Raw genomic sequence first — 72,089 nt, 5'->3', positions numbered from 1 at the left:
AAAGTAGTTTTAACATCAAGCTGTTCCAAATGCAAGTCATGTATAGCAACAAAAGATAATAGAATTCTAATTGGACTATGCCTCACAACAAGAAAAAATATTTCATTATAATCTACCCCTTCCCTTTGTGTAAATCCCTTAGCCACTAACCTAGCTTTATACCTCAGTGGTTCAACTCCATGGATTCCCTCTTTCCTCTTAAAAATCCACTTGGATCCTATGAGTTTCTGTTTTTTCGGTCTAGGTACCATCACCCATGTCTTATTCTTGTTTAGAGACTCCATTTCTTCTTGCATTGCAAGAATCCATTTTTCATCCTCTTTACTATCTATGGTCTCTCTAAAAGTCCTAGGCTCCACCTCAATTTTTGTTTCAGTAACAGAAAGAGCAAAAGCTGTCATATCAGCTTCCCCATACCTTTGAGGAGGTCTTATGAGCCTCCTCTCCCTATCCCGTGCTAGAAGGTAGGCTTTACTTAATTCAGAGGTTTTTGGTTATGAGTTTTGCTCCTCAAAATCTGCTGCATCTTTTTCTAAATGGCTATGAGAAGTGGAGGGTTGCTCCACCTCAAGCTGCAGGTTTCTAGTATCAGAGTGCCTAACACTCTCATCTAAATTTTTTGGTTTTCTTCCCATTTTAGTTTCATTAAAAACTACATCCTTGCTAATAATACAATTTTGTTTTCCAAGTTCTACAATCCAGAGCTTATAGCCTTTAAACCCCTCTGGGTATCTCACAAAAATGCATTTAATAGCCCTAGGCTCTAATTTATCAGTTATAATGTGAGCATAGGCTACCGCAGTGGCCACCGCCACTGTCCAAAAGGTCTTCAGCAAACCTGAAATGGCTAACATGCATCTTACCCTTTCTAGAATAGTCCTATTCATCCTTTTAGCTAGTCCATTCTGTTGGGGAGTATCCCTAACAGTCCTATGTCTAGCAATGCCCTCAGCTTTACAAAATTCAGAAAATTCATTTGACAAGTATTCTAATCCATTATTTGTTCTCAGTGTTTTAACTTTTTTGCCAACTTGAGTTTCGACTAAGGTTTCAGTATCACTTTTATGTTTTAGAATATAAACTCATACTTTCCTAGAAAGTTCATCTATAATTGACAGAAAATACCTAGAACCACCATGAGAACTAACCGTAGCAGGCCCCCACAAGTCTGAATGTAATCAAGAGTCTGTTTTGTGGTGTAAGTGGACTTCTTAAAGCTAACCCTAGTAGACTTACCCAAGACACACTCCTCACAGAATGACAATTCCTCAAGTTTCCTATCCCCAAGTACCCCTATTTCTCTAGCTCCTTTAGGCCTTATTAGCTAACATGTCCTAGCCTCTTATGCCATAAGGAAACCTGATTTTCTACCCTGCGATTGATAGGTGAAGCCTCACCAATCAATGTCTTTCCTACCAAGGTGTACAACTCATTCTTTAGCACCCCTTTCATCACTACCAGTGAACCTCTACATACTCTTAGGCTACCTCCTTCAGACTTAAACGTGTATCCTGTCTTATCTAAGCTACCAAGAGAAATCAAGTTTCTTTTCAACTCAGGTATGTACCTCGCATCTCTTAGCACTCTTTCAATCCCATCATGCATTAAAAACCTCACTGTCCCAATACCCTGTATTTTACATGACTTATTATTTCCTAGGACAACATGACCTCCTTCTAAGCATGTAAAGGACTCAAACCAATTTTTCAATGGACACATGTGGAAAGAACATCCTGAATCTTATATCCATTCTTTTCTCATATCTTTCTCAGAGACGTTCAACACTTCTGCACTATCATAGCCATCTAAAACTACAGCTACCTTACCCTTTGATTCAGAGATGGTGGCATTAACAACCTTTTTCCTTTCAGGGCAGTCCCTCTTAAAATGCCCCTCCATGTGACGGGCAAAACACTATAGTGCTTTGATTTTAGACTTTGATTTAGACCTTTTGCCTTTTCCTTTCTTGTAACTCTTTTCAGATCTACCTCTCACATTTAACCCTTCCCCTAACCCTGATTTAGACTCAAACTTAGTGTGTAATTCCCTAGAGTGCAAAACGGCTTGCACATCTTCTAAAGTCAGTCTCTCTCTCTCATACATCATAGTTTCTTTAAGATTTTCATATGTGGAATCAAGAGAACTCAATAAAAGAATTGCCTGATCTTCTTCATCTATGTTAATATCAATATTAGCAAGATCCAAAAGAATTTTATTAAATTCATCTAAATGTCCATCAATAGATGTTCCAGGGGTCATTCTAAAGGTATAGAGTCTAGTCTTCTTATGGAGTCTGTTTGCTAGGGATTTTTTCATGTACAAACTTTCTAATTTTGACCAAACTCCAACCGTCATATCCTCATTGGCAACTTCATTAAGCACTTTGTCTCCTAGGGACAAGATAATGGCAATATGTGCCTTTTGGAGGATTTCAGGCTTCACTTTGTCAGTGGAGGGTGTTGACCTAACTGGGCTTTTCAATCCTGTTTTGATGATAACAAAATGAAGGATGCTTTAACATATGATGTTAAGTGATATGTTTTTAGGTAAAAGAACTTTCAAGGTTGATAGGTTGAAGATCAATGTTAATCTAGTGAAAGCTCCTTAGAATATTGAAGGCAATGAACAACAAATGAAGAAGTTTAAGGGCAAGCAAACCCAAAGTCAAAAGTGAACCTCAAAAGGCTAAAGGAGGCTGAAGGATTTAAGAAGACCATAATTAGAAGAACTGTTGTAAGTACTTCAAAACCAAATGTCATTTAGATATGTGAAGCTCTTATAAAAACAAAAGAAGCTAAGAAACACTTTGTTTTAAAGAGCTTAAAACATGTTTTTGAAATCAAAGTAACAAAGGTCTTAAAGAAAGGAAAGTTTTCAAAATAAAAAGAGAGTTTCTGAGAAGCCATGCACTTGACAGATGACTATCGGTCTATGGACAGACGACTAGCAAGTTAAAGGGTTTAATCAAAGTATTTTGGGTTTAAATTTTAACTATGAAAGACGATTGCCCTGTCATGGCAGACGACTGCCACACGGAGCAGATTTCAGATCTCAACGGGAAGCTTCTTTTAAAATTTTGAATTTCAAAATTTAGTCAACAATTTAATGTTTTTTCAAAGTTTACCTAATTTGATGTGAATGTTGATCTTTTAAAATTTTGAATTTCAAAATTTAGTCAACAATTTAATGTTTTTTCAAAGTTTACCTAATTTGATGTGGATGTTAATCTTTTAAAATTTTGAATTTCGAAATTTAGTCAACAATTTAATGTTTTTTCAAAGTTTAACTAGTTTGATATGGATGTTGATCTTTTAAAATTTTGAATTTCAAAATTTAGTCAACAATTTAATGTTTTTTCAAAGTTTACCTAATTTGATGTGGACGTTGATTTTTAATTTGCCTATAAATACCTCTTTGGGTAATAAAAAACATGATAGAAAAAACACAAGAAAAGAGAGAAATCAAAAAAAAATTGAAATTCATCTTGTGCTGAAATTCTCCTGAAGTTCTTCTTTGCTCATATTTTTTGCTGGAGAGGAATTCTACAATTTTCGTAGATTGAAAGTATCAAAGCTTGGTTCTGGGTTGCAATTCTATTTCTCTTTTAAACGAACCATTGGTGACTTCTAAAAACTTTAGAACTTCATATATTCTATTTTACTTTGGTTTTTTGAAGTAAAATTTACATCTCAATTTGTACAACCTGCTCTAAATTTTGAGAGTATTTTTTGTATGTAGAATTTATACTTGTAGATTGTGACAATTCCAGGTTTGCTGGATTGTTGGTTAGGCGAAAGGTCATCGCTTAGAGAGGTGCTGCTCTAACCTTCTAAAGGAGTATGTAAAGGTATTGTTCCACTCGGTAAAGGAACAGGTTTGGTAAATCCTTTGGTGGTTTTGTCAAAGGTGAAGATGTAGGCTGTGTTGAAGCCAAACCTCATAAAATCCTGTGTCTCACTCTCTCTTTCCCTTACTCTTTATTTTCAGCATATTTATATTGCATGGATGCTTTAAATTTGAAATCATATACACTACGTATATTTGGAAATCAAACAAACTTAAAGTTTAATTTTGAATTGGGTTGCGGAAACCGAAAGGGAGTACGTGGGTTAAACCATACTTTGCGGAAACCATACGGGAGTACGTTACTTGGTTAAAACACCCAAAGAAAATTAACTAAGAGTTTACTTAAATTTTGAATTTTGGGAAGAGTGTGGATGTGTGCTGGTAAATCATATAAAAGAAGCAAATTTACTTTAACAAGCATATCATTCAACTACAGGGCTTGATTCATATTTATAAGACATACATAAACAAATAACCATTCTAATTTCTTACTGCTGTATATCTTAATTTTGGTTTGGTTGTTTGCTTTCAAATTGTGTTTTATTAGTTTGGATAGTGTGGTTGATTGAAAGGTTGATTAGTGATTTAGATGTTTAAGTGCTTGTGTTGTTGATTGTCTAAAAGAAACCAAGTTATTGTGTGTTTGAAAAATTAAACAAACAAGTAAAAGAATTGGTTAAACAATAAAAGAAGTTAAGTATTCTTAAACAAAATTAAAAAGAAAGTTTTTAAATTCTCAATTCACCCCCCTCTTAGGAAGCTATCCTAATTTCAATTGGTATCAGAGCCCAGTTATAGCAAAACCTAACAAGTAGCTATATAAAGATCTAAATGGCACAAATAGGAGCAGCTCCCTTTGGTGAGGGTCAATCCTCAACTAGGCCACCTATTTTTTGTGGAATAAATTACACCTTCTGGAAGCAACGAATGAGAATCTATCTTCAAACAATGGACTGGAAAGCATGGAACGTTGTAACAAATGGAAATCTAATCCCCACTAAACTAGTTGATGGAAAATATGTACCTAAAGAAGATAAAGAACTAAACAATTCAGATTATAAAATGTTGCAAATTAACTCAAGTCCAATAAACGCATTATATTGTGCACTTGATGCAAATGAATTCAACAGAGAAATGGCATGTAAAACAATCAAAAAGATTTGAGATAAATTGGAAGTAACTTATGAAGGCACGGTAGATGTTAGGAAAAGTAGAATTGATATGTTAACCAGTGAATATGAAGCTTTTAGGATGAACTCCGATGAAAGTATAACAAGCATGTACACTAGGTTCACCCATATCATAAACTCATTAAGTGCCTTAGGAAAAACTTATTCCACCCATGAGATGATCCGTATAATTCTAAGAGCACTTCCACCTATTTGGGAACCTAAAGCCACAGCCAATACAGATGGAAGAAATCTTAAAACAACTTCCTTACATGAACTCATAAGATCTCTTCTAACCTATGAAATGATGTTGAAAGAAAGAAGCACTGAAAAAAAAAATAAGAAGTTTATAGCTCTAAAAGCTTTGAAAGAATATTTAAGTGAGGAAGATAATGAATCTAGTGAATTAGAAGATGAGGACTTAGCACTCATAACTAAAAGACTTGGAAAATTCTTAAGGAGAAACAAAAAATTCAATAGAAAATTTAATGGATCAAAAGCTGAAAAAGGAGAAAGTAATAAAAAAGAATACAAAAACAAAAATGATCCTCCCACTTGCTATCATTGTAAAAAGGTCGAGCACATCAAACCGCAATACCCACAACTCAAGAAGGACAAGAAGAAAAAGAAGCCTGCAATGAAGGCAACTTGGGATGACACTAGTTCGGGTGAATCGGAAAGTGAACCAAGTGATCGAGAAATAGCAAGCATGTGCTTCATGGCGCATAACGAAGAGGTTTGCTTTAGGACCACTCCGTCTAAGGATAAATGGTACTTGGACAGCGGATGTTCAAGGCATATGACGAGAGATAAATCTAAGTTTACTTCTCTCAGTCCAAAGGATGGAGGATTTGTAACCTTTGGTGACAATGCAAAAGGCAAGATCATCGGAATAGATAAAATAGGTGAAGACTCTTCACTTTCTATAGATGATGTCTTGTTAGTAGATGGTCTAAAGCATAATTTACTAAGTATTGGTCAACTTAGTGACAAAGGATGTGAAATAATGTTTAAGAGAGACAAATGCATAATACGAGATTCTAAGAATCAAAAAACATTATTTACTGTACTTAGAATGAACAATGTTTATTGCATAAATTTTGATAGTTTAATATCTCAAGACATAACTTGCCTAGCAGCCATGAGTGAAAATAGTTGGCTTTGGTATAGGAGGTTAGGACATGCTAGCATGGATCTTATATCCAAACTCTCCAAAAAGAATTTAGTTAAAGGCTTGCCTAAAACAAAATTTGTCAAAGATAAAGTGTGTGATGCTTGTCAATTAGGAAAACAAACCAAAAAAAGTTTCAAAAAGAAGAAACATATGTCAACTAGTAGACCCCTAGAACTTATACACTTAGACTTGTTTGGTCCTACTAGAACCCAAAGTTTAGGAGGAAAACAATACGCCTTTGTAATTATTAATGATTACTCAAGATACACATGGGTTTTGTTCCTAGCTAACAAAGAAGAAGCTTGCAACTCATTGATCACTTTATGTAAGAAGCTTCAAAATGAAAAAGGGTATAATGTCTCAAATATTAGAAGTGACCAAGGAAGAGAATTTAATAATCAAAATGTTGAAAATTTTTGTAATGAACATGGCATAAATCACAACTTTTCAGCACCTAGAACCCCACAAAAAAATGGAGTTGTGGAAAGGAAAAATAGAACCCTCCAAGAAATGGCAAGAACCATACTTAATGAAAATGACCTACCCAAATATTTTTGGGCTGAAGCTGTAAATACAACTAGCTATATACTTAATAGGGTCTCCATTAGATCAAACCTAAACAAGACACCCTATGAATTGTAGAAAGGAAGAAGGTCTAAAATAAATTACTTTCATGTCTTTGGGTGTAAGTGTTTCGTTCTAAATAACAAAGACAACTTAGGAAAATTTGATGCTAAATCGGATGAAGGCATTTTCCTAGGATACTTCACAAATAGTAAAGCCGATAGAGTCTACAACAAAAGAACACTCACCATAGTTGAATCAATTCACGCAGACTTTGATGAATCGAGCTCTTTTTCAAGAGAAGCTAAAAATGAAGAAAAATATGATATGTTCAAAAAGGAGGATGAGATAGAAATCAAGGAGGAAAATGAAATAAACGAAGAAAAGTCAAAAGATGAACTCATAGAAAATATGGAATTACCAAAAGAATGGAAATATAAAAAGGATCATTCTCAAGAGCAAATTATAGGTGAACCATCTAGAGGTGTGACCACTAGATCTTCACTAAAGATCCTTTGCAATCATTATGCATTCTTATCCCAAAATGAACCTAAAGATATTGAAGAAGCCCTTAAGGATGAATCTTGGATAGTTGCAATGCAAGAAGAATTAAACCAATTTGAAAGAAGTCAAGTATGGACATTAGTACCCAAATCAGAAAATCATTTGATCATAGGAACTAAATGGATATTTAGGAATAAAAATGATGAAAATGGTATAATCACTAGAAACAAAGCTAGACTTGTAGCAAAGGGGTAAAATCAATAAGAAGGAATAGATTATGATGAAACCTTTGCCCCCGTAACTAGAATGGAAGCTATTAGAATGTTGTTAGTTTATACTTCCTACAAAGAACCATTGGTGACTTCTAAAAACTTTAGAGCTTTATATATTCTATTTTACTTTGATTTTTTGAAGTACAATTTACATCTCAATTTGTACAACCTGCTCTAAATTTTGAGAGTATTTTTTGTACGCAGAATTTATACTTGTAGATTGTGACGATTCTAGGTTTGCTGGATCGTTGGCTAGGCGAGGGATTATCGCTTAGAGAGGTGCTGCTCTAGCTTTCTGAAGGAGTATGTAAAGGTATTGTTCCACTCCGTAAAGGAACAGGTTTAGTGAATCCTTTGGTGGTTTTGCCAAAGGCGATGACGTAGGCTGTGTTGAAGTCGAACCTCATAAAATCCTGTGTCTCACTCTCTCTTTCCCTTACTCTTTATTTTCAGCATATTTATATTGCGTGGATGGTTTAAATTTGAAATCATATACACTACGTATATTTGGAAATCAAACAAACTTAAAGTTTAATTTTGATTTGGGTTGCGGAAACCATACGGGAGTACGTTACTTGGTTAAAACACCCAAAGAAAATTAACTAAGATTTTACTTGAATTTTGAATTTTGGGAAGAGTGTGTGTAACGCCCCAAACCCTTAAACCCACGTCCGGTGCGTTATACCTGATCATATCCTGATAAATCATAATCCATAACATACGTAATGGAAAATATAATCATAATATCCATATAACATAACACTAGAGTTTACTAATTCTAACTATAATCCATAATAAATCATCCATCACCTGCATTTCCATAAATCAACATAACTCTCAAAACATTTCAATATATTCACAATCATTCCTTACTCAACAGCCTTAAAATATGAAGACATAAAACAAAAATTTTTACATTCCCCGAAACTAACATAGGAATATACCCTTTTCTTTTTCTATTTTCCAATAATGCTATAAAAACCTCAAGCTCTCAAAGCTCGATCTCAAGGAAATCCTGAAAAAGATAAATAATCATGTTCAGGTGAGACACACCTTAGTAAGGGAATAAACAATATATTAAAACAGTGTGTGGCTAACATGAGTTTATATAACAACATAAAATTTAACATTTGAAAATCGTTAGTATAATTTCTGAAATCATTCCCTGAACCTAATCAAACACATGTAAATGTTTAACCCACGAGATTACCTGAGGATAGGGGTGATTACCTACCCATACAATTAACACCCCTCTGCTCTAATATTTAGGCAATCCAAAGGTCGCAGCTAAAGCATATCAAGGCACTCACCTTACTCAGCAAGCCCTCCAGTGATAAATTGATCTCGTACTCACACAGTTCATACAAAAATTTTATCGGCGAAGGCCCTAAGGATAGGGAAATCTACCCGCCCATATAAGTAGGTTCCCTCTGCCCTAGTACATTATGCGGCTACTGCCACATTTGTAACTGCTAGTGCACTCGCCTTACTCAGCAAGCCCTCAAGCGAAAGGTACGCCTCGCCCAATCGTAACATGTTCTACGTACATGCCTACTTCTAATATCATAATGCATCATTCTTTCTATCATTATTCAATCATACACATCTGTTCATATTCATGACTTAACATTGCATTGCATTTCACTTTAAGCGACTCTTTCCCATTTTGCATTGTTCACATTTCACATTTCATTTCCATTTCATTCATTTCTCTTTTCATTTCATTTCATTTCATACCCAGCATCTTTCAGCTGTTTTACCCAGTATCTTTCAACTGTTTTACCCAGTATTTTTCAGTTGTCATACATTTATCCAGCATCTTTCAATTGTTTTACCCAGCATATTTCAGTTGTTTACCCAGCATATTTCAGCTGTTTACCCAACATATTTCAGCTATTTCACCCAACATATTTCAACTGTTTACCCAGCATATTTCAGTTGTTTACATAGTTGCATTAACACACACAAGCAGCATAGTTCATTTAACATTTTCATACTCAGTTCATTTCCTGTATATCATGCATCTCATACATATAACATATTTTCACACAGCATTCCTATTTGTTCATGTCACACAATTTAACAGTAAAATTCATACATTGCCTAAAAATAACCCAACCTACAATTAACATTCATATACTAGAAAAATACTTTAATTTCTTGCATAATTATTTTGAAAAATATTTCACTTCCATCAATTCAATTTCACATATACGTATCTAATAAACAGTCATAAATTCGGAAAAACATAATTTAAATGGTTGGCATTTTAAACTCATATTGAAAAATTTACACGTACATATAACACAATTTATTTTTCATTTAATTCATAAAAATTCTGATTTAATATATATTTTTTCCCTTACCTAATTTCTTGCACTACACCAACAGGGACCTCGAAAAATGTCTGCAGCACTCACCCGGACCCTGAAATTAAATTCTTAATTTCATTAAATTAACCCTAAATAAAATACTATTTGAATATTTTCTAGGGCCATAATTTTCAAATTAACAGTTATTCCCGCATATATAATCAATTTGCCAATTTTTCCAAATCCCACTCTGGCTTTGAAGTAGGGCCTAAAAAATCCCAATTGAAAGTTTACCTACGCCAAAATGATGACAACCGTGATTAGGACCACGTGGTGGTGCCCGATCGTCGATTTAACGCATATTTACAAAGAAATTAGGAATATAGGAAAAAATTACCTTTCCCCAAAAGCAGTGCCTAAGCCATTCCCACGACAAATCTACTCTAGTAAAAATGTCGGCAGCGGAACAAGGAATCCAACGGCACCTTCCGTTTCCCGATCCGCTGCAAATCTGCTGAGAAATTGAGAGAGAGAGAGAGAGAGAGAGAGAGAGAGAGAGAGAGAGAGAGAGAGAGAGACTACGGACGGACATAGAGAGAAGCTGGCGCAGGAAGCAATTTGTAGAGAGGGGGGGCATGAATCAAGCACTAAAGAGAAGAATTGGATTTCAAATTGAAATCCAATTCATTTAATTCTATATTTATATTATTTTATATTATATATGTGTATATATATATATATATATATATATATATATATACCCATCATATAATTTATTTAATTAATTCATTTAAATAAAATTTAATTAATTTATTAATTCAATTAAATAATATTCAATTAATTAACTAATTAATAATTAGTCTAATTTCATTTTATTTCATATATATATATATATATATAGTTTTTTTTCCCATACTATTTCTTTCATTTGTTTATGTATTATTTTTTCCTAATTATTTTAATCATTTTAATTTTTCGGGTCTTTACTGTGTGGATGTGTGGTTGTAAATCATATAAAAGAAGCAAATTTACTTTAACAAGCATATCATTCAACTACAGAACTTAATTCATATTTATAAGGCATACGTAAACAAACAATCATTCTAATTTCTTACTACTATATATCTTAATTTTGGTTTAGTTGTTTGCTTGCAAATTGTGTTTAATTAGTTTGGATAGTGTGGTTGATTGAAAGGTTGATTGGTGATTTAGTTGTTTAAGTGCTTGTGTTGTTGATTGTCTAAAAGAAACCAAGTTATTGTGTGTTTGACAAATTAAATAAACAAGTAAAATAATTGGTTAAACAATAAAAGAAGTTAAGTATTCTTAAACGAAATTAAAAAGAAAGTTTTTAAATTCCCAATTCACCCCTCTTGGGAAACTATCCTAATTTCAGAGGGTAAACTTAGTTTCCCCTCTTGTGAAGTGGAAGCCCCCTTCTTTTCTCCAAGAAGAGTCTAATTAATTAAGCCCTTACTGTACCAAGATGACACGCATCTTAATTCTCCATAAACCAAAGTCATTTTTTCCGATCAATTTTTCTATTTCAAACTTAGTGGTCCCTATCACATAGACAAGCTCTGATACCACTTGTTGTGTGAATAACCTGATTGCTTATTCTAATTTTCAGATTTTAATCAATTATAACCAAACCACAATAAGAATCTGATTTTATCTAAGCAGCAACCACAACCACACCTAAACTAAAACCTGCTTGTTTCAACGTGTGTGCGTGTGCCAAGCCTGATCAAGAAAAATCTTTATTCACCAACCAATATTCAGCAAAACATAAAATGCACAATCACAAACGACAAGAACACATTTACGTGGTTCGGCCCAAAAATTGGCCTATATCCACGGCAAGAACTCACCTTCGGAGATGCTTTATTAAAGACGGTGAAAATAAATACATATACACAGATTTACCTTTGAGGCTTACTGATCTCCTCTAAAAATCAGCTCAAGAACAACCCAAGAAAATCCTCTCTTTGCACCTGCGAAGAACCCTAGGCTTCTTCCTATCTTCCTCCTTGATTTCCCTGAAAGAAACCCTGTCAAGACCTAGATCTGTGCTTACCTTCCCCTTACCCATCCGTGAACCTCCGTTGGAGGCTAGAGATCCCCAACGTCGAACAACCCTCCTTCTTCCGTCTCCCTCTCTCGTGCGCTGTGGCTGAAGAATCTCTCTCAGCTGGTGACAGCTCTCTCAGGTTGCAGGTCTCTCTCCGCAGGTGAAGGCTTTCGGTTTTGCAAGAAGAAATATCCCTCTCTCGCACACTGAATCTGTTCTGGAGCTACAAAAAACCAAATTAAACCCACCTTCCCGTGTTGTTTTTATTCTATTTACAATTAATAAAAGGCATATTACATCAATGCCGCAGGTGAAGGCTTTCAGCAGGTGAAGGCTTTCGGTTTTGCAAGAAGAAATATCCCTCTCTCGCACACTGAATCTGTTCTGGAGCTACAAAAAACCAAATTAAACCCACCTTCCCGTGTTGTTTTTATTCTATTTACAATTAATAAAAGGCATATTACATCAATGCCGCCCCCCCCCCCCCCCCCCCAAAAAAATAACAAAAGTGTAAAACAACAACCGTTAGATCTCTCTCAAAATGGATGGTTTGGATTTTTTTTTTTCTTCAAGCTTGACACTCCAACAAGATCCATTTGAATTAAAAGCTCTTTCTATAGTATAGTCTATGAGTTTCTTGTGAAAGATTTAAGGTTTGAGAACCCTTTTGTAGAGGATTGTTGCATGTATGAGTGCAAGCTTGTGAATGATTGATTGCTTGTCAAAAGTTTTAAAGGAGACGTACTTTGAAAGAGAGGAAGGAGGCTAGTGCCTCAAGCCTCTATAAAACATTGTTAGTCCTTCCTTTCTATATTTCTTGTTATCATGTGAACTGTAATGTTGAAAATAATTAATTGCCGGTAAAATATGATTTAGGCGAGCGTGCAAGATTGTTGAACATTTATAAATTTATTTAAATACTATTTGAAGTGTGAATTTTGAGACTTGCATTTAGATTTATATAAAATTGGAAGCTAAATTTTGTCCTAATCTACAAAAATCTAAAGTCAACTATCAAAATCAATCCTTTCAAATGAAATATTAGAATGACAGTCTAATAGACAATGATCATTCTTGAAATTTGATAATAAAAAAAATATATGAACCTCTTATGAAGTTTCAATTAAGGACCTATCTTTAAGTTTGATAAAAAAGGTTCGAGCTTACCCTAAAGTTTAAAAAATCTATTAATTTATCGTGTCATTTAATTTTTGAGACACTTATACCCACTCCCTAGCTTGCCGCTTCATTGAATACTAAGAAAAAAAAACTTCATGACTTTTACATAATTTGGTAGTAATCTATATGATTTTCTAAACTTGAAAAGAATTTCATATATTTCTGATAAATCTGAAGGAAGATTAGTAAAGTTTTAAAATCTCAAGAGAAGTCGTTATATCTAAAAAGATAGTGCCATAAAAAAATTTTCAAGCACTAAATTTGCAGCTTAGCTCTTAAATTGCTACTTAAAAAGTAATAGAGTTACATTGAGAATTTTTTTTTTTTTAGCTTTAAATATATACAACATGTTTATTTTAGTTTCTAAAAATAATATCAAAATATTATTTATTTATTTATTTATTATTTTTTACATACAATAAATAAACTTAACATACTATATGTGGCCATCGTTTCTATGTACATACATATTTTATGAAAAAACAATTCTAATTAGGTAAAATGCATGTCGAAAACTTAAATATTTCTAAAATAGACTCAACCGAATCACTTTTTATTGATGAAGACTCAACATTCAATCGCAAATTTTTAATTAATTTCTATTGATTGATTGATTTTTCAATTAATTTTGTTAAAATAAAATAAAATGATGCCCTCAACCAACGCGAGTCAGAATGCAGATCTCTTCAAAGTGAAATTTGGGGTAAAAAAAAAATGCTGCAATTAACGAATATGCCACGAGGTCAATGTGGCCGTTATACAGCAACACGTGGCTGCACTCTCTGTCCACGTGTCTTTACTGGGTCTTCTCCACGTGTCCCTCTTCCTTCCTCCTTGGCCTTCCCTGCACATGCTACCCCTCTCTCTGTCTTTCTCTGCAGGGTCTGCGTCTTCACGTCAAAAAGTCGATCGGATTCATCAATGGCGCCGGGTGTGCTAAGAAGAAAGAGTGCTGCGGGGATTAGAGTGAGGTGGGGAGGAGCATTTGATTGGTGGGACGACATTGATGACTCGGAGGAATGGCAGCGGGGGATTTTCTACGCCCTCTGTGTGTTCTATGCTTTCGTCTCCATTGTGGCTTTAGTACGTTCATGCCATTTTAATTCTTCCATGTTTAACTCTGGTCTTCTCTCATTATTACATAATTTCTAGCTGCTTTGATTATATTGGATCGATCAGTTACAAATTGTGGGAAAGTGGATGTAATTTTTCTTCTCTTCTGTATCATATATTTCTTGAGTTTTTAATTCAATTGTGTGCTTCAATTCATAGTTTTTTTTTTTTTTTTTGGCACTATGTAAATCTGTCTCTCTCTCTCTCACACACACACACACAAATGTTTGATCATCACCCCAGCTGCAAATAGATGGCATTTTTTTTTTTATTAGTTCCATATTTTTTTGGCATACCAAATTGAGTTCAACAGGGGTACCTTCTTCCATTTCAAATTCTGCATAATAATAATAATAATAATAATAATGGTGGCTTTGGACTGGAATTTGTAATTGGCAATATTCTATACGTCTTGTAGTGAACAGGGTACATGGTGGTTTAAGCAATTCCTAGAACAGGTAGGCAGCGCTAGCGTGTTGGCAGTGGTTAAGAGGGTATGATCTCAATGTTTGCTTGCAAGGAAAGTAATACTAGAGTTTTCCTTGACTACAAATCTTCCAATCTGATTTCTGCAAGGAAAGTGTTGGGGGATTTAGGAACAATAATCACACACAAGCAAAAATCAAACAACCAAAAATGGAACACCAGATTAACGTGATTCGGTCCAATATGACCTACGTCCACGGAGCATACTGAATTTCACTATAAACCAGAAGAATAATTACAAGGAGGAGGAGTCACTGCTCAACTTAACTCTCTCTCTCTCTCTTTCTCGACACAGATTACACTCTGCTCTCCCACCTTCTACACACTCTATTTTGCGCACACCACAACACAATTCCACACACACATCTCATTTATAGCCATGGATGGGGGTGGAAACCAAAAATAGGTGGCTTAATTTCAATGCAAGTGGGCTAGGTTGGTGGCCTCCGATCTCCAAATACTGCAGCTCAATTTCAACTAAAGCGGCTGGGTTGGTAGTTGCTGACGACTCCACCTTTTGCAATCTCAACAATCTCTCACTTGGAGACGGAGGCACCATCTTAATCAGTGTATAGATAAATGATGTGTTCATATCTGTCTTCAAGCATGAAGACTAACTAAACTTGAGTACAACTTCAGCTTCTCTATAGTCACCACCTCCGTCAACATGTCTGCTAGATTCCTGTAGACTGATCTGATGGTTGTTAGCTTCACAACTGTTGTTAAGATGTTAGTGTAATCGATTCCTTCCTTCTGCACGAAGCCTTTGACTACCAACTGGGCCTTGTACCTCCTGGAGCCATCATGCTCCTCTTTGATCTTGTACACCCACTTGTTCTGAAGAACCTTCTTACCTTTGGGCAGCTTAGCTAGTTCCCACGTTTTGTTGGAGGTGAGGGATTTCATCTCGTCCTTCATCGCAAGCTCCCACTTGCTCGAATCTCCCACCTGACATGCTTCATCATAGCATTCGGGCTCTCCTCCATCTGTAATAAGTAAATAATTCATATACCTTTTATTTGGTACATGGGGCCGAGAAGTTCTCCTAAACTCCGGAGCTGGAGTAGGAGGCGGTGGTGCGACGATCTGCTCCACCGGTTCCTCCACTTGAGGATTCTCGGCATCTTACTGTTGTGTCTTGACACCTTCTGGGCATTATCCATGTCTACATAGGTTGATTCATTCTGAACTGATTTGGTGGGTTCTGTTATGTGTGTGTCCTTGTACATCACCTTTTCGTTGAAGATCACGTCTCTGCTTCTGATCACCTTCTTGTTTTCATTATCCCAAATGCGATATTCATACTCATCTTCACCGTAACTGACGAAGGTGCACTTTCGAGACTTTGGATCAAGCTTGTTTCTGACATGATCATGATATGTACATATGCAACACAACCAAAAACTTTTAGATGTGAAATTCTCACCTCTTTTCCACTCCTTACTTCTTATGGTAGACAATGGCCCAATGGTACTGATGGACTCCTATTAATTAAGTATGCTGCTGTGCTGACTGCTTCTACCCAGAACTACTTTGGTAAACCTGACTGTATATGCATGCTTCTGGCTCTTTTAGTCAATGTTTGGATCATCTGCTCGGCTACTCCGTTGTGCTAGGGCATACCTGGCACAGTTCTTTTCATCCTGATACCATGCTCATAACAGAATTTCTTGAACCCCGTGTCTTCATACTCACCATCGTTGTCGGTTCTCAGTTTCTTGATTTTCAAACCAGTTTCATTTTAAACCATTGCTTTCCAAATCTTGAAATCATCAAAGACATCTGACTTATACTTTATAAAGTAAACTCATACCTTCCGAAAATGATCGTCAATGAACGTGACGAAGTAATTCCTTCCGCCTATGGATGAGACGGGCATTGGTCGCCATTCATCAGAGTGCACTAGTTCTAGTCTCTCCTTCTTTGAGGTACGAGTGTATGTCTGGAAATTGACCCTCTTCTGTTCCCCAAGTATGCAATCCTCACACATGTCAATCTCTACTAACTGTAGACCACTCAATTTTCCCTTTGAGTGCATCATCCTGAGTCCCTTCTCGCTCATGTGACTAAGTCGTTGGTGGCAAATGTTTCTATTGTCATTTCCTCTAGCAACTGAAATAGACATGTAGACATTGGAGGTCAAATAAAGTGTTCCAATTTTCTTACCTTGTGCAATTATCAGTAGACCCTTTGAAATCTTCCATTCATCACCAATAAATATTGTGGTGTATCCCTCATCTGCCAATTGTCCAATTGAGATCAAGTTCTTTCTCAGGTCTGAAATATATCTAACATCCTTCAGCTGTCATACTGACTTGTTCATCCTGATTTTCACAATTCCCTTGCCGGCTATGTCGCAAGGTTGATCGTTGCCAAGGTATACCTTACTGAAATTACCTGGTATATACTCCTCCAGGCAATCTCTACTGCAAGTGATATGAAATGAGGCTCCAGAGTCTAAGACCCAAGACTCCTGCTTGCTCTCCAAAGAGCATATTAGTGCATTTTTTTCTCCCGAGGAAGAGGCAAGATTTGCTTTTGTCTTCGCCTAAGATTCCTTTCTAGGATCTTTCCACTGGTTTCTGTAATGTCTAATCTCTCTACAGTTTCAGCACTCAATGTTTTTTGTGCCCTAGGAACCTCTGGGACTTCGAGATTTGGATCCTCTGGTCCTTGATCTGCCACGATTGTTTGATCATCCATGCCCACTTCTTTTCCCTCGACTTTCCACGTTTAAGGCTGAACTTGAAGTGGAGACATTGTTTGACTGCATCCTAATCTCTTCCATCAAAATCATGCTAACGACCTCATCATACTTCATCTTCGATTTTCCTACAGAGTTACTGATCGTTGTAACAATACCTTTCAAACTTTCAGGCAACTGACTAAGAATCAGTAAAACACGGATTTCACTGTCAAACGTAATTCCAAATGAGACGAGTTGATTCGATAATTCCTTGAAATTATTCAGGTGTCTACTAAAATTTTCACCTATGAACATGTTCATGGTAAATAACCTTTTCATTAAATGTACCTCATTGGCGGCTGATGGCTGCTCATACATGTTGAAGAGCGCATCCATAAGAGACTTGGTGGTTGTCATGTGCTTGATATTGAAGGCAACAGACTTTACCAACATCAACCTGATAGCTCCAAGAGCTTTTTGGCCAAGCAACTACCACTCGCTCTCCTTCATGGATTCTGGCTTTTCCTTCAATGGTAAGTACAACTCCTTACCAAACAAGTAGTCCTCAATCGGCATCTTCTAGAAATCAAAATTGGTGCCGTCAAACATCTCGATCTATGAGCTCTTTTCGTTCTACACCTCAATTCGCCTATCTAGAGATGAAATCAGCTTAAACGGACAACATGGTTAGATCTGGAACGGCCGAAAACCTTAGAAATGGCTCAAGTCATTCGAAAAATGGATCTGAAATGGCTCCAAAAAGCCTAGTCAAACTTTCTGGTCAAACCGGTCAATTTACGTTAAACTTAATGGAATATTCCCTTTCTTAACGAAATATACCTGACGCGTTAGTTGACAACATTACTAACGTCGTTAGCCGACGTGGCATTATGGGGCCCATGGCTAACATGGCACCGTGGAGGCGTGGTAGAGTGGGTCCCGCTGCTAGAGTGTTTTGGTGGGTCCCGACTGCTGACTGGATGCCACATGGCGTGACACGGTTGGCTAACTGGACTACACATGGCGTGTGAGGTGACTGCTGACGTCAACTTTCTTCCTCCTTCAGCTCTCGTTGTGATCTCACCGGTGCATGTGGGTGTGTGTGGTTACTCGCCAGCAATCGGGAAGCGCATGATGGCGCATGGAGGTGTGTGGCTATGACGGCGTACTGCCGGAGGTGCGTGTTGGCGCGTGTGGGCTCATGGGACCTCTGTTCAAGCTCCAATTTGCACCATTGGCTTTGTCTCGACAAGAAGAACACGATGCTGGCCCCAAAACTCGGTTTTGAGATACTGGACAAAGGCTCTGATCTAGCGATTTTGCTCCAATCTAGCTCTAATACCAATTGTTTGGGGATCTATGAACAATAATCACACACAAGCAAAAAATAAACAACCAAAAATGGAACACCAGATTTACGTGGTTCAGTCCAATGTGACCTATGTCCACGGAGCACAACGAATTTCACTATAAACCGGGAGAATAATTACAAGTAGGAGGAGCCACTGCTCAACTCAACTCTCTCTCTCTCTCTCTCTCAACACAGATTACACTCTACTCTCACACCTTCTGCGCACTCCGTTCTGCGCACACCACAACACAATTCTACACACACACATCTTATTTATAGCCATGGATGGGGGGTGGAAGTCAAAAGTAGGTGGCTTAATTTCAACGCAGGTGGGCTGGGTTGGTGGCTGCCGATCTCCAAATACTGCAGCTCAATTTCAACGTAAGTGGCTGGGTTGGTGGCTGCCGACGACTCCACCTTTTGCAATCTCAACTGAAAGCATATATTACTAAGTAAAAAAAAAAGGTAATTTCTTGAGAGCGTTTTTATCCCAACTCAAGTTGTGTAGTACTCATTTCTATAATTATTCTCTTTTTTCTTGTAGTTTTCCTTAGATCAACTTGTGCCTGCTTGTGGAAATAAACGTCACATTTGGTTTGCAGAATGGAATGGAGTAAGAATATTGGAGTGGAATAAAAATTTAAATAGAGAGAATGAAAAAATTAGTATAAATTTAATTTTATTTCATCCAATTTCATTCCATTCCTATGTACCAAACATATAATGAGTATAGCATGGCGAAGAGGTCATTATATTCCTTGGAATCTGCCGCAGAATAACACTAACCCTGAGGTTGGGAAAGCAAATCAGTGGAAGAGGTCTTGTACTTGGATTTGTGTGGATTTACCAAATCCACAATTATTGAAATCCAAGACTCGAAATCTATGCTCCTAAACACAAGGTGATTGTTGCTGAAACTATGTAATAGGAAAAAATACCTTTGTAGTTACTTTGCTGAAATGAAAGCAGCCACTGCTCTATAAATTTTCAAAATGAAAAGATCTTTCATCACCTTCTGGAGATACGAATGGAACAGCTGTTGACATTGCAAATGTTAAATTTCCAAAAGTAACAACCGCCGTATTGCAGTCCATTTTGTTTTTGAGATTATGTATATCCAAACGCTATGCTATTGCAAATGCATGTCAGAAATTTTTCCGTGTCGTTGTCCTTGGTAACTGGAAGTCAATGAAGGGGATGAATAATTCTGCATCTTCATCATCTTATCCTCACGTTGACCTATGAACTGAAACCGAGAATTTAAAGTATTGTTCTGGCGTGTTTGGGACCTTTAGGACACATTGTTTTCATTTTTCGCTAGCTGATGGAATCGTAAATTCATTACTCATTTGGCTATCTTATTCACGTCTATTCATTCTCACAACCAACTTATTTATTGCTCGTCTGTTTCTCAATATTTTTACTCCTACGGTCCTGCATCATAAACCTATAAATGAAATGTGATAATTTGTCTTATGGGGCGTAAATGTTTCTGGTTTCTAGGTGCAACTTTTGCGTATTCAGTTGAGAGTACCGGAATACGGTTGGACAACACAAAAGGTTTTCCACTTGATGAATTTTGTGGTGAATGGATGTAAGGGTTGTGTCTAGCTATATGTTCTAGTTTTGCTTGCTTCTGTTGTGTATGTTAACTGAATACAAAATGAACTGTGACAGTGAGGGCCATCCTTTTCGGTTTCTACAAGGGCGTGTTTCTTCTCAACTCTAAAGTAAGTTGCTTTATCCATCTATGATTCCATATATGAATAGAAAACATATTTGAATAACTGTTTGTTGATCCCACAGAATAGGCCTAGCTAAGGATAATCTAGCAAAGTGCAGACCCCAAAGTAGAATTGATCAAACTGCGAAATCATGTCATAAAATTTTTTCTATCAAAGAATAAGATCTATCTTGCCTTCTTTCTTTTCTTTTTTTCAAGATTCTGCCTTGCTATATATTTTGAACAAATGGAAATTTTCCAGCTGTGGAGTCATATCATTAGATATTGAGAACAGGTTCTACTTTTTTTTACAGATTCTGTCTTTTTATATTTGTTTTAGAAATGGGAATTTCATTTCCTCATGCTTGAGAGGTCTATGTCTCTGGTGGTCCTTTCTCTTTAATGGAGACTCGGTCATCTTGTTTATGCTATAGTCCAGACGGATCAAAGGATACTTAGAAATATAGTGCTTAAAATTCTCACTCATCTGCAACTACTTTTTGTTGATGTGATGGAAATGACTAGCGTTTGGCATGCCAGACATCTATTGCTGCTCAAGCTCAGGCACAGATGCGGGTGCATGTGCGTATCTAATTGCTGGACTTTTTTATATTTTAGAGATTTGCCATTAGTTCTAAGTGTCAAGTTGGAGTATCCATGTCTAGTGGTGCACCCACAGGGGCCCAGCCAGAGGTGATGGCTCCCACAAGGTCCAAAAAGTTTCTTTAGTAGATGAACCCTAAAAAATATTCTGTCCAAAATTTGGTACAATTCACCATGGCAGGATTAATTTGTCACAGTTGTGTCCGATACCCTAGTCAAAGTATTCGAGGTTATTTGAACTTCCATGTAACACATGGGCACAAGAATGATGCGTGCAGCTTTGAGGGCTTGTGTCTCTCCATTTTTATACTAGTGCAGCTTCGAGGAATTGGGGCCTATTTAGTTGTGCAAAATAATTTCTGTTTCCATTTTCAGTTTTCCAAAGAATTACAAAAATGACGCATTGTTTTCAAATTTTCAACCATTTATATGGTGAACCTGGAAAATGATTTTAAAATTTCCATTTTTTTTACCCAAGTGTTGAAATTATTATAAAAAAAAAAAAAAAAAGGAGTTAGCATTTTTTATAACATAAAACTGAAAATTAAAAAAGAAAAGAAAATTTCTTATGTCCAAATAAAATTCATTTCTTACCATGTAAGAAGTCATCCATTACGAAAATTCAAGCTACATGACATTACATATGATCAGAATACCATCAAAATAGGAGTAATAAACTTTCATGTGCATGAATGCATGCGATGGGTGAAAATTATTTAGCAGCTTGAATAGTTATAAACTAATTTCATCTATATTAACCTTCCTAGGATTGTATCTCTGCATCCCTTGCTTATGAGCCAAAAACTTTGCACCATGTGAATGGTTGTGCGACACTAGTACACACAGCATATTAGCTTACTACCAAAAATAAACCACTTACTCACCCTACGAAACATGTTGACAGGTATAGAATACAAAATACTAGGTAAGCATGAAGTAAACACAAGAGTAAAGGTAGAGAAATGCAATTCATCTTAGGACTCCTCTGTGCAACTTGTGTTTAGCAAGGTAGGTGAGTATGCTAAACATGCTTACAGCAACTAGTGAGTTATATGAAGATTGATGAATATTCACCCTCTCCTAAAAAGTTTTTTGTGCAAAACTTACTTTGGCACAAGTAAACATCAGTATGAGAGAGGGATCCCCTTTTCTCACTCTACTTAAAGAATAAAACCTACACTATTATTTACGTGCTTGGCTCTGCACCAAGCGGTCATAGGCAGCCATAAGCCCTCAAAGGCCTCAACAAACTTGGTTCATGACACTTATTTTGGAAGCATACTTTATCACAAAGTTCTTTGTTTATCCTTTGATTAATTGACCACTTTATGATTGCTTCATGCATCATTATTATTTTTTCTTTGTTCTCTAGAGCCACACCTCCTGAAAAAGTTTATCCTACTGCAGGCACTGGAGATGGTGCTTCTGGACCTTCCTAGTCTTCTATTCTTTTCTACATATACTTTACTTGTGTTGTTCTGGGCCGAGATATATCACCAGGTATCATACTCATGCTCAATGTTTTAAAAGGCTAATCAAGGCTCGCCTCAAGGCAAGGAAGGCCTAAAATGCCTTGAGGCTGAATCCAAAAGGCCAAATCCCAAAAAGGCCAAAGCATTACACACCAAGACTTACACATTAGTACAAAAGGCACGCCTTTTGCGCCTTTCTAGTTGAAGCTTATAAATTTTGGGTGTTGTGAATCTCAAGTTAGATTTGGCTAGAAAATTTTAACTCCGTGTATATATAAAAGAAATTTCATAATATGGAATTAATTTCAAAAACTTTTGAACCTCAACCTTTCCAAAATAACTCAGAATTGTATCTTTCGATGTTGAAAATAATTTGAACATTGGAATTTTATAGCTATTTGTTGTCATGATTTATGTAATGAATTAAAATTAGCAATTTTTGAATGCCCAACAAGGAGTTTACAAGTAATATTTTATTTTTCAAACATTTTATTTGTGATTTTGTTAATTTTTCTTTATTTGTAAAATATATGTAATTTATTAACATATTTTTATCAAAAAAATAAAATTCTCAAAAGGCTTACGCCCGAATACCTTAAGGCTTGCACCTCGCCTCTTAAGATATAGAATGCCTCACCTTACACCTTTGCCCTTTAAAACATTGCTCATGCTTAATTCACTTGATGCTGTGAATGTTTTCTTTTTTTTCCCCCTCTTTTCCCTCATTTCTGTTCTTTTTCCAGGCAAGAAGCCTTCCAATTGACAAACTAAGACCTGCATATTATATTATCAATGGAATTGTATACTTCACACAGGTAAGGAAAGAAATTTCATTCCATCTCACTGGCACTCAAAGAAAAGATTGTACTTTTTTCTGCTTGCACCATTTAGCACGTCTCATTTATTTGTCATTTGTTATAGGTATGCATCTGGATTGCCATAAGATTGAGCCAAAGTACTATTTCGGTACAAGTTGCTAAAGTCTTCTTGTCAGGTTGATGTTGTTATGATCAATTTTCATTGAAAGCAACTGCACTTATTTTAATTGTTTTTCTTCTCATTGGTGTCATTTTTATTGCTGTTGTTTTAATCTTTGTACATCATGCGTAGTTTCTAAGTGAAACGACTTTGCTGTTTCGCACAATTAATGCTAAGATCTGTAGATTAATACCCACTAATTCTTTATTAATGCTTTATTTGATGATGGCTGTCCACCAGTTTCAATGCTGCAATCAGCAGTGTATGAAAGCTGATGCTGCTACATATGGAAAATGCCACTATTTCAATAAAAGTCTGTTTATTATTATGCAGTTATTTCATTTTGCGCTGCCCTGGGATTCATTGTGCATGGTGGGAGGTAACACCAATTTTAAATCATAAGCACCGCTCAATGAGTTTATGTTCCTGCAACGAAGCATGTATTTACATTCCATCTTGTGATCAATTGCCTGTCTTTTAGGTTGTTCGACTTGCTGAGGCGCTTCCCTATTGAATCTAGAGGTCGTCAAAAAAAGCTTAATGAGGTTTGTACTAAGATGCCTGTTTGAGCTTATGTTAAGGCTAGAATGTATTAGTAAATTATGTTTTCCAAAACTTCTTGTTCCCTCTTCACTTGGGGAAAACAATTTTATTTTTTATTTCAAATTTTCAAAATAATTACAAAAGTGCCACAATATTTCCAATTTTTCAAATTTATTTAAGGAAGTAAAAAAAAAAGATCTTTTTTTTTTTCAAAATTTTTACATAAATCTTGGAAAAATAGAAAACAAATTGCATTTTTGTAATTATTTCTTGGCATTGTTCTAACTTCTTGAGGCCTTTGCCTATCTTTGGGGCACAGGTTGGTTTTGTAACCGGAATTTGCTGCACTTGTTTCTTCATAAGATGCTTTATGGTAAGTTTCTCCTGATTCTGTACAGCCATTATAAAAATCAAGCAGACCTAAAAAACAAGCCTGTGTGCATTCCAGATGTGTCTGTCTGCCTTTGATGAAGATGCTGATATTGATGTATTGGATCATCCCATCTTGAATCTCATCTATTACCTGGCAAGTTTTCTGTCTCTACTAAATTGTCATAAGGTAAAATTCCTCGTTCGAGTGGAAACCCATGACTGGGCACTGCCCTAGGTGCTGCAGAATTAGCCTGTCAATTTACAGTCAGGACTCTCTCATGAAAAAATTCATATGCAAGCTGTTTGTTTTCATTGTTGATTCATTCATTCATTTATGTATTTGTTCTTTCAGTTGGTGGAGATTGTCCCATCTGCTTTAGTGCTGTTTATCCTTCGAAAGCTGCCTCCAAGACGCGTCTCCGATCAGTATCACCCCATTAGGTGAAATTTGAGAGAAATAATGGCTCTAAGATTTAAAATCCACCAATTATTGACTTACTAAAGTGAAGTGAGACTTGCCTCACTGTAACCTGCACCAAATTGTCCTCCTCATTTGTGTCAGTCTCAGTACTAACACAGTATTTTGTAATTAGAAAGTTTCAAATCATGTGTATTCCTACGATTCTTTTTTACTAGTATTTGTCACGTGGTTAATGTGTGTTCTTGATTTCATTAAACAAGAGGTATATGGATGATTATGAATAATAGTCTAGTGATTGGTCTATGGTCATTCTTGTGCCGATAATGTGAAAATTTTCATATGTGCTCTCATTTGAACAGCTACGCAGCATGAGCATATGAGATTGTCAGCGATAAAGAAATTTAGATTTGAGTATGATTTCAAGTTGTGGATTTAATTTTGTATAAATTTGATTTAATTGTCGTATAATATTATATCAATACCTTAAGCACTACCTAAAAACAGTACGGATCTATGATATCAAAATCTATATTAGTGTTTGGTCACTATTCACCATGAATTCATGCTGCTGACAAGGACACCCAAAAAAATCGAAGCACAGTAGAAAGAAATTTATATAGTTTGACATTTAGGATTGACAAATAATTTGGCGGCAGATAATTAACTATCAGTTTCCCTGAAAAGCATTCAAGTTTTACTGGCGGGTTATAATTAGAGGCAGTAGTTCTTTTTATCACAGAACCTTTTGTTCCAATTAACCCCAACGTCTCTACAACTTCTTCCTCTTCTTCCATCCACCTTCCTCAAATCCTAACTTTGCTGCATCATCTCCATCATCCTATTGGGGACCCAAGCCCCAACTTTACTCCCGCAGATGTCGCTGTTGCTGGTAGCTACACACGAGTCCAGCTTTCATAGCCCTAACCCCGGCGACATGGGCGCACCTTCTTGAGTGAGTTTCAAATTTATTCCACATCCCTCGACCGGTGGTCTTCTGAAAAGTTGCGTTCATGCGCGAAGCACGACGAACAAATATTGGGAGAGGTAAAATTCACTGTACTCCTGAAAGCAGTGAGATTGATGATGTCACCGGCTGCCATCGATGGAATTCTGGTTTCAAATTGGTTTAAGTAAAACAGCTCAAAAAAGTGAGGAGATAGAGGAGGAGAAAAAAAACAAAAAAAAAAGCGCAAGGGAGAGTAGCAACATGTCGTTACTCTCCTGGGATGTATAGCATTTTCTGAAGTTCAAGCAGGGGGAAGTTCCAGTTGATGTTGTACACTAATAGTTAAAATAACCGCTGTGTCAGATATTCTTATAGCATGTGTAATTATTGGTAAAAACAAGTAAATTTGTTCTTGAGATGCATTTGGTTCAAAAAAATTTGGCAACAAAAATTATATTGCTGCTTATAGGATGGTGTAGTGAAATGCACATAAACAAGTTAGCACACATCATATGACAACATCCACCTTCGTATTTTCACACCTTAGTGAAAGGACCGTGTAGCACTAGCTAAAGCACTATTGTTTAATTAGTCAGCCTATCATTTACCACAATTCATTCACGAAACACTTTCATTAGCATTCAATCAAACATCAGCGGAAGCTGTAAGCAATTATGAAAGCAGTGGCAAACAAGTAGTAAATATTGAAGCAACGTAATTCATTAACAACACCTCCGTAAGCATTGTGTTTAGCGAGAGAGACAAATAGACAAAACACTTTGACAATAGCTAGTGAATTTTACAAGATTGATGAACACCCACCCTCCCCCAACCCTAAAGAGCTTTACATGCAATTCTCATTCTGACATTAGGAAACATCAAAATGACCGAGGAGTTATATTGTCTTATTTGGTATACAGAGAAACTACTAGTAGAAAATAAACCTACACTAACATTTACATGATGAAAACTCATCCCAAACGCACGAGACAAGCAGTTAGAGGCAAGTATAATGCCCAACAAACTCGGCTTGTGACGTTTCCCCACTTATACGGTCAACGTCCTCATAGATTTTGACGCTAGGTACATTTCAACTTTGTTCACAAACGGTTGCATATCTTTCACAGAAATCTAGCTAGTTTCTTCATCACCATGACCTTTCCACTTCACTAGGAACTCCCGCTGCTTCTTCCTTGAGGATATAAACTCTCTGTCTGCAAGGATATCAACTTCACGTTTGTTAGGTTGCACTGTCTTTTACTCTGTTTGACTGACTTTTGCTTAGATCGTTGGTGTCAGCGTTGAACAGCTTGAGGCAGCTGACGTGAAACACATGATGCACTTTCATCCAAGTCGGAGGGTCAATTCTGTAAGAGGCCTTCTGACTTTGGCCAAAATGGGAACTAGTCCTTTATATTTGCAAAGTAGTCTCCTATCTCATCCTCGTAGTGACCTAATTTGTTTAGGATTGAGCTTAACAAGCACCAAGCCACATACGTTCTGCAGTCTTCCCCCCTTATCTGCCCACTTCTTCATCTACTTAGAAGCTTTCTCCAAGTAGGCTTAGGCAATCTTTGCATTCTGTCTCCATTCTCTAGTGAAGATGTACGCCCTGGGGCTCATTCCTCTGTACGGCTTGTCCACTATGGCTCTTGTAACAGCGGCTGCTAGTCTGTAACAAGCTCAAAATGGGTCTTGTTGTTGAGCTCCTTTGGGCATTGAAACAGAACTAAGCCACATCAAGTAGCTGCACTCAAATCTTCTAGTTGGCATTGACAAAATGGCGCAAGTACTCTTCTAGTAGCCCATTAAATCTCTCTGTCTGTCCGTCTGACTTTGGATGGTAACTCAAGGAGATGTCAAGATGTGAACTGAAGATTTTGAAAAATTCTGTCCAAAAGTTGCAAGTGAATCTTGAGTCTCAGTCACTAACAGTGTCTTGGGGAACACCCCAATATTTCACAACATTCGTACAGAATAATTGTGTTGTCTCCTCTTCCGAACAGTGCTTTGGTGCAGCTATAAACGTACCATACTTCGAAAACCTATCTATAACCACAAGTATAGACCCTGATTCTCCCACTCTAGGCAAGTTGATGATGAAGTCTAATGAGACACTTTCCCATGGTTTGGATGGTACTAGTAGGGGCTCCAGTAGCCCTGCAATCTTCTTCCACTCCACCTTGTCTTGTTGGCAAGTGAGACAAGTTCGGGTATAATGAATCACATCATCACGCATGTGTGGCCAATAATACCTTTCCTTCAGTAGTTCTGTCATTGGAGCCATTCTCCACGAATATCCCTCTACGAACTTCTTGTAATAGTTGGCAAGGCCAAGAAAGGAATGCAACTCTTTCACTATCGTGGGGATCTTCCATTCTTGAATCGCCCTTACCTTCTCCATATCCCTCTGGATAAGACCTTACTCAATCACATGACCAAGGAATTTGATGCTCCGTTGAGCAAAAGAGCACTTATCTTTCTTCACATACAGATTATTCCCCCTCAGCCTGTTGAACACCTTTCGTAGATGCTCTTCATGTTTCCTCTGAAACAACACCGATGCTCTAAACAGTGCTTTGGAAGGGCAAACATATCCCGCTTCCAACAACTCATCAAGTTGTTTCCTCCCCTCTGCTAGTTCTGGAGGCACTATCTGATATGACCCTTTAACATGTGGTTTCACTCCTAGAAACAACTCGATCTCATGCTTCATACCTCATCGTGGAGGCAAGTTATGAGGCAGCTTATCTGACATCACCTCCTTATACTCATTCAACACTACTTGGATGGTCGTAGGCACTAGCTCTTGGCCTATTTCATCTACCACCACCGTGGCTAAATATGTATGTTCATCCTTTCTCAATCCTTTCTTGAGTTGCTTGGCTGAAAGAAACTTCCCATTATCTCCTTTCGTCGCAACGGCTTACACCGTGAAAGGGTGATCTCCCATCAGACATGAGGAACCAGCTGAAGGCATCAACACTGCCTTCATCTCCCTCAAGAATTCCATTCCCAAAATGACTGGAAAGTCGCCCAATGGCACTACTGTGAAATTCGCATGACTTTCCCACCGTCTAAGCTTCATAGTCACTTACTTGGCTACTCCCAGAGTAGGCTGGCCTATAAAATTAATTGCTTTCATGCCTCCTGTATCCTTTTCCAAGGATAAGTTGAGTCTCCATGCTTCTAATTGCGAAACAAAATTATAAGTAGCCCTAGTATCCACCATAGTACAGGTACTCTTCCCATGGATCCTCAAGTCCACAAACATCAGTCCTTTTTCTTGTGTAACTTTTGGAGCTTTCGCCTGCTTTTACAATGTGCTCACCTGACGCATTGCCCCCAACTTCAGGGTATCCTCCTCTTCCTCATCGCTTTCCACCACTTGTCCCGAAGTGGAAGCTTGTAAGGCGTTGAGTAATCCCTCGTGTGGGCACTCAATAACTCTGTGAGGGCTTCGACACAAGTAGCATGAAATTTTACCCTTTCCATTGGGGGTGTTGAACCCGCGAGACGATAAAATATCCTTGAAGTTGAGGCCTAATAGTCGGCTACCCCACTTTTGGGTTTGCCATTCTTGAAAGACTTTCCTCTATTTCCCAAACCGCCAAACTCTTTGGACTAAGTGTTATCATCACCAGCGTAGTCAGTCAAGTGTTCCGCAGCAACTTGTGCAGTAAACAAGTCTTGAACTCTTTGCCTATGGAATTCAGTTCTTGCCCACGACTTCAACCCCTCAAGGAAATAGAACAACTTATCCTTCTCCAACATGTCCCTGATATCCAACATCAAAGTAGAAAATTGTTTCACATATTCCCTAATTGACCTAGTATGCTTAAGGTCTCTTAGCTTTTTCCTAGCATTGTACTCGGCGTTCTTAGAGAAAAATTGTGCGTTGAGCACTCTTTTCAAGTCTGCCCAACTATCCACTACACAACGTCCATTTTCAATTTCATTGTACTTAGTACGCCACCATAGTTTGGCATCACCAACCAAGTACATGGTCGCAGTATCCACCTTCCTGTTCTAAGGCCATCCTCGCAACACAAAAGTACTGCTCCATATCAAACAAGAAATTCTCCAATTACTTGGAATCATAGGCACCCCCATACGTCCTAGGTTCTAGTACCTTGGTCTTGCTAAACCCCGGAGCATTAGAGTTTCCCATTGCAAGAACCATCATATTCATCTTTGCATCAAGATAAACTATCTAAGATTGCAAAGTTTCCACAGTATGGTGAAAGTCCTCGAACATTTCACCTATCAAACTTGCTTGATGCTTTTGTGATTCCATCACTTCATCAACAAGTCCCCTCAGTTGGGCCACCTCTATGGCCACATTGTTGGCTATCGTCTCATCATGTGCTTCTAGCACACTGATTCTCTCAGCATTGGTCAGTGTCATGATCATTTACCAAAGTTTTCCCAATCCCACAACGAATGTAACTGAATTCACGTAACTAACCAAACTCTGATACCAGGTGTCACGGGCTGACTATTTTCACACCTTAGTGAAAGGATCGTGCGACGCTAGCTAAAGCACTCTTGCTTAACTAGCTAGCCTATCGTTTATCACAATTCATCCATGAAACACTTTCATTAGCATTCAATCAAATATCAACGGAAACAGTAAGCAATTATAAAAGCAATGACAAGCAAGCAGTAAACATTGAAGCAACGTAATTCATTAACACCACCTCCGTTAACATTGTGTGTTTAGCGAGGGAGACAAGTGGGTTTAACACGTTGAAAATAGCTAATGAGTTTTACAAAATTGTTGAACACTCACCCTCCCCTAAAGAGCTTTATATGCAATTCTCATCCTGACACTAAGAAACATCAAAGCAGCTAAGGAGTCATACTGCCTTATTTGGCACATAACTACTAGTAGAAAATAAACCTACACTAGCATTTACATGAAGGAAACCCATCACAAACGCACGAGACAAGCGGTCACATGCAAGCATAATGCCCTAAATAAGCTCGACTCGTGACGATCTGATTGTCTTTTCTAAAAGAAATGGAATCCCTAGTTTTCATCTGGGGCCACTTAAAAAAGTATATATAATACATTGGATAGGTAAAAAATAATAACGAAAAACCCATGTGATACCCCGTGGAAGAAAGGCTTAAAAAGATTAGATGCTACTACCCATATCAACAAAGTGTAAATTTCTTTTCGAGAGCCTTTTTATAAGAACTTCACGGTTAAGCATGCTTGACTTGGAGTAATCTTGGGATGAGTGACTTTCTGGGAAGTTTTTTCAAAAAGCGTGTGAGTGAGGACAAACACGCTGAAAAAAACACGTGTTGGTTTGTGGGGCCAGTCATTAGTCCGATAAGGTCCACCCCCCTATTATCTATTCCAAGTGAAGAAAGAAAGACGCAGTGCTCCCTGACAGACCCAAGTTGGGACGTTACAACCCAATAACAAGCAACTTCACTGTTCCACCACTCCAGCTTCGCACTTTAAATATAACTTATCCTCAACCAAGAGCGTTGCTAAAATCATCCTTGTTCAACCTTCAAGCTTGAGTGGAGGTTTTACAAGTAATCAAATGAATTCTCCAGAGATGCACAATCAATATATATATTACTTCTTCTTTTTTTTATAGAAAAAAGGATATCAATAATAGAAAAGAGAAGAAATCACAAATAGCTAAAACATCCTCCTAAAGAAATTTAAAAAAAAATAGTTTTTTTTAAATAATAAAATAAGTCTATTAAAAAGAAAACATAATTACAATGAAATGACGAATAAGAAATCCCTAAAGAAAAAAAAAAACATAAAAGAAACAAATTGCATCAAAGTTGCTTTTCAATCCCTTTGAACATCGGACAACCAAAGACCACCATAAACCCCAAAAAGAGAGCCCAAAATGAAGCAAGAAAACAATCTTTGATAAGTCTTTTGATCTTTAAAGACTTTAGCATTCATTTCTAGCCAAAGCGACCATAAGATTGTAAAAACAACCTTCCCAAAACCCCAAAAATTCACCTTCAAAAAACCCTAAATTGTAGCTGGAGCCACCCAAACCTCATGAAGGTACAAAAGCAAATTGTTCGAGCATGCTTCTTAATACCTTACAATGAATGAATAAATGACCGATAGCCTCATTCGACTTATTGAACAGCATTAACATGTATGGACTAATGGATTTGTAAGGCCTCCCATTTTGTAGCATATCATTTGTGTTGATCTTTTTATTAGAAGATATTATTAAAATGAAAGAAAACCTAAAACAAACTTTTGACTCAAGAAGGGGGCATTTCTTGGCAAGCAAAAGAAAAGGCTTAAAAGAGCCTTTATCAAACCTATTAGTAAAGCATCAAAGCCCTTTGTATAGGTTGGAGCTATGATTCTATCAACCCTTATTATTAGAGAAAGGGGCATGCACACTTGAATTTGTCTTCTTTTGAAGCGGGAGAGTCTAGTGAAGAGCTTTACTAGTAAGGGCAACAAGCAATGACTTAAGCTGCTAATCTATGACTACCATTGCTTGTTGCAATGGTGATAAAGCCATTCGCTAACAACTGCTCTCCTCTCTCGTTCTTCATAGGTTTCAAAATAAATAGAATATGTATATCAAGAAATGGAAGAGAAAGCATATCAAGTTGGGATTGAAGGCTTATATGTAGTACCTTCACTCGTTGTTGTCTCGGGATCTTAAGTCCTTTCCTCTCCAAGGATTAAAGTTCAAATGAAGCCCCAAAGTTCAGAAAAAATCTTTGCTTTCTAAACATCTTTGTGTAAGAGGAAATAGTTAGGATATCTGGAATTTATGAGATTGGAAAAGAAAGACTTTGAAGAGAAAGACCATGAAGTTTCCCCAATTCAAAGCCTTGTATTCCCCTGCAAATTTGGCACAAAAGAATCCAGCACACCTAAGAGAAGAGTTAACTCACCAGTCTCTCTTTCATTGAGACTTCTAATGAAAATCCCAAGAAAGAGTACCTCCCTCAGAAGAATAAAAAACTGAAATTGGTGCATTGTGAACAGTGGACAGTCTAAACAGTCGCGGCACCAATAGCTCCAACAAAAACTCACCAATTCAAATGTCCTCCCAAAATTGAATTTTATTCCCAATACCTGCTTTAAAACATGTGAAAGGAAAGAAAAGACAAGCAATATGGGAAACAAACTTCCAAGGACTCACATAAGTGGCATTACCGCTCCCTTTGGAATCCCATCTATTCTTATGTATACCATATTAACTCTTTATTACCTTGTGCCATAGGGAATTAGACTCTAGGGAAACCACCATAATCATTTCCCTATTAAGGATATGTTCTTAGAAACCACATTACCAAGCCCCAAAACCCCTCTAATTTAGGCCTCTTAACATCCCGACTAACTAAATGATCCCTCCTATTCTCACCAATACTCGGCCACAAGAAATCTCTTATAATCCCTTTGAATAATGATAATTTCACCAAGATGGTTAGTGGGGACAAACAAACATTGACTCATATTGCATACATAAGAATAGATGGGATTCCAAAGGATCTCATAGTCAAAGGAGCAATTTAATCCCCAATTCTACCTCTCAAATCATTCCTCTTTTGAGGACAAACAAATTAACACACTCATCAAAAAAGCAAATTCATGAACCTCCATTCCCTTGCAATTCCAAAAAAATGAAAATCACTAGAAAAAAGCTCACCTTAAAAGAAATAAATGAATTAATCAAAGCATTATAGACTGACGACAAACGATATAGACAAGGGACCAACTTTGTAAAACCTCACTCATCCAAATATCCTCCCAAAACTAATAGTTTCCCTTTATCGACTCTTGATAAGGTAAAAGGGAAAAATAAATGAGCAATCAGTGAAATAGACTTCTAAGGGCTCACATAGGAGACATTACTACTTTCTCTTGTATTCCACCCACCATAATGCATGTCATACTTTCACAAACCTTGGCCATGAAGATTTATTAAATGACATAAATCCAAGTTCAATAAAGAATAGAACAAATAAAAAGATAATGCATTAATGTCTCACATATAAAACAAGGCCTACATCTTCAGTTTTAGTAACAATTGAAATTTGAGTTCCTCCACTATATTTTTTTCAATTAAATTTTGAAACAAGTTTTGATCTCTTGTCATTGGCTCCAATTCGATCTTGTGGTAGACTGCCCTCCTAGGAAGCACTTGGCAACTCACTTGTGGGGTATGATATCACAAAATTCCTCAAGTACTTATCCTGAGAAAATATTTGTCTTGATGTTGGATTCATTCTTCTATTAGGGTGAACATCAATTAGATTCTATTCGTCTTCTTCATTCTTCAGGAAACTCCCCTACATTAACCATTCTTAAGACCATCAAGCCCTCTCGAATGAGTTATATTTTTGAAGCCTTCAATATATACCTAGGGATGACTTGCCTCATTAAGCCAATCTGAATCCCCCACTCCTGCCCCACCCACCATGCAGTATTGTTTCCACTTATTTGGTATTTCACATTAAATAACAATCATCATCATCATCATCATCATTATTGTTATTATGTGGTATTTCAAACTTCTAGTTGGGTTTTACATCTATTTATTAAAAGCATAAATTACATTAAATTACACATAAACCCCTAAAGATAAATGAACTTAAAAAAGAACCCTAAAACTACACATGCTTTACAAACCAACCCTCACATAAACATGACCTAACCTAACTACTCCTAAATCTATTGAGCTAAAACAATAATTTCTTAATCCAACTCTTTTTAATCAGCCTTAAGATCCATCATTGCCCTATTTTTTGGAACTTCAAATCTCCCCAAATTTGAAAAAAAATTGGCCTTGAATTTTGAAATATTGGAGGATTACAAAAGCAATGAAATTAGACTCTTAAAAAGCCACTAGTCAAGTAGGGGTGGCAAAACAAGTTAACGGGCTGGGTTTGGACAGGTCATAAACAGGTCAGGGTTAAACGAGTACAAGTTTGGGTTGACCCGTTTATTAATGGGTGACAAATAGGTAAATCCAAACTCGCCCGTTTAATAAATGGGTCACTCATTTAAAAAATATAATTTAGTTATTTTAATTTTTTAAAAACATTTCATACAAATGACAATTTTGAAAAAAAAAAACACTCCATAGGCTTATGGCTTCTACCAATCTACCGTCTGGGAAGTGGGAAGGACCTTTCAATGAAATTGAAGGAGAAAGGCTGGAGGTTTTACGTTCTAGACTTCCAGTGTCTTCTTGAGCCAAGTTGTTTCTCCTTCTTTCCCCCATCTCCATCTTCTACCTCATCATCTTCCTCTCGCCATCATGTCCCTCGGTGTCGTCATCACCACAACCAATCCCCTTAATAATGCTGCGAAATGGCCGCGCAAATTGCTGATTCCAACCCTATATTCACCTTCACCGCCTGTGATCTCAATGGAAGCTCCGACTGGTATCTCAAGATGGCAACGACGATCCTACAGTGTGATCTCCCACTAGTATCTAATCTTGATGGTACGGACGTCAAAATCGGTCTAGCAGTGCACAATAGGACTATTGCCATTGAGTCCGACTTTAATGGCGCTCTTGTCAAGACTTGCAGTTTGAGATGGAGGAAATGTTGGTGGAGAATTCACACATCAAAACATCACCTTAGGGGACAAAAATTTTTCCGATCTTCTTCTTCATCTGAAGAAGAAGTTAACTCCCTCATCATTGAAGCGGGTGACTCGACCCGAATTCTCCTAACCTGTTTAATAAACGGGTTGGATCCGAGTTAACCCATTTATAAACAACGGCTTGTATTAAACCTAAAACCGATTTAAACGGGCGGGTCACAAGTCACCCCTCGGGTTTCGACTCGTTTTGCCACCCCTATGGTCAAGTGATGCAAGATTCCATGCTCCTTTGGTAGCACCAAAGAAAGAAAATACTTGTATTGAGAATAGGCATCAGACATCATATCAAAATGACAAATAAACAATAGGAATGTTTTGAAGACTTTGGATCTCTTACCATTGCAGAGAACAAAATCCATGTTTTCATGTCCAAGAGTCACATTCAAATCATACAGCCAAGAAAAACCAAGGGTTACATGGCTAATTCATTGGCATGAGATTACACCAAACCATCAAAATAGTTGCCCATGAATAAGAGCTGAAAATCTTTCACAATCATGTAAAGTAGTATTATGGGTTCCAAATGAAGCTCCATACAAGTAACCCCATTTCTAGAAACCACATTCATAGGACATCTTCTATCAATGACTATTTTGCAAATATTTTATCCACGCAGGTGAAAAGTATAGAGAGGCTTAAAATTCTGCCCAAGGGACAAAAGGCATTCCTTTTTCCAATAACTTGTCATATATAAAATTATATCAAAGGCCCTCGACACAATTTGTCCACAATTCCCAATCTACTCATGCAAAACAACAAACTTAAAACTCCCAATTCGTCAAGAGTTATCTTCAATTTCACCCTTATTGTAGAGTATTTCATTGAAATTAAACAAACCCTTACAATAAACAGCAGCTTGTATTAAACTCAAACTTGATTTAAACGGGCGGGTCACAAGTCACACCTCGGGTTTCAACCCATTTTTCCACCCCTATGGTCAAGTGATGCAAGATTCCATGCTCCTTTGGTAGCACCAAAGAAAGAAAATACTTGTATTGAGAATAGGCATCAGACATCATATCAAAATGACAAATAAACAATGGGAATGTTTTGAAGACTTTGGATCTCTTACCATTGCAGAGAACAAAATCCATGTTTTCGTGTCCTAGAGTCACATTCAAATCATACAGCCAAGAAAAACCAAGGGTTAAATGGCTAATTCTTTGGCATGAGATTACACCAAACCATCAAAATAGTTGCCCATGGATAAGAGCTGAAAATCTTTCCCAATCATATAACGTAGTATCATGGGTTCCAAATGAAGCTCCATACAAGTAAACCCATTTCTAGAAACCACATTCATAGGACATCTTCTATCAATGACTATTTTGCAAATATTTTATCCACACAGGAGAAAAGTCTAGAAAGGCTTAAAATTCTGCCCAAGGGACAAAAGGCATTCCTTTTTCCAATATATATATATATATAAAATTATATCAAAGGCCCTCAACACAATTTGTCCACAATTCCCAATCTACTCATGAAAAACAACAAACTTAAAACTCCCAATTCCTCAAGAGTTATCTTCAATTTCACCCTTACTGTAGAGTACTTCATTGAAATTAAACAAACCCTTACAATAAACAGCAGCTTGTATTAAACTCAAACCCGATTTAAACGGGCGGGTCACAGGTCACCCCTCGGGTTTCAACCCATTTTTCCACCCCTATGGTCAAGTGATGCAAGATTCCATGTTCCTTTGGTAGCACCAAAGAAAGAAAATACTTGTATTGAGAATAGGCATCAGACAGCATATCAAAATGACAAATAAACAATGGGAATGTTTTGAAGACTTTGGATCTCTTACCATTGCAGAGAACAAAATCCATGTTTTCGTTTCCTAGAGTCACATTCAAATCATATAACCAAGAAAAACCAAGGGTTACATGGCTAATTCATTGGCATGAGTTTACACCAAACCATCAAAATAGTTGCCCATGGATAACAATCATGTAAAGTAGTATTATGGGTTCCAAATGAAGCTCCATACAAGTAACCCCATTTCTAGAAACCACATTCATAGGACATCTTCTATCAATGACTATTTTGCAAATATTTTATCCACGCAGGAGAAAAGTATAGAAAGGCTTAAAATTCTGCCCAAGGGACAAAAGGCATTCCTTTTTCCAATAACTTGTCACCATATATATATATATATATATATATATAATTATATCAAAAGCCCTCAACACAATTTGTCCACAATTCCCAATCTACTCATGCAAAACAACAAACTTAAAACTCCCAATTCCTCAAGAGTTATCTTCAATTTCACCGTTACTGTAGAGTATTTCATTGAAATTAAACAAACCCTTACAACAAACATACAAAGTTACAATTGCAGTAATCTGGTTTGATCCTAATGCTGGCACTCCTGATCCTTAAAATGTGTATCTAACTAAACATTCAATCTTCTATCAAACAACTTCGCAAATTTTTAGATTTTTGCATGAAAAGTTCAAAATACTATGGCTGGAAGTAAATGATTTAAAATTTTGGAAGTTGCATAGCAGGGGAAAATTTTCTCACATGGGTGTGTCACCAGCACAAGAGGTCTGTGAGTCACCGACCATAACTTTCCAGTGATGAAATTGTAACGAAGGTAGATTAAAGGGTGGCAATTGCAAGTGGTAGTTGTATGATGAAAAAAAAAAGCACAGGAAGTTGGGGTTTTTTTTTTTTTAAAGGTCCAATGGCTGGGGAATCTTTCTTAAGTATGTGGGGCCACACACCTTGTCGAGCGTCAATGAATTTTGGGGGAGGGATGAATCATTAGGTTGTCTCTTATGGTAGTTATGCTGTTGTGAACCGGTACTTGAAAAGTGGTCTACAAAAATGGAGGGCAGTGGTTGTGAACATTCACAGAAGGTTTTTTTTTTTTTTTTTCCTAATCTTGGTTGTAAGAAGAATTTCGTGAATGATATGGAAGAGATAAGAACTGATCAAGAGAGCGAGACAGAACCAGTGGCAGGGGATCAAAGATCATGATTGAAGTTTTAGAAGAGAGATTGTGGTCGGTTCAAAGGAAATACAGAAGAGAAGAAAAATAAATGAGACTAGGGTATTGGATGAGGATTGATTTGGAAGAAGAGAAGGTGGATAGATGTTGCTCTGATACAGGATGATGCAAACCACTTAGGAGAATTATTGCCAAGACATACTATGGAAGGGATGGAGAGAAGAGTGTTCACAATAAATAGCAGTAAAGGTACTGCTCAGGGGGGATTAGGGAGAGGAGAGCAGAAGAAGGAAAAGAAAAGAGAGGAGAAAGAAGAATCAGATGGAGGGAAAAGCTCACACCTTCACCAATTCAAATTCAAAAAAAAAAAAAAATTAACTTCCACATGGCTTTCACACCTTATTTATAAGAAATCTTAAATTATAAGAAATTACACATAAACCCTTAAAGATACATGAAATTAGAAAAGAACCCCTAAGACACATCTATTACACACCAACCCACATAAACATAACCCTAATTAATTACTGCTAAATGGTTGAAATCCAACAATTCCTTAATCCAATTCTCTTTAATCAGCTTGTAATGAGATTCCCTACATTGCCTTGCCTCTTGTTCTACATTTAGTATTAAGTCAAACTCATTAACAGGATGACTACTCCCATCAGAGCCATTCAGCAGCTATCTGAATTGTTATTAGAAATTTAAACCCCACTCGCAACCTCCATTTATCTACCATTATTCTGCTTTCCTGTCCAATGCCTTTTCCACACTTGTGAACTAGTCTCTCATCCTCAACAATCTTCATCAAAACAGCCCAGCTAACTGAGAGCGATCGCTTGCATATCCTCTTATAGTTATAATATGTGTGTGTGTGTGTGTGTGTGTGCGTGCGTGCGTGTGTGAATGTGTGTTGAAGTCAGAGCTGTCTTGTAACACAGAATATCATTTCAATTTTACCCGCTACACCTAAAGAAACACAACTTGAAGAGTTAAATAACACTTTTGTCCATTAAAAAGACTCGTGTCTGTAACCTTCTCTCTCACAGAATAAGTACCAAACAGCTTAAACCAATTCAGCAGATGCCCATATCCATTTGCATTACCAGTAGCCTGCCAAGCTCTATTGAATTTGATTGAACTGGGTCAAGATACTTCCATCTATGGTTTCTAAAATGTCAATTGTTTGTGAAACTACAACAGCAGAGTATAGCAAGCATGCTGTCCAGCACAGGCAGCTGCAGCTGTAATTAGAATTCCAATTTCCCTATTCTATTTATGTCTTTCCCATCAATTTCAGCCTCCATGGTTCTTCTGGGGTTTGTTTCCCATTCACCATCCATCCATAGAATCCTGTTTTCAAAATCATTCTACACTGAACTGAAAATCAAAAAAGAAGGATTTACAGTTCTCATCAGAAACCTGATAACAAATTTAAGGTTTTCAAGACCATGTTTACCTTTATTTTCATTTACTGTGATTTGTACTAGAGATCATATCCTTGACCTTTCTGAAAATCCAACCCACAGGAAACTACTGTTAAAGCCATGGCACAGCATCCAGTTTCACACTTTGACTTTCCCTATAATCCTGTACATGGTTGTATAAAAATTGTGATTTACAGAAGCACCCTAGAACTTGAGCAATATGCTAAAAACTAAAATTCAATGCTGCCTCCAGGGTGCAACTTCAAAAGATAAATAGCATTACATACAGGTTGAGTATATGGGAATGAAACAAAACTGCCCCATCAAAGCAAATTCATATATTTTCCCATTAAAAAAAACTACTAATCTAGCAGAGAGTAATAAAAATTTCCTGTTCTTTTACAGATGTGTTAATAAGGACATGGACCAACTAAACATCAAAGATTTTGCTGTAGCTTGTATATTGCAAAAAAGAGAAAAAGACACTTGCACATATAATCTTCACAAATCCATGGAGAAATAGATGGGTGGCTAAGCAATCGATAATTGTAATTATGATGTCCAAAATATCAGCATCAATTAGCAATATACAGTGTTGGCCTTATAAGGCTTAGCATCCTGTTTTGATGCTAACAAACAAGTGGAACTACATATTTGCTTGAGTAATGATATTTCAGGATTTAAGAATGAGAATACAAAGTAAAATGATCACAAAGATGAGTCAAAGCATGGATGCAAAGATGATATCTATTAAAGCTTAAAGATCATGGGAGTGTGGATGTTAAAGAGAATGTGCTAAAAGCTTAAAGCTTGAAGACAAGAGAACCTAAGAAAAGTAAAGCAAGAGAGCTCAAAAGACAAGCATAAAGACTTAAGCGCCAAGAATGTCCAAAGTCCTAGAAGTCTTTATGTAAGTGCTTCATATTTTAAATATCTTTTGAAATATTTTTGAAACTCTTTAGGATACAAAGACTTAGAGACCAGTTCTTGAAAAACCCTTGAAAATTATTTTGAAAAGTTATATTTGAGTCTTTCAAATAACTAGAGTTAAAAAATCAAAAATGAAAATATTTGGAAAAGGAATGGACTAGTCAGCCGACTAACCAGAACACACTAAGATTGGCCAGCCGACTGACAAACACCAAGAATGAATAAACCTGCTCAGCCGACTGACAGTTTGAACTATATTTAGTCAGTCAACTGACAACATGGTCTGTCCAACCGACTGACCATTTTGAACGTGGTTGAGTCAACCGACTGACATTTTACAGACTTTAATTTTTGGCAAACAGAAAGGCCTCAGCCGCCTGTCCAGCTGACTGACTCTGTGAAATGAACTGCTCAGTCGCCTGTCCAGCCAACTGACTCCACGAGACTTTAAATTTTGAATCTCAACGAGAAAATTCTAAAAATTAGTTTTTCAAATATGAATGTTATAAAAACTTGGTGGACACTCCAAGTAACTTGAGGAACAAGGAAACTAATCCTAAAAAGTCTATAAATACTCTCTTAACCCCAAGAAATTAATAACCAAGCAATCACACAGCATTCTCGTATTCAAACTCTCAATCTCTCTCAAAGTTCTCTATTACTCACACTCCATTTGGGAGATATCTTCTGAAATTGCTGCTGAATCATCAACCTACGGTTCTAATACTAAGTTTTCTCAATCACTAAAGAACCCTCGGTGATCTCTTTACTTGAGCTTCAATTCTATTTCATATTGATATTTAAATTCTTGAAGTACATAGTGCTGAATCTGTACTAATCTGCTCTGTTTTGAGAGTGTTCTTGTACGCAGCGTTTACTTTATATTTTTTGTAGTTCTTGGACGATTCGAGGTGTTCGGATCGTTGATCAAGCATGGGGTATCGCTTGGAGAGATGCAGCTCTAGCCTAATTGGAGGAGTGACCGAGTGAGGGGTATCACTTGGAGAGGTGGGCTCTAGCCTACTGAAGGAGTGTGTAACGGTGTTGTTCCGCCTAGAAAGGAACTAGTTTAGTGGAATCCTTTGGTGGTTTGCAAAAGGCGAGGATGTAGGCTGGAGATAAGCCGAACCTCATAAAATCCCGGTGTCACTCTCTTTCCCTTACTCTCTTTAATTTCCAGCGTACATATAAACTGCGTGGATATTTTAAATTCTTAATCATAAATACTACGAAGTTTGGAAATTAAATAAATTGAAGTTTAAATTATTTTTGGGCTTGCGGAAACCGAAAGGGAGTACGTTGGTTGATCAATACTTTGCGAAAACCGTAAGGAAGTACGTTGATTGGTTAACACCCAAAGACTTTTTAACTAAAAGTTTATTTAAAGTCTAAGCTTTTGGAAAGAGTGTTAGATTTTATATTGCACTTCATTTTAAGAAAGCAATTCCATTAATATAGGGCTTTATATCAGCAAACTTACATTATCAATTTTTACTTTAAGGGCCTGAATCAAATTCTTATACACAGGGCTGCAAACAAACAAAAGTTGAATTCTTGTAAAAAGCTGAATCTTATATCTTGGTTTGGATATTATGGTTGATTGGATAATTGATTGGTTTGATTGGTTGATTAAGTTTTATTTTATTGTATGGTTGTGGATTGAATAAAGACTAAAAGCTTTTGTTGTAAGTTTGATAAATAAACAAGAGGTAAAGAATTCTTTAAAAGGATTTAAAAGAAATTTTAATAATCCAATTCACTCCCCCTCTTGGGACTACACCTTTGTTTTCATACAGTGAATGAATGGGACACGGAAGACATTAAAAACAATGGCCCTTTACCATTTGAGGCTGTCACCAATCCCAGAAGAAGCATGATACATGTTGTTATAGGTGTATCGCAGGCTTCCCCTTCAACGTATTCAATAAGGTCATTGGTATGTTACGAATTTGCATAAGATTCATACAATATATATGGCATATTCAATGAACTATCTTAATCCATTAAATGGTCAACTCAATAATGAAAGCCATACGTGACCCAAACCCGACAATTTATTTGTTCTTCAATCATCAATTTATACAACTATAGAGAACAATTTTGATATCAGTCCTTTATTATTTTTATGGGGTATTTAGTTGGAAAGAAATGCTCACATTTTTACGGGGTAGAAGATGATCTGACCTTTGCGTTGGATAGGATTCAATACATGGCCTAATGACCCCTATATGGACTTCTGTAGCAAGGTTAAAGGGGATTGTTTTCCAGATTTACAGTGTAACTAGATGGTTTTGTTATTTTAATTGCAATTTCTTTTTTTAAAATTTTCTTTGGAGGATTTCTTAAGCTCCTTTTTGTGCATTCTTCCTTCATTAATGAAATCTCTTCTCTTTTTACCAAATAGAGGGGGAAAATTTTGTATGAGAGAAGCTCAACAACTCACCTCAATTTTGTGAAAGGATTGGCCTCCTAAAAATGGTTATGACTAGGTCTTGCATTCAATATTAAGATTTAAAAGCAATGAATTAGTTAATGGAATTTAGTTAGTATTTTTAGTCATATATTTTAATTAAAGGGGAAGATGTAAATTAACATAAATGTTACTAGAGATTACCACCACACTAAATGCTCCCAAAAGAAGATCCATATGCACGAGGAGAATCTAAATTCCCACCACTACCCATATCTTGAATCTATATTGGGAACAAATAAATCTACTTAAAAACCAATAAATAAAAAAACGCAACAATTAATTATCATTTTGACTTTCCCGCGCACGAATCAACTCCAACTGCTCAAAACTATCAAAGGTCAAACCACTAAGCAGAGGAGTTAGGCCAAGCCCTAAAGCATGAATATGGCAATGCCATTCTTTTCCCATCACCTTGGAGTAAATATCCTTGGGTGCAGGACAAATTGAATCTCCCCATAAGCAGAACTCTTGCTCTTCTTCTTTAGCATAAGTTCCTCCATATTTTTCCTCAGATCATATTGCCAAAAAAAAAATTATATCAAGAAAACAATAAACTTGTGCACTAGATTTAGAAAGTTAGTGTGCACAAAATGTAAAAAATATATTGTACAATATTTTCTGCAGCCTTCACTGCGATAGGTGAGTCAACCTTTTCCTTATGATGCAGGTAAAGCTTTCCTCTAGTGGGAGCTATTCCATGCTTTTCCAACTTCAATAAAATTGTTAGAAGCATTACATTCCAACATCATATAATATCAAGAATAGATTACCAACAACTAAAATATTTAAATACCATCTCATTTGCATGTTTTTCTGTAGTTTTCAGGCCAGCAGCATAGAAATTATCTTGTTTGTATTTGCTGTTTTTATTGATTCTGCCACAATTCTATATTACACATAAACACAAGTTGGACATTAACCATCCACATATAAATCCGTGACTAAAGAACTTAATACCTCAAGAATGTCCCTACAAGACTCTTTGTACCTAGAATCCATCTTACAACAATCGAAGCAATCAATCAATGCTGAACTTGGCTTCCTAATGCCCAAAGCGCACTCTCTAGTAATAGCCTGAAAGAATTTATTAGAAGTCACAACAATCCAGTGCTCTAGAGGCAAAACCCACATCTCAACATATGATTGAACCCTTATCTCCTCCGTACAGTTGACTTAGCTAAATAAAGTCATAAAAATATAAATATACTGAAATTCATGTTTGGTTCCATAATTATAATTAAAAAATAATAATACACAACACATTATCTTGAACCTCAAATTCCAACTAATCAACAAAATAACCTAAAAAGCTGTAGGGGCTGTTAGAGATTATATATGTCCTTTAGTATTATTATTATTGAGTGTGTTAGTATGTTAAATAGTGAGAGTTAGTAAGGGTATTTTTGTCATTAGAATGTATTTAATTTGTATTATAAATAGAGGAAGAGACCTATCTCCAAGTTAGGTCATTCATTTTAATCAAATCTTAACGTGGTATTAGAGGGTGATCCAACCTAAACCCTATTCCCCTCAGCCGTTGCTAGAAAACAGTCAAAACAAAACACCATTCCCACAGCTGTCCTTCCCAGATCCACCTCCATTCCATATTATTTCACAAAACCAACCATGTAGTAAGCCGACCCTGAAAAAATAATAATAATAATAAAATAAATAAATAAAATTAAAAAAATAATATAAAATAAATAATAATAATAAATAATAAATAAACATAAAATAAATAAAGAGATATTTTGGAGAAGATATTTTGAAAAGAGATATTTTGAGATATTTATATATAAATATCTTGGAGGAGATATTTATTTAGATTACTTAAGGACTAAGTTAGGATTTATTTTATAAATTCTCTTATTCTCTCTCTCTCATTCTCTCTCTCTCTCTCTCTCTCTCTAAGATCCTTCGCCGTTCGTCGTCCATTTCCAAAAAGGGAGGGTACTGCGTGGATCAGAAGAGAAAACTCTACACTTTTACTGAATCGGATTGTCGTTTCGGAGAGTTTCGGGTTTTCCCAAGAATCGAGGTAGGAATCTGATCCTAATTTTGATTGGATATTTAGATAGCAGTAGAAAACATAGTAAGGTTATGATCTGTGGTTTTAAGTTTTCGGGATCTCGGGTTGTCGTTTTGGACCGTTTTCGTACGAAATTTCATTTCGAGTATAAGGTAAGGGGAATTTGATTACAACAGCTATTTTGGAAAACTAAACCGCTAAAAAGCTAGTTTATGTTATTATCTATAATTTAACTACTTATTTGTGAAATTCTACCGAGTAGAAATTCCGGTTTGATGATTTTACGGTTTTTGGTAAAAACGAGAATTTTGACGTATGATCTCCAAATTTTACAAACATCGTTATTTGTATTTATACTATAGTAGGAGAGGCTCGAATCCTTTATTAATTCAGTTAAACTATGTATATTGAATTGCTATCATTTAGCGGGTTTTTGTATTAAACTTGTGTGATATATGTTGAAATAGAAATGAATGTATTTTCTATACTACTGATATAGAATATGGGAATGAAATTCCAATTTGTTATACTGACAATGTGATAAACAGAGGCTGGTGATACACCGAGCCGCATCAGTAAATAAAGAGAGGTAAACTGAGTGGAAAGACGCCGGTTTGAACCCGCTGGGATTATTTCTATACTATTGATATAGGGTTGAAAAATACTTTCTTTGCAGAGTTGAAATAAACTACTGTTATATGATACGGCGCAATATCATAGCTAGATGTACACGTGCAACCACACGTATTAAATGATGTGGTACCAAGATGATCGGCTAGCAGGGTGAAACCATTGGCTGATATTAGGCCAATGGAGGCAATCAGATCGTATGTAGGTACTCGGCAGTGTCTGCACGAACAGGGCATTGGACAAGTATCAGTGCACAACCCAAGCCACGGGGTAAAACTGGTTATAGGGATATTTTACTATTGGTCATCTGATAAATCATTAAATGGTCAAAAGACAGATGTGGAAATTTTGTAATATGAATAATGATATACCTTATACATTACTGTATTAAAAATATTTGATTTATATTCCAGATGTTGAATGAAAATATGCATGTATGCAGTCACACACTGTTGTAACTCCTTCTTCCTTACTGAGAGGTCTTTCACCCTATCATACAACCTTTGTTTTCAGGTCCATCAGTACGTCGGTCCTAATAGCTAAAAGGACTGGGGAGATTGTTTTTGGTTAACTTACGTAAGCATCTAAATCTTGTATTAAACCTACATGAAAGTCCTGTTGGAGGATTGTAATAACAAGAATTTTATCCTATGTATAACTTTATGAGAAATGGTGTGGATGTATTAGTAAACTCTGGTATAAGTCTAGTAGAAATCCCAATGGATGTTTATGTTTTTCCGCAACATTTACATCGTAATTATATATGATTTACACCCGTATGTCCCTGTTTAGGGCGGGTTGTTTCCATATCTTGAACAGGTATAGGTATTAAGTATGAATGAGTGACGCCTGGGTCCGTATAAAGGACCGGGTCGTTACAAACCATACACCCATAAACAGGCCCCCCTCGACAACCCACCCCACAAAACTCCATCGCTGGAGGACTCCCCCCATGCCCCCACACGCTTGCCAAATGCCAGCATGGCCGACCCCACACGCCAGCATGTGAGTGAAGTTTCGGCCACTTTTTTTCTTTTTCTTTTTTTTTTTTTTCCCTCTGCCATGCTCTGATTTCTATAGACTATATTATCAAGCTGTTAGGCCAGTTTTTTGCTAAAAAATTCAACCTTTTTCGACCATGCACTCGCAGCATTCCGTTAATTTCGGTTCAAGGTCTGTGAAGGCTTCTTTGTGAGTTTTTTGGAGCCATGGCAGTGTTCGTATGTTCAGTTGTGAGGCTCTGGCAGTGCTATATCCATCGGTGAGATGTTCACCTCGTCTGTAGTTGTGTCGATGCTTCAGCATGTGCAGTAATATTTTTCAAATGCATCAAGTTTTTCTACCACATATTCAGCTATTTGAAATGTGATTGTGCCTATAGTGATAATGATACTAATAAAGATAAAAATATCACATGCTCTTGAGTGTTGAATCCTATTGCAAATACAGATCTTTAGGGAATAATATCACGTCAAATATAAATTGTTCCACAAGAAGGAGAAAGGAATTGGAAGAAAGCATGCAATACTAGAAAAAATAAATAAATAAATAAAAGAGTTTGAAATTCCTACACATGGTCTAGGTATTAGAGAGAACTACTTGATGTCAATAGTACACTTACAAAGAAAACAATTTTAAGAAAAGAATTTAATGGGAGCAAAGCTACCTTGAAAATGAAAAGTAACTCAAATGATGCACTTATGCATGCTCAATGTTATATTATTTCCTCCATCAAGCCAAAAAAGAAGAAAGAAAAAAAAAATACAATGTTGAACTCAATATGCTCAGGAGTTTATATTATTTTCAAAGCAAAAAACCAACAATCTTAGGCGAAAAGATAATCAAAATTTTTTTTTAAAAAAAAATTAAGGAGACCTGCAGCCATTTTTACGAACCTCAAATCGAGCAAAACACAAAAAATACTTTGATGACTTCGATCACAATGAGCCCAACTCAAACCAATTTGTCTAACATCTTCAAACTCTAAACTGATTTGCAATATCTAAGCTCGCACAACAAGTTGAGCGCGAATCATGCTGGTTGGGTAGAGTTCCTCAACAAGCACACTTTTGTTCCCAAGCATCGCTCCGGCGTTGAGAATAAAATGGTTGATGGCCTTAGTAGGGTAGCAGTTATTCTCCATTTCTAGAGAGTTGAGGCCATTGGGGTTGTGATTGTCTAAAGAACGAGTGCTCCACTTGTCTTGATTTTGGCTTATCTTTCAGGATGTGAGCGAGGGGTGTCAACACATTCCAAATGCTCACCTCTACTAGGGAGAATCTTCGAACCATCTCGACACAAATAGTGAGCTTGTATTGTGAAATTTTAAAAAGGGGGGGGGGGTGCGCGGGGAACGAGATGTGGGTCAAAAACATTTTAACAGAGTTGCCACTAACCTAATTCAACCTAGGTGAGGTTAGAACACCTCTTTAATTACTACCGACTAATTTGGTCAGCTAGCTACCCCTAGAGTCCAAGCAATCGATACTCAAAGGTCGACGTACCAAAGTCCAAATTTGGGAGTACATTTATGTGACGGGAAGGTACTAGCACCCCTACACACCCTTTCTATAAACAATAACACATAATAACCAATCCACATTTAGGGTCCTTTATTTTATTAAGATTACCTTGCCATTTAATACTGTTCAACCTTGCATTCTCAAAATATTACGATTTAGAATGCAAGACTTCCCTCACCTCAAGAAAACTGATAGGGAGTAATACTGCGTTCCCCAATGGCATCCATTGTCGGATTCACTAATTAAGGTTTTTTGAATATTCATTCATTTCAGTCCATTCTCAATACAAAATAAGGCTCGAGTATCTTCACACAAAAAATCCAATCATGCAATATATACATGAAACAACACATCTAATGAAGCACCATTAAATGATTTGAGCAAGCAAGCATATCATGTAACCGAACCTAACCAAGGTATCTTCCCATGCAAGTCAAATGAATTTAAACTCAGCAGTAATGCCTCACACATGAATAAAAAATTTTATGCACAGCATGCGATGGTCAACACTTTTAAGACTCATGTTTTCTTGCATTTTCACTCTTTGTACCTAATTTAAAAAACAAGCAAGGTCCAAAACATTTCCAAAACCCCAAAAAGGATTCTAGAAAATAGTTAAGAAATTATTGGTATTTTATTGGAATTCTCTGCAATTTTTTAAACTTTTTAATCAATTAATAATTCACAAAAATGATAAAAATTATAAATAAATTAAATCAACTAAAAAGTAGCCAAAAAATCATAGTAAATCCTAAACCATAAAAGGAACACTCCTAAACTATTTTATTGAAGCAAACAAATTAAAATCATGTAAAATAATAATTTACTAACTAAAGGGTCCTAATTTGAAGAAAATATAAAATACATAGATCATGAAATTGATCCTACAATAAAAGGACATTTTTTTCTAATTTTCCCCTATTTTTTCAGAATTTTTAGTTTTTGAACTTTAAAACAGATTAAAGGAATTACCAAAAAAATTAAATAATTAAAAAAGAGAGCGGTCGACCAGTTTTTTTTTTTTTTTTTTTATCAGTAAATGATAAATTATATTGATCAAATGGATATGTACAGAAACTCTGGGCATACCCGAGAGGAAGGAAGCCAAATAAGACTTCCATCAAAAGTTTATCACTATTACATCAAACCTGGGCATTCCCAGGGGCAATAAGCCATTAAACCAAAACCAAAAATTAACTAAATACCATAATTCAATCAAAAAAGAAATAAGATACCTTAGAACTCAATTCATCACCAGAAAGAATGTCATGAGATGATGGATATCCACTCCAGAATGAATCAAGGCGTAGCACCCTCCAACAACAAGGCGTAAGACAATGAAAGCAGAAGGATTCCAAAATAATCAACTTAGCTCGGGAACACCATCCACAAGAAAGAAGACCGAGGCGAAGCTGAAGAACAGCACACAACCACCTCCATAAGGTTAACCATGCCGATACTTGAAGACCAAATTGCCACCTGGACACTTGAACCAACACCAACACAAACCTTAACAGAGGTTCAAACCACCTGCCATAGAGAAACAACTCGAAACCTTGCTGAAGAGTACCATCCCATCACAAAAGCTGCATCAGAACGTATCTCATTCCATCTCCAGAAGGCGCACTAAAAGAAATCAATCAAAAGCCTAGATAAGCCACTAGAGAGAACTCCAAGATGATATCTCAAGAACCCAAGAATCTCCGAACCACAGAATAGTCCGAAAACCATTGAGAGAAAAGAAGGAGACAAAAACAAAGAGAATCCTGCCTCAGAAAAGGCTGGATACCCATTGAAAGGAAAGAAGGAAACAAAGAGTAAGTTTTTTTTTTTTTTTTTTTTTTGGCACACTACCCTCCAGGAAAAAGGAGAGTAAAAGCCCTCAAACTTAAGCAACAATCCTCAACTTAGGCCGGGTACACAATCAGAAGGAAGACCAAGACTAGCTGAAGATTAGCAACTCGATCACCTCTAAGAAAAAGTCACAAACCATAACAGAGGATCAATCCACCTTCTAAAGAGAATCATAACATGAAGCCTTGATGGAGAAACCATCTAAACATAAAATCTACATCATTCCATCTCCTATAGATGTACCAGAAGAAAACCAATCAAAAGCCAGGATAAGCCATCAGAGAGAATTCGTAGGATATTTCAAGAATTCAAGAAACTCCAACCACCCCATAATAGTCCAAAAACCCATTGAGAGATTAGAAGGAAAAAGAAAGAAATGAAAATGGGAGGATAGAAAGAGGAAATCGGGATTTTTTTTTTTTTTTAGAACTTATCTAACTATCAACTATAGATCAGAATCCAATCCAGAAGAGAACAAGTCCCTTCAACCAAGTATCCAAGGGCAGCACCTCACTTAGACCCCAACACTTCATCTTACATTCTGACCCTCACTTCTCACACCAGAAGTCCAGCAGCTCTATGCAGATCTGAAAGCCGTAACAGATCACAAACTTCCATCGCAGAAGTACCAATCCTGCAGGATAATTAAAACACCAACACAATACCTTCCAAATTAAACCTGACACACTTCTTCACTAAGACACTCCACCAGTTAAAACTCAGGTTTGAATTATGAACCACCCGCAACCATACACAACGTTCACAATCTGAATTCCAAAGCACACTGCACTTGCATTTAAAATAAATGGGCACCCCCCTTTTTCGGTCGTCTTCTCCGACAACTCATAAGAGAGATGTCAGAACCATACAACTACATAGGCCATTTTTCGGCTATTTTGATGCTGGAATCACTGGCTTTTGCATCAGTCAAATCCCTAGACCTCTCTAAACACCTTACAATGAACAAAAACAACTAAAACATCCATAACTCAGCCTACCTATTCCCACTTAGCCACTGCCAGCAACAATGGCAATGACCCTATTTTATCTTCTCCTCACTTTTCTCTTATCTCCCCTCTTTTCTCTATTTCTCTCTATTCCTCTCCCTTCTCTTGTTGCCTTAGGTCTATTCTAAACTGAAACCTAGCCTTAACTCACGCACGATGCCAAAAAAAAAAAAAAAAAAAACTTCAGGTTGCCTCAAGCATGAACCAACTATGATTTATTCATGAACATAAAGATCAAATATATGACCTAGATGGCTTCTTTATGCAATTATTCCATTAAAAAAAATACTGAAACTTTAGTAGGAAAACATGCAGCCAAAATCAAACCTTTGATTCATATAAGAATAAAATCCTAAAGAATTCAATTTTATCATGTTATCCAAAAGATTTTCAAATCCTTCATCCAAACATACCACCAATTTTAGGAGAGTATGTGTGAAATCCCGCAGAAGTGCGTGAGAGAGATAGATGTACCTTGCTCTTCTTGAAAGATCGAATATTTCAAGACTTAGAGCATTTCGATCCCCTTCTTCAAGCTTGAAACCTCCTCCTTCAAGCCTAAGTTCTCCTTTTCAATGGAGTCCCCTTTGTTTTCTTTCTCTTTCTCTCTTTTCTTGCTCTTAAGCTCTACCTTGGAGTCTCCTCTTGAAGTGAATAAGTATTCCTTCTTTGTGATTCAATGCTTGTGTGGTTGTGGCCAACAGCTATAGTCTCCTTTTTATAGAAAAACAAGAGATATTGCCTTACCCTCCAACTCCCAAAATGCCCTTTTAGAACAAGAACACCATTCCTTGTCCTATAAGGGTATTTGAAAACAAGTTTTAATCCATCCAAGGAAAAGAACTCATCCCAGTCTAGGATTACTTCTCAATTAACTCAATTAAGGTCGATAAATTCTCAAAGAGTGAAATTAGGTCACCCAATTTTGAATTACACACAATATGGCCTAGGTCAAGAGAAAAAAACTTTAGTTAACTTTGCTTGCTCAATTATCTTCTCCTATTCTTCAATTAATTTAATAAATTTCAATCCGGACAAAAATAAGTGCCTACAAAGATCACAGTAGAGATTCTGTAGACTCATCATCCATGAGGGATACCTATTTAGAGATACTAGGCTATTTATTCCTCGTACTTCTTTTAGAGATCTTTTAGTTTGGTAATTGCTTATTTGTGGTAAGTTAGGTGTAGCTCTTATAGAAGATAAGATAAGGGAGGGACGACTCAGATGGTTTGGGCACGTGCGATGTATGCCACATAGTGTGCCAGTGAGGAAGAGTGAGTTAGTTACTGTGAGGGGCAATAGAAGGGGTAGTGGCAGACCTAAAATAACTTAAAATGAGATAGTGAGTAAGAATTTAATAGCCCTGAATTTGTCAAAGGAAATGGTCCATGATCGCATAAATTGGCGAAAAAGGATTCATATAACTGACCCCACCTAGTGGGACTTAAGGCTTGGTTTTGTTGTTGTTGTTGTTGTTGTAGTTTGGTAATTGCATTCCGAAGGGTTAGCTGGTCACTTAGTGAGGGATAAAGCCATTGCTATAGTTAACTATAGTGTTAAGCATGATATACATTGTTGTCCCACAATCTAACAGCTTAAGCTTTTAGGTAAAGCAATCATCTAACATAGTATCAGAGTTAGTCACCAAAAGGTCCTAAGTTCTAGTCTTGTTGCCCACGGTTATTGTGTGGTGTTTAAAAAATTAGAGTATTCCCTATAGTGGGTGTTATCTATCATGTGTTTATCTCTCCATATGCTATCAGGCTGCATGTGCTGGCAGTGTTAAGGCTTGATATCTAACAGCTTAAACTTTTAGGTAAAGTGGTCATCTAACAAATAGGTTTTATTGGCCTTCCTTAAAGAAGGATGTTGCTAGGATAATGGCTCAATATCACACTGGTTAGTTAGGCAAATCTAAGAAGAGCCATAACACTAGCCTTTATGCCCCTCTGCAATTGCCCCACATACCTTGGAGAGAACTAAGTTTGCATTTTGTTCTTGGACTTCCCAAAACAGCCTAGGGACATGACTCCATATTTGTTGTTGTTGACAAATTCTCCAAGATGGCACATTTCATTCCATGTAATAAAATTTCTAATGCATCTCATGTAGCTAAATTGTTTTTTAGAGGGATTGTCAAATTGCATGGGTTGCCAACCTCCATAGTGTCTAATAGGGATATCAAGTTCTGTAGCTGCTTTTGGAAGACATGTTCGGAAATGTGTGGGACTCACTTGTTGTTTCTTCCGCTTGCCACACCAAACTAATGGTCAGACTGAGGTTGTGAATTGTAGTCTTAGTGACCTACTTAGGTATGTTGTGGGAGAAAAACAAGGCAATTAGGACTTGGTGCTACCTACAATTGAGTTTTCTTACAATAATTCTGTGATCAAGCACACGAGTAAGAGCCGTTTTGAGGGTGCATTGGGCTACAAACCCCGTGCACCCATTGATCTTGTTGCTTTTGGCACCAAATTCCCATATTTTTTAGCCTACTAAGTCATTTGTTCATGACAACCATAATTGCATGTTGAGGTCCAATGAAACTTGCTATAAGTAATATGGATTATAAACTAGCAGTAGATGTGCATCATAGATCTTGAGAGTTTAATGTAGGTGATGGTGTTATGGTTTGCATAACACCTTAACGCTACCCTACAAATTCATTTACATGCACATGCCATTGGCCCTTTCCTCATCCTTAATGCACACTTACTTGATTTACCTTCTTATATGATCATCAGTCCAATTTTTGAAGTAGAGGATTTGAAACCTTACTGAGGCACTTTTGAGCCTCTTGGTTTGCCATTTGATGCTCATGTAGGTGTGGTGGCCCCTCAACGTCCCTCTATTTCTCAACCACAGAAAACAGTGGAGTCTATCTTGGATGATGATTTCGTGACATCTCCTCACGATGGACTTCGTCACTGCTTGGCCCAATGGAGAGGTCATTCCAATTCAAATGCTACATGGCTTGCCAAGGATGATGTTTGTGACAGCTCTCCTGACTCACAGGAGTTATATTTAGCATTTACAGTCCCATTCTGCAAAGCAGAGTTCCTTTCAGCCAGGGGAGAATGATGGAGGACCATCTAAATCCCCTAGGGCACCCATTCAACACGCTTATTTTAGGTGTAGGTTTAAGAATGTTTAGGAAATAATGTGTATGGAGGACCTCTTTGTATTTTTTAGTGACTTCCTATAGTGTTTTGTAACTATGTGTTTGGTTGGGTCATAATTGTAAATATGTGTTAGTTGTAGTAGTAGTTGTGCTGGACGTTCACATTGATGTACAGTTATTGATTTCAATTCAGATTACTGCAGTTTCCCTCCCTCCCTCTCTCTCTCTCTCTCTCTCCCACATTCCTGCCTCCTTCTTCTTCTTCTTCCTCCCTCATCTGTGTTCTGTTCTCTTCTAATTCTGCTTCTACATGGCAGGCATGCCAGAAACTCTTCTTCTTTTTCTTCTAAGCTCATCCACCTAAACTGTGTTTTAGCCATTTTGCACAATAGTTGAGCTTTGGTATGGTTATTATGGCTACATGCCATATTCTGCTCATTAAAAACATGGAACCAATCCCTACTGAACTAAATTAGGAGTAAACCAATGTGCTGCAATATAAAGAGCCAAGAGGTATATCTTCCAATTGAACTCTGTCCTGCTTGAAGTGGTTTCATGAATAACATAATCAAAGTGCTACCTTTTTGTTTGACTGCTATGAGCTAATTATGCAAACTATCCACAAATTCTTTCAAGTTTCAATTTGTCCAAAAAATAAAGCCCACGCTTCACACTTGGTCAATTGAAGCTAAAAAACGCATGCAATTTGACCAAATAAGAAGAAAGAAGAAGCCCGTACAGATCCAACTCACCTGCCCACTCCAAACCCAACTTTAAAAAATAGCAATTTGTACAAACCCGCTATCCACCCAACTGAAACTCGCCCAATTCAAGTGAATGAACATAAGGGCACCATGTGGCAGCCCCTTAAAAAGTGCCACATGGTAGCCCCTGGAAGCAAAACCCAACTTCAGTATACACATACACACACACACACACACACACACACACACACACACACACACACACACATATATATATATATATATATATAAATTTTAGTATACAAATTTAAAATGAAGGGGCCTCATTCTTTGAATCTCATAATCAAAGTGTGACCTTTTTATTCAACTTCTATGGGATAACTATGCAAACTCTCTACAAATGGTTTCAGCTTCCAAGTTTCAATCCTATTTCAATTATCAAACTTAAAATGTAACCAGAACTTCTTCATAATTGTTAGAGGTTATTTATGTCTTTTAGTATTAATATTATTGAGTGTGTTAGCATGTTAATTAATGAGTTAGGGTATTATTGTCATTAGAATGTATTTAATTTGTATTATAAATTGGGGGAGAGACCTATCTTCAAGTTAGGCCATCCATTTTAATCAAATATTCAAATCTTAACATGGTATCATAGCATGATCCAACCCAAACCCTATTCCCCTCATCTGTCACTAGAAAACACCATTCCCACGGCTGTCCTTCCTAGATCCACCTCCATCCCATCTTATATCACAAAACCAACCATACACCCATAAACGTACCTCCCCCCGACAACTCACCCCACAAAACCCCATCGCTGGAGGACCCCCCACATGCCCCCACACGCCGACCAAATGCCAATAGGGCTGACCCCATGCACCAACATGTGAGTGAAGTTCCGACCACTTTTTTCTTTTTTTTCCCCTGCCATGCTCTGATCCCTTCTCTAGACTATATTATCAAGATACTAGGCCAGTTTTTTGCTAAAAAATTCAACCTTTTTTGACTATGCACTCGTGGCATTCTCATAATTTCTGTTCAAGGTTTGTGAAGGCTTCTTTGCTAGTTTTTTGGAGCCGTGGCAGCGTTCATATGTTCAGTTGTGAGGCTGTGGCAGCACTATATCCATCGGTGAGTTGTTCACCTCGTCCGTGGTTGTGTTAGTGCTTCACATAGTTTGAGATTGTCTCAATAAGTTTTGATTGTTCTTCCTTTTTTTTTCCAGTGTGGTTGCCGATTTGTGAGTGTTGGGATGGAATCTATGAATTCCAAAAATTTGTTTCCAACATCGTGGCACAAATAATGACTCAAAAGTTGGATGGAAAGAACTATGTTCAATGGTCTAAGGCTGCTCATATTTATTTAGTAGGATTAAGGAAACCTAACCACTTGCTCCAATCTAATCCTTCTAATGAGAAAAGCAAAGACGCGTGGATTCAAGAAGATGCCTTGATTGTTTCCCTTTTATGGAATTCGATGGAGCCACAAATTGCACAAATGTGTATGCATCTAGATAAGTGCAAGGAGATTTGGGATTATGTCAAACTTCTATACTCTAGTAACATTACACATATGTATGATTTATCCCAGGAGTACTTTCAGTTACAAAAAGGAGATAGGAATATTGCAAATTATTTTAGAGAGATGAAGCGTAATCATGAGGAGTTTAACCTCGTGCAACCTATAACTGCCAGCCTTCGTGAGATGCAGAAGCAAAGGGAGCAGATGACAGTTCTTCATGCTCTAACAGGCTTGAGACCTGACTTTGAGACAATTTGGTCCTAAATACTTAGTAGTGTCAAGCTGCCATCATTTGCTAATGTTTATACTCGTGTCCTTCGTGCTTCCTTTAGCACGCATTCTCCAGCTCTTGCATCTGGCTCTAAGAGGACAGCCTTTGCTACATAAGGTTATTCTAGTTCTTTACTAAATAACCGCAAAAGTTATTGTGGTGGTTCTAGTGGTAAAGACAGACGAGGTAGAGGTACTCCTCACAAGTGCACTCACTATGAACAAAGTAATCATACTATTGAGCAGCATTGGGATCTTCACGGCGGACCTTCACATGTTGCCAATGCAGCCACCACTGACTTCACACCTTTGGGGATAGCCAATGCAGCCACCACCAACTCCTCACCTTTCGGGCCGAGTGGGGAGCAATGTACTGTATCCATGTCAGAGGAAGAGTATTCCAAGTTCCAACAATATCAAGCGTCACAACAAGTTTCACTTCCCATTGCATCTCTTGCCCAACCAAGTAATCACAATATGCTTGTCGTCCAATACTTCTCGCCCTAGTCCTTGGGTCATAGACTCCGTTGTCACTAATCATATCACAGGTATACCTAGCTTTTTCTCCACTCTTCAATATCTTGCAAATTTACCTTGTGGTACTCTTGCTGATGGATCCACTACTGCAGACAAGGGAATTGGGACTATAAATCCCACTTCTTCTATTCTCTTCCTTTTTACGTATTCCCGAATTTCCTTTCAATCTTGTGCCTGTAAGCAAAATTGTCGACTCAAGAAGGCTTTATATGGTTTAAAACAAACTCCAAGAGCATGGTTTGGTTGTTTCAATGTTGTAGTACTTGAGTTTGGTCTTCGACGGTGTGTTGTGGATCATTCCTTGTTTTATCGTCATACATCATCAAGCAGGATCCTTTTTGTTGTTTATGTGGATGATATTGTTATTGCAGGTGACGATGATAAAGGTATTTAGAGTCTCAAACTTTTTCTACATACTAAGTTTGAGGCCAAAGATTTGGGACCATTGAAATACTTCTTAGGTATAGAAGTATCTAGATCTCATGTTAGAACTATTGTGTCATAGAGGAAGTATGTTCTTGATTTGTTGGATGAAACTAGCTCATTGGGATCCAAACCGATTGATACACCCATGGATCCTAAAAGCAAGTTAATACTAGATATGGGTGATTTACTATCTAATCTTGTGTAATGTCGGAGACTAGTTGGAAAGTTGAATTATCTCAAACTCACTCAACCGGATATATCCTTTGCAACAAGTGTTCCAAGTCAATTTCTAGATTCTCCAAGGACAAGTCATTGGGACGCAGTAATTCGCATCTTGAGATATCTCAAAGGTGCACCTAGGAGAGGTCTTTCATATTGTGATTAAGGTCACACTTATATCCATGGATATATAGATGTAGATTGGGCTAGATCGCCTTCCTATCAGAGATCCACCACCGGATACTGTATCTTTGTTGGTGGTGATTTGGTTTCTTGGAAGAGTAGGAAACAAACTCTAGTGACAAGATCGAGTGTTGAATCATAATATAGAGCTATGGCTCACATTACTTGTGAACTTGTCTAGTTGAAGAACATGTTGGAAGAATTGGATTTTTCGCATTCTCAACCTATGAAGTTGATATGTGACAATCAAGCTGCTTTTCATATTGCCTCCAACCTGATCTTTCATGAGCAGGCAAAGCACATTGAAGTTGATTGCCACTTTGTTCGGGAGAAACTTGTGCAGAAACTCATTACAACCGCTTATATGAAATATGACATGCAGCTTGCTGATTTGTTTACCAAAGATTTTGGGGGTGCTTACATTAAATTCATTTATAACAAGCTAGGAGCATATGACATTTATGCCCCAGCTTGAGGGGGAGTGTTAGAGGTTATTTGTCTTTTAGTATTATTATTATTGAGTGTGTTAGTATGCTAATTAATGAGAATTAGTAAGGGTATTATTGTCATTAGAATGTATTTAATTTGTTTTATAAATAGAGGGAGAGACCTATCTTCAAGTTAGGTCATTCATTTTAAGCAAATATTAACAATAGTTAACAAATGCAAATAGTCATTTGATATGAATCTACTTATCTACAAACAAAGTGGTTATCCCTTGCTCAAAATCACAGAGTTGGAAGTCTTAGAAAAACAGCCTTTTCCACACTAAAAAGTAGAGCACACAACACATTCAAATACTATTAACACTTCGTTTAAGTCTTTTTTCTGTGCTCCCTAATGCTTTCCTTAGAATTTATTCTAAGTTTACAAGCACCTAAACAATAAAAATAAATAAATAAAAAGAAGAAGAAGAAGAAGAAGAAGAAGTGTTGAAAACATAGGTTTCTTCTAAATGTACAAGCACCAAAAAATAAAGAAAATGTTTTAGCGCACTGAATAAAATGAAAGCACCTCAATCCTCAAATAGGAACCAGCACCTGCAAGTTCTCCAGCAGCTTCCTCTCCCCCCCCCCCCCCCCCCCCCGCTTTTTTTTTCTCCAAACACCACTCAGAGACGAGCCTTCAGATTTCTCGTCTCATACTTTTTCTGGGGAAATTACATCGCTCAAACCAACTGAAAAATCATGCAGAGCATGTCCACTAATGTATGTTTCTGTGATGGAGAAATTACGCTTGCCAGGTCTGATATAAGCAATAAACGAAAAGAAAATTGAGAAGCATTTGGGAAAACGCTCAGAGTGTATATATTGAGGAAATGCATATGCAAACAGATTAATTACTTTACAGTCTTCAAGATCTGCGATGCCTTCTAAGTCAGAATCGTTGAAAACGGAGAAAAATCAATTTAAAACAGAAAGTAACAAAAAAACAAACACACACACACACACATGCACAGAGATAGAGAGATACAATGTTAAGCTTTTTGGATTGACAGATTAATCTTCACCTTTCTCTGAAGCGAGTTCTGAAACTTCAAATCTCGTGAAATGAGTTCAAACTTCAAAAGACACGAGGATTGGCGGCTGTGAAACGAGTTCAAGCATCAAAGCTCGTGCTCTTGATCAAACTCCCAAAGGATTCATTCGGCCGAGCAGGAGGGTTTCGTGCGGCGGAGAGGAGGGAAGGAAATCTAGGGCGTCGAGTGAAGGATTTCGAGGGGAGTGCACTGAACACTGGGAAATGAGATACTGCAAAAGCAATGCCCAAATCGGTCAATTGAATTACTGCATCCTCGCCGCACCATGGTTGCAGGCAGCGGTCCAGAACCGCGGGTAATTCAAATCTGCACAACTACACTGTGTGAAGCTGGAACCGCAGCCAGAAATCCTGTTGCACCGGCGGTTGGTAATAAGTTTCTGGCACAGCTCAATCCGAGCAAATTTCGGAAGCAGTAATTTAAAAGTTTTATTTTTTATTATCAAAAATGATGAGAAAAAAATAAAAACATACATAAAATTAATATCCAAAATTTTGATTTTACAGATTATTGTGGTCTGTTTTTTTACTTTACTAACAGATTACAAAAAATTTAGTTTAATTTTTTATTTTTAAAATATTTGTATAAAATAAATAAATAATAACAAATAATTTTGACACTTTTAGCTTGTAAAAATAGTACTACTTTTTATTTTAAAATTTCAAAATAAATACAAAAATATCACCTTATTTTATATAAAAAGGTTGGAAAATATTTTTTATTATTTCTTAGATTTTCAAACTTTTACAGAAATATGAGATTTGGATTTAGACTATAATTTATATGAATTATATATAAAATTTCTTCTAAATTCACGCAAATCCAAATTCAAATCCTAAAATCCATGATTCCAATTATTATTTTTATATAAAATTTTAAAAATTATAAATTGAGTTATCTTTTATATGATTATTTTTAAATTTATAAATAAAATAAAATAAAAGTTATTTTATAAATTTAAACAAACTCTTTATTTTCTATCATTTTAGTACGAATCTTGAAAAATTAAAAAATAAATTAGAAAAATTTTATTATTCTTTGAAAAATTAAAAATTGAAAAGTGAACATTTTTTTTTTTGAAAACTAAATAGACCCTTAGTATTTTTTTTTTTTCTTAATTTTTTACCATAATAGAATAATATTTAATGTAGAGAAAAATTACAATAGGAAATGAGTTTATTTTCTTTTTTTTATTTCTTTTTTCCTTAAATAAAATCCTTGATTTAAATGAACCCTAATGGCCGGTTTGCATGGATTTTATTTTAGGTAAGGAAAGATAAGAAAAATAAGAAAGAAATATACTTTATATTGTATTTTCTTTCTACATCAATTAACATTAAAAATAGAAATTTCTTCTAATATGATTAAAAATTAAGAAAAAATAAGTGTTAATCATGTGCGAAAATAAAATTTTATTTATTGATTTGTTATATACTTTATTTTTCTTCTTACATTTCTCTATAACCAAGCATGAAAAAGTGACTTCCTTTATACGTTTATTTCATTTCACTCATATTTTCCAACTTCCAGATCCTAAATGTTCAATGCAACTTTAGTAATAGTTTCAATTTAATCATTAAATTTAAAATTATTTGACACATTATTTCAATATAATTTTGTATAATATATTTTTTTTAATTCATAGAATGCTTAGTTGTCATTCTAGTCATTTATCTCAATCAGTCTTTATGGCCACAAAAATAAGAAAAATTATCAAAAACATCGCAATTCATGATTTTACTTATAAAACCCTATTTTGTAACGCGGGTTAGCAAAAAGAGTAATGAAATGGCAAATGAATAAGAGTGGGATACAAAAATTTATTAGGATGACTACTTGAAATGATACAAAAGTTTACTTGGATGCTTATTTGAAATCTAAGAATATCATTTTACTAGTAACAAGAGACTATTGACGAACAATAATAATATTGAAACAATGTTTAAATTTTAATACATAATACATCACACTTTGAAGTCCATTAGACAATATGAAGCAACTATTAAAGTTAAATGGATATTCATGAAATTTATCAGGCAAATTTTAATATTAGATATAGCTAAATTATAAATAGGTCATCATACAACATGTGACTTGTGACCCATGTTGTGAATTTTTATTTTATTTTATTGTAATTAAGGGCAATGATACAACATAAACTTAACAAAATTACAAAAGAATTGTAGGCTAAATTTGAAACGAAAAAATAATACTATAGGAATTGTAGGCTAAATTTGTTCTAAAAGCAAATTTGTCACCTCTATCGATGTACTCAACATCTAGTCTGTATGATTCGATGCATATGTTACTAGTAAGGTGCACATTGAACCAGTTGCTCACCTATTGAGCCCAACCTCTAACTTAAGTAGACAATATCTGTAGAAAAATAGAAGAAATAAGGGAAGGCGGTAATAGTATAAAGAGGAGTGTGGAGAGTAGAAGTGTGTGCCAAAGGGTTGCAAGTAGCCTTCGTTTATATTTAATTCAACATTTTGAATACCAAAAATTGAAAATAAAACATGGAATAACTAAGTCAAATGAAACTATTGTTGTGGCTTTAATAATTAACTATAAAAACACCTTATTTGAACACTTGATAAACTTGGAAACATAACAGTCATGACTAGAATTTAAAGTCATCAAAACTGAAGAATAATTTATAGAAATGGTAAAGCAACAAACCCAAAATTAAACCTACAAATTTGATCTTTTCAAACTAGAAGTAAAATATATTGTAATATAAAAACCGTTTGGAGGCTAGAGTAATTTTGAGGAAAATAATAAGGTTTTGTAGTAAAATCGGAATCGACGCTCGGGCACAAGGTGCAACGGATGAAGGAGGCACATATGTGTTATAGGATAGCCCAATGGTCCATACTCTACCCCACCTTTCAAAGATACCAATAATAATTTGATATCAAATATATGTAAGAGAAAAATGTGTTCATGACCAAGATGGAATTAGGGCTCTTTATTCAATTTGAAACGCATTTACACAATTCCAATAATCCTCCACATAATTCAAATGAAAATAAATTCAAAGAAATATCTTAACCAATCAAATAAAGAGTGCAATTGTCCTTGTCTTTTGGACTTGAATCATAATTATGTATTGAAGGATAAAATCTGCAGGAATATAGGTAAAATAACTATTTTTTAAACCTAGAATCCTTTATAGCAAACTAACTATCCCACCAACAAGCACTTAACAACACAATTGTGTCAAAGTTATCATATTGACACATATTCTAAATTATGCACTCTACCTAGATAATTTATGAGTACTTTAAAGACTTTGCCAAGGTCTTGTAGAAGGTAGCCCTACCTTCACATTGATATAGGTGATTCGTCAAGTGCATCCCACAACTAAATACATCACCCAATTAATGAAAATACACATATATTAAGAGATTTGTTTAATCGTGCACGCTGCTATAAGTATTATACACACCATAGCAAAGGAAAGAGATAAAACTTTCACCAATCCCTCAAGTTACTTGTTTTTACCCATTAAACCTAATTCCTAGTATCTCCATTCTCATAGGGTTGCAATCAAAGGTGGCTCATTTAATTGGCTTAAGTCTCATTTCCATCTATATGTTTCTACTAATTGTCTTACAAGTCCCTGATAAGACCCTAGGGTTTCATCATAGAGAAATTAGAGAAATTTTAAGAAGGAAAAATAGTAAAAGAAAATGGGATTTATTGGGAATCATGATAGATTAATTAGAAATCTCAATTGATTTGTGAATTGTATCATTAAATAGAAAATCCCATTTGATTTAAGTCATTAAATAGAAAATCTCAATTAATTCAGGAATCCTAACATTCTCGCCTCCTTTAAATCAGCCTTGTCCTCAAGCTTGGGCAACAATAAAGTCTGAAAATCTCTTCTCCGAGAATTGATAAGTTTCCCAAGTTGCATCTTTAGATGGTAAGTAAGACTAGTGAACTAAAAATTCTATATCTCGACTTCTGTGTTTGACCACTCGAAGATGAAAAATTTTGTAGGGTTGCACTTGAACCTCACCCGTAGGTGCAACATTAGCCAAGTAGCAATGCACAGTAACTTGCTCCCCTAACTTCTTTTTTAGGAAAGAGACATGAAAACTGGATGTATCTGATAACCTATTGGTAAGTCAAGATGGTAAGCAATAGGGCCTATACATTTTAGGATCTTATAAGGCCCATAAAATCGAGTAGACAAACTCACTAAAGAACAAACAATCACATATATATGATTATACCTTGAGAAATACCCAATCTCCCATTGAGAATTTTCTTTCATTATGGTGCCTATCAGCTTGTTGTTTCATATGAGCTTGAGTTGCAACAAGAATTTCCTTGAGGATTTGAATTTGTCTCAATCCTGTAACTCCTTGCCAACTTGATCAACTCTGGATGATCTAGCTGTACCTATCAAGAATAGGAAGAACTCGACTATAAATAGCTATCAATGCCCACTTTTGAACTAGGTGTTATCTCTGTTGATTTGTGGGCATTTGAGAGGTTTGACGCCCTCTAGGGAGGCTTTAATTGTGTTTCAAAACCTCAAGGCCTCATTAGGGGTAAAATGCCTTCTTTTAGGTTGATGGACCCATTTATGGGCTTACAAGGCCTCAAGTATGCTCCTAAGCACTCTAAAGGGCAAAGACATAAGTTTTATTGCCCCCAAGGATGCTTTGGGGATTTTGAGCTTTTTAAGTGTAGCCCTAGTTTAGTCTATAAATAGACACATAACAATAGCGCTAGGGGGGGAAACAAGATACCGCAAGCACAAGGAAGAGAAATAGAGACAACATGAGCTTGTGGGGGATGGTGAAATGAAGAAAGAGGAGAAAAAAGAGATAGGGGAGAGAGAGAGAGAGAGAGAGAGAGAGAGAGAGAGAGAGAGAGAGAGAGAGAGAGAGAGATAAAAAAGAAAGTTAATTTAAAAGAAGAGGATAGAAATTGAAATTAATAGGGAGAGTGAGAGAGTAAATTAAAAAGAAGAGGAGGGAAAATTGAAATGAAAAGAGAAAGAGAGAGAGAAGATAACACAAGAGGAGAAGAAAATAGGCACGACCAAGGAAGAAAACAAGGGAAATTGAGGAAAGAAATGAGAAGCTAAAGAAAAGAGAGGTAGCTAGGAGATTCACACAAGGTATGCCTTCAGAACTCCACTTTATTTGATGATTATGCATCTTGTTGGTATGATTCTCAGTCATTTAGTTTAATGTTTTGAGTTTTGTATGCATATTAGTATTTTCTTAAAGGGGTTCTCTTGGGTTTAAGTTATTCACAGCAGCAACAAATGTAGGTTTACAGTTGTTGTAGTTGTTCAGATTCACAGCTAATATGTTGCAGGAAGGTTGGGAGAAGATGTGTTGACCTTATGGGTCATACCCTATTTTGATTATGACAAATACTCGGGTATTTAATGATTGCCAAGTTGATGTGCAGGTTTATCTTGGCAGTATCCTATGATGGCACTCGGAGACCTGGAGGAAAACGAAGACTCTAAAGACCCTTGATATAATTGAGTTGTTGTAATTTATATTCGGGTCTGTAATAGTTAAGTAGGAAAGGTCTGTAATAGTAAATAGGTCTTTGGTTTGTGATAAGCTCACACACATCACATGCATGATAATACGTAAGCTCAAACCAAACCATGAATGAGAAAGGACCTTAGACAGACCCTAGGGTGTACCCTTCGGTCGACCGATACCGGACTTTCGGTGTCTTCAAATTGGACTCTAAGTGACCTTAGGACACACACATATTCACATTTGTTTGTTAGGCACTTGAATAGGGTTTATATGTTGCAAGAAGGGACCGAAATGCACACTTGGTGCACTTTCAGTCGACCAGCCAACTCAGTTCAATTTGGCCCGGTCGACCGACATCGGTCCGGGTCAACTATTTGACCCAGGCCCGGTCGACCGAGTACTTGCAGGTCATTTGATCTCGGTCGACTGAACCACCTAGAAGTCAACTCTTTGACCTCCCGGTCGACCGACAAGATTTGTACTCCAACTACCTGGTCGACCGAGGGGTCTTGGGAGAATTCCCAACGATATGGTCGACCGAGCCCTTCAGTTCAAAATAGCCCCGGTCGACCGAATCTCGGAATTTTGGAAAATCGTCTTCCTCCGCCGATCGGCCACTGAGTTCAAAATAGCCCTGGTCGACCGAGCCATTTGAGTCTTGGTCGACCGAACCACTTCTGGTCGACCAGACCTCTCGGGTTGCTCCCATTTTTACCGTGATTAATATTTTTCTAAACAGAATTAAAATACCTTAAACGTCATTAAACTTTTCTAATAATACCCAATAGGTCCCCAACGGTCATATTTTCTCCCTTGCCTATATATATATAAGTTCATTTGAGAAAATTGGTGTGAGATTAGCCACCTTGATTAGGGAAGAATTCTCTGAAAAATAAAAACCCTATACTACTCATTTTATTACTCAAACCACTCATACTTACCTTCTCATACAAATTAAACCCTTTGTAAGTTGATTGAGTGCTAGTCTAAGTAGGTTTGGTCTTCCATTCATATTTGATTGTTTTATTATCTTTGAGAGCTAAACCTTGAGTATTCTTAGGGGACTTTATTAATAAGTCTATCCTAAGAAAACTTTGATAGATCTTCTAAGATTTGCACCTCCATTGCAACATCTTAAGAAGATTGTATTTGTATTTTGGGTGCAAAACATTTTCAAATATCTACTGTGTTATTAATCTTGAAAATATTTGATGAGATATTTGCTAGTGTGATAAAATCTTTGTTGCAATACTCGTTAATTCATATATCTCTTGCTGAATACAAAGATTGAATATCCTTTTGCAAACCAAACTTATACGTTGCTAGAGCTTCATATACATATGTGTATTGAGAAAACTTGTTGATTAAAATATATGAAGTCTGGATGATATCTTTGTTTGAGCACTTAGATTGAATATCCTGTGATACAAAGATCATTTAGGTTTGCACTCTCACCTACGCATTACACTGATAGTAAATCTATTTGAGAGTTGACATCTTAGACCACACTGAGCTTACAAATTATTTCATATTTGTGGTGTATATTATTGCGCGAATTTGGGTACATATCTGCTTTACTTGAAAGCACAATCACTGTACCATTTCATTGTAATGCACATTTGTTGTATTTCCAGGCACGGGCCTGAAGAGGGAGACTAGCCCTGGAATAGTCTCGGATTGGCTTAGACCCGGTTAGGAAAGCTAGGTGCGTCGTCTTGTTAAGGCGTGTAGGTTGAGGTCAGCCCTGCTAATTGACCTGGTTAAGGTTGAGGTCAGCCCTGTGTTAATTTGACCTGGTTGTAAACGGTGCCGCTCCACCCTTAAGTGAGCTATTAGTGGAATCCTCTAGCTTGCGAGCTTGAGGCGGGGACGTACGCACTGTTGGCCGAACCTCGATAACATATCGTGTGTTTATTTACATTTCTGCACTTTACATTTACCGCACGCGTATGTTATTATGTGAATGATGCGCTTAACTTAAATTTCCACATATCTTTTATATCTGCGCATTTGGAATTATATAGACCAACCCTAGGTTGTTTTATACGAGCATTTTATTTAACCTAGGTGATAAATTTGAAAATTCCAATTCACCCCCCCTCTTAGGAATACACCAATTCTAACAATTGGTATCAGAGCCTCGTTGCACTAGACTTAAACGTTTTTGCAAAAAGATCACAATGACTCAAATTGGTATATTCCCATTCCATGAGGGTCAGTCACCTTTCAGTCCTCCTATGTTTTGTGGTGTCGATTACACCATGTGGAAAATTAGAATGAGCATTTTTATAAAATCAATGAATTGGAGGGCCTGGCAGGTGATTGTAAATGGAATTTGTATGCCTGTAGAAAATGATATTAATTCGATGCATGCAAATTCACATGCCATGGACATGCTATATTGTGCTTTAGATACTGATATTCTTCATGAGTTTATGGCATGTTGTAGTGCACAGGAGATCTGGGTTGAGCTTGAAAAGAAATATGGAGAGACCTAGGAAAAGGAAACCATCACTCCAGAGATGTCATGTTCAGATGCTCAGGGAGTGGTAAGTGATAGGGATAGTGCTTCAACAGAGCATGAGGTATATGATTCTCACTCTAGCTCGTTTGAGGATTCATGTGTTGAATGTGATGTCACTACATGTAATGAATCATCTGCTAAATACCATAATAATTTTGTTGATGATTCGTGTGATGATTCTTATGTTGAATGTTGTGTTGTGTCTTATGCTGAATCATCTGTTCATAATATTGTTAATGATGTATATGATGATTCTTGTGAAAAGCATTGCAGCATATCGTACGATGAATCATCTGAGAATATTTGTGATAGTCCTGTTAAACATGCATGCAATGATTCATATGATAATTCTTGTATTGAACTGTGTGTTGAATCATGTGCTGAATTGAATACCAAAAGCATGTTGTCGCATGAAAGACTAGAAAAGACGTTATTGAAAATGCACAAGTTTCTAATTAGAGTTTCTAAGCATAAAATATTTTTAAAGAATGAGAATAAAAGAATAGCAAATCAATTAAAGGGGTTGGAAAATTTTCATGCTATTCTTGAAAAGAAAAAGATTGAGAAAATATTGAAAATTATCTGCTTAGAAGAAGAAATGGATGATTATTCTAGAGCTTCGCTCGAAATTAAAAATGAAAAGAATAATCATAATAAACCCTTAAGAGTTAAAAAGAAAAACATTTTCAAGAAGGGTTCATCTTTACAATCCAACTTTCATGCCTCATTGAGCAAAAACAGAATAAATAAGCATAATCTTTTACGTATATCCAAGACCCGCTTATTTTGCAAAACTATGTGGCACATATGGTTTAATTGCTTACTTAGAAGTGCTAGAGGCTTAGAAAAGGAAATGAAATGGATAATCAGCAAAGCAAATCCCGTTGGATCTAAGGAAAAATGGATTTAAATTAAGATTATCAAATTAGTTAATTTTTCTTTAGATCTTAGGCTTAGGTTTAGGGGGTTGTAATGACTGTAGGTTTGGGAAGTGACTGATGCTTAAAATGAAAATCTTAGTATACACACTCACTAAATTATCTTGTTATACTAAGACCCTTAATCCACTTCCAAATGGACATGACATTTATGTCTAGTACTTAATTCTAAATGCTTAACCCATGCTAACATGAAAATCACAAAGTTAAGCAACTGTTGTCCATTGCACAAAATTGAGTGTTATGGTTCTATCTTATGTCATATATCACTATACCCTGAAACTCACTTTTGAATATGAAAAGCCTAGAGCAAAACAAGTCATCACTTTAGGGTTAAAGCACTATTGATCATAAATGACTAATTTATATTAAGTGCTTCTCATAGTTACAACCAAATTAAAGGTATCTACTAGGGGATTGGTCCCTTTTGAGTTTAAATTGAAAATCTTTTAATTTTGGTTTAATCGCTCAAGAGGGAAACCTTTACCAAAACACGACCATATCAGGTATAGATTCATCCTTTCCTTGGTTTGTATCCTTGTTCTAAATTGTGATAATATATATAGAATACTTTCCATTCTCCGAAGAGCATTGTTCACAACATTCACATATCTTATATGTTCTTTAGCCAAGCATATAATCATGAAAAATCTAAAACACTTGGCTAAGTAATTAGAAATTAAGAAAAGGCATAAAATGAATAAACTCAGGGGGAGCATTTCTCTTTTATGACCATTTATATTAAATGCTTTTGTGATCATTTATGTCTTTGTGCCTTAATAAATAACCATATTATACTAAACTCATAACTATCCACTGGTGTGTATTGATTATACTATATATTGATGGATAGTAATTTGTGATTATCTAGTATTATGAACTGTTATTGAATATGTTGTTTGATAATACTGGATTGCATGGAACGCCATCTGCAAGGCTGTTGCAGAAACTTATTTACTTGCATGCTTGTATGGAACGCCAACTGCATGGCTGATGCAGTATGTTGCGTATTGCATGCTGGTAGCATATATAGGTTCTCGCATGCTTAAACTGAAATATTTTGAATTGATTGCTTGAATCTATCAAGTTTTGATACTTGAAAATTTGGGAAATGTCCGATTTACAGACGACATGCTGCCGAAATTTCGATAGGATTTTTCCCAAACCAAAACCTTGTGTTAAGGATGATTATGATAATAAAAATGTTAAAATGTTTTTGAAAGGATGAGTGAAAACTTAAATAGAAATATCATATTTTCGCCCTTGCATAATCATCACATACTTAGAGGAGCTCAGCTCCATCCCTATAGGAAGCACATAAATGACTTATATGCATCATTTTCGTCTATTGAAATATTGAGGCTCTTCTAATATCCCTGAACATTATATCTTGCACGTAAAGTCCCATGTTTTGATATGAAATGTTTTTGGATCATGAGTTGCATTGCATGCCTTAATATATATTCTTTGATGCATCTATGGTTTATAGGGACAACTATACTAATCAAGTGAAAAATGCAATTGACAAATACTTAGTATAGTTGATTTTAAAGATGTGGATTGATGGCTTATACTACTTAGCATAATGAAATTAATCTTTGGCTAGTATAAGTAGTTAAAGATTCTAAGCACACATTCAAATTGATAGGGGGAGCATCTAGAATTAAATTACTATCCTGTTTTGCTTACCCATATGTTTAGCTTAGATCTTGAATGAATTCATTGTGGCATGCACTTGAATGAAAATATTTTATTGAAAATCATAATTTGGAGCATGTTTATTTTGCCACAACTGTTTGTTCTTGCCATATGATCTTGCATGTGATTGTTGAACTCTTAGGATCATTATGGTTTTAGTTTTCTGGTTATCTTTAGTATGTGCTTTATTGACAAATCAGAAAATTTGTTGCTTGCTTGCTTTAAATTACAATCTTATGTTTTCAGCAAGCAACTCCCAGCACCATTTTGCAAACATTAAAAAGGGGATGTATATTATTATTATATACATACATGTATTTTAAAATTGCATAACTTTGAGTATAGTCTTAATTGACTATCATGCTTTTAAATTGAAATGCAATATGTCATGCATATGCGTTGAATGATTAATATTTGTTGTATGCTGAATTTATTTGATAGGATGAGTATATAAGAAATGCACTTAAGAGAACATCATCCTTGAGCTTAATTCAAATAAGCGTGCATGCAAATATACATGGGAATTTGAAGTCCCAATCTTAGAATAAATCAGTAAGAACTTAATGTCTAAAATCTCTTGCATGCTAAGTAATACTAAGAAGAATGAACATATGATGGATGTGCTTAAATGAAATTCATTCTTAAGCATAAATGCACTTGTGTATGCTTGAGACTATATTGGGAAGTTTAAGCCCCATCCTTGAGAAGAGAATTATAACTCACCAAGCTTAGGGCTCATACTATTAATTGGCCTTAACTTTTTGAGTCCGACTTATTTTATTACTTATACTATATTAGAAACTTAATGAACTCTCATAATTAATGTCAGTATAAGTAGATGCTTCCTAGACATTTCATAGTTTGCATAAATTTAGGGTGAGCTCTCAAGTAAAATTTACAAGTCTAAGAAACAAATTTTATAGTTAATATGTTTTATTGCCTTAGACATTGTGAATATTGATTGTTGCTTGTGTGCATAATTCATATGTCTACTCCATGATAGCCTTGGACTTTACATTTTATTGCATAATCATTTTGGGCTTAATGAGTATTGATTATGACTTGTAATGGCCACTTCCTTTGTCCACTTTATGAGGATATTGAAATCTATACTGGATTGATGGATCATACTGAACTGTTTGAGTAGTTGTGGATAACTTGCTAGGTTTATAAACTCAAACAGATCTTTTTTTTATATACAGGATTTGTTTTGGAAAGTCCCATTTTCAAACGGCATGTCGCAGAAATTTTTTGAAAAACTTTCCGAACTTATTATGTATAAAAATGATATTCTCCTCTTATTTGCCTATATAAACTTAATTGTTTATCTACACCCTTTTTGCTGTTGCCAAAAGGGGGAGAAGTAGGGTTGGCAAGTATTTGTCATCATCAAAAAGGGGGAGATTGTTGACCTTATGGGTCATACCCTGTTTTGATTATGACAAATACTCGGGTATTTAATGATTGCCAAGTTGATGTGCAGGTTTATCTTGGCAGTATCCTATGATGGCACTCGGAGACCCGGAGGAAAATGAAGACTCTAAAGACCCTTGATATAATTGAGTTGTTGTAATTTATATTCGGGTCTGTAATAGTTAAGTAGGAAAGGTCTGTAATAGTAAAT

The 72,089-nt window shown here is 36.3% G+C and overlaps 1 protein-coding gene and 2 long non-coding RNA genes across 5 annotated transcripts; 2 read left to right on the top strand and 1 right to left on the bottom strand.

The window, feature by feature from the left end:
- The first annotated feature begins 13,962 nt into the window (after nucleotides 1–13,962).
- On the top strand, nucleotides 13,963–25,145 carry LOC131163817 (tobamovirus multiplication protein 1-like). Of its 3 annotated transcripts, none has more exons than XM_058120586.1 (11): nucleotides 13,963–14,174; nucleotides 20,231–20,321; nucleotides 20,405–20,457; nucleotides 22,461–22,553; nucleotides 23,269–23,340; nucleotides 23,447–23,519; nucleotides 23,837–23,882; nucleotides 23,985–24,048; nucleotides 24,366–24,419; nucleotides 24,495–24,572; nucleotides 24,771–25,145. In XM_058120586.1, the coding sequence occupies exons 1-11, from the start codon at nucleotides 14,013–14,015 to the stop codon at nucleotides 24,861–24,863; spliced, it is 879 nt and encodes a 292-aa protein (XP_057976569.1). In that variant the 5' UTR covers nucleotides 13,963–14,012; the 3' UTR covers nucleotides 24,864–25,145. The 3 variants fall into 3 exon arrangements, with proteins under 3 accessions (XP_057976569.1, XP_057976571.1, XP_057976570.1); XM_058120588.1 differs by having other exon boundaries at nucleotides 13,994–14,174; nucleotides 20,231–20,287; XM_058120587.1 differs by lacking the exon at nucleotides 22,461–22,553 and having other exon boundaries at nucleotides 13,994–14,174.
- Nucleotides 25,146–39,304: 14,159 nt separating this feature from the next.
- On the bottom strand, nucleotides 39,305–60,168 carry LOC131163815 (uncharacterized). The gene is made up of 3 exons (XR_009139138.1): nucleotides 59,748–60,168; nucleotides 39,838–39,968; nucleotides 39,305–39,758 (listed from the first exon to the last, which is right to left on the bottom strand). It is a non-coding gene; the product is annotated as an uncharacterized LOC131163815 (long non-coding RNA).
- Nucleotides 45,093–46,312, top strand: LOC131163816 (uncharacterized). The gene is made up of 2 exons (XR_009139139.1): nucleotides 45,093–45,246; nucleotides 45,786–46,312. It is a non-coding gene; the product is annotated as an uncharacterized LOC131163816 (long non-coding RNA).
- Nucleotides 60,169–72,089: the final 11,921 nt, after the last annotated feature.

This window comes from Malania oleifera, chromosome 9, assembly GCF_029873635.1.
Source record: "Malania oleifera isolate guangnan ecotype guangnan chromosome 9, ASM2987363v1, whole genome shotgun sequence".
NCBI lineage: Eukaryota > Viridiplantae > Streptophyta > Magnoliopsida > Santalales > Ximeniaceae > Malania > Malania oleifera.
This window is presented reverse-complemented; position numbering and strand designations above follow the sequence as displayed.

What these genes read in the sequence shown, in the direction of transcription:
- LOC131163817 (XM_058120586.1), top strand. Translation starts at nt 14,013, where the DNA reads ATGGCGCCGGGTGTGCTAAGAAGAAAGAGTGCTGCGGGGATTAGAGTG. An exon ending in TCGTCTCCATTGTGGCTTTA is followed by an intron (nt 14,175 to 20,230) that starts GTACGTTCATGC and finishes TCTGGTTTCTAG; the next exon opens with GTGCAACTTTTGCGTATTCA. An exon ending in GTCAAAAAAAGCTTAATGAG is followed by an intron (nt 24,049 to 24,365) that starts GTTTGTACTAAG and finishes TTTGGGGCACAG; the next exon opens with GTTGGTTTTGTAACCGGAAT.